The 67,983-nt window shown below is 42.6% G+C and overlaps 9 protein-coding genes and 2 non-coding genes across 11 annotated transcripts; 6 read left to right on the forward strand and 5 right to left on the reverse strand.

Moving 5' to 3' along the window:
• Positions 1 to 692: 692 nt before the first annotated feature.
• Positions 693 to 11,262, reverse strand: LOC102118459 (histone H2B type 1-N). The gene is made up of 3 exons (XM_015449767.4): positions 9,874 to 11,262; positions 8,159 to 8,257; positions 693 to 6,724 (listed from the first exon to the last, which is right to left on the reverse strand). The coding sequence occupies exon 1, from the start codon at positions 11,165 to 11,167 to the stop codon at positions 10,787 to 10,789; it is 381 nt and encodes a 126-aa protein (XP_015305253.1). The 5' UTR covers positions 11,168 to 11,262; the 3' UTR covers positions 693 to 6,724; positions 8,159 to 8,257; positions 9,874 to 10,786.
• Positions 11,263 to 11,459: 197 nt separating this feature from the next.
• Positions 11,460 to 14,055, forward strand: LOC107129593 (histone H2A type 1). The gene has a single exon (XM_015449766.4). It carries the CDS (start codon positions 11,495 to 11,497, stop codon positions 11,885 to 11,887), a length of 393 nt encoding a protein of 130 aa, XP_015305252.1. The 5' UTR covers positions 11,460 to 11,494; the 3' UTR covers positions 11,888 to 14,055.
• A 4,204-nt stretch (positions 14,056 to 18,259) lies between these two features.
• LOC102117020 (histone H4) lies at positions 18,260 to 18,651 on the forward strand. Its single transcript, XM_065543117.2, has one exon. The coding sequence runs from the start codon at positions 18,293 to 18,295 to the stop codon at positions 18,602 to 18,604; it is 312 nt and encodes a 103-aa protein (XP_065399189.2). The 5' UTR covers positions 18,260 to 18,292; the 3' UTR covers positions 18,605 to 18,651.
• A 4,011-nt stretch (positions 18,652 to 22,662) lies between these two features.
• On the reverse strand, positions 22,663 to 23,049 carry LOC107129595 (histone H4). Its single transcript, XM_015449771.3, has one exon. The coding sequence runs from the start codon at positions 23,014 to 23,016 to the stop codon at positions 22,705 to 22,707; it is 312 nt and encodes a 103-aa protein (XP_015305257.1). The 5' UTR covers positions 23,017 to 23,049; the 3' UTR covers positions 22,663 to 22,704.
• A 7,424-nt stretch (positions 23,050 to 30,473) lies between these two features.
• On the reverse strand, positions 30,474 to 30,931 carry LOC107129594 (histone H2B type 1-M). The gene has a single exon (XM_015449770.3). The coding sequence runs from the start codon at positions 30,909 to 30,911 to the stop codon at positions 30,531 to 30,533; it is 381 nt and encodes a 126-aa protein (XP_015305256.1). The 5' UTR covers positions 30,912 to 30,931; the 3' UTR covers positions 30,474 to 30,530.
• A 243-nt stretch (positions 30,932 to 31,174) lies between these two features.
• On the forward strand, positions 31,175 to 31,727 carry LOC102118091 (histone H2A type 1-J). Its single transcript, XM_005553740.4, has one exon. The coding sequence runs from the start codon at positions 31,210 to 31,212 to the stop codon at positions 31,594 to 31,596; it is 387 nt and encodes a 128-aa protein (XP_005553797.1). The 5' UTR covers positions 31,175 to 31,209; the 3' UTR covers positions 31,597 to 31,727.
• A 3,317-nt stretch (positions 31,728 to 35,044) lies between these two features.
• On the reverse strand, positions 35,045 to 37,762 carry LOC102118097 (histone H2A type 1). Its single transcript, XM_015449763.4, has one exon. The coding sequence runs from the start codon at positions 37,725 to 37,727 to the stop codon at positions 37,335 to 37,337; it is 393 nt and encodes a 130-aa protein (XP_015305249.1). The 5' UTR covers positions 37,728 to 37,762; the 3' UTR covers positions 35,045 to 37,334.
• LOC102117721 (histone H3.1) lies at positions 35,045 to 37,762 on the reverse strand. The gene has a single exon (XM_074038675.1). The coding sequence runs from the start codon at positions 35,829 to 35,831 to the stop codon at positions 35,421 to 35,423; it is 411 nt and encodes a 136-aa protein (XP_073894776.1). The 5' UTR covers positions 35,832 to 37,762; the 3' UTR covers positions 35,045 to 35,420.
• Positions 37,763 to 38,006: 244 nt separating this feature from the next.
• Positions 38,007 to 40,407, forward strand: LOC102117144 (histone H2B type 1-C/E/F/G/I). The gene has a single exon (XM_015449769.4). It carries the CDS (start codon positions 38,029 to 38,031, stop codon positions 38,407 to 38,409), a length of 381 nt encoding a protein of 126 aa, XP_015305255.2. The 5' UTR covers positions 38,007 to 38,028; the 3' UTR covers positions 38,410 to 40,407.
• A 20,048-nt stretch (positions 40,408 to 60,455) lies between these two features.
• Positions 60,456 to 60,527, forward strand: TRNAQ-UUG (transfer RNA glutamine (anticodon UUG)). The gene has a single exon. It is a non-coding gene; the product is annotated as a tRNA-Gln (tRNA).
• A 4,459-nt stretch (positions 60,528 to 64,986) lies between these two features.
• On the forward strand, positions 64,987 to 65,058 carry TRNAQ-CUG (transfer RNA glutamine (anticodon CUG)). The gene has a single exon. It is a non-coding gene; the product is annotated as a tRNA-Gln (tRNA).
• The last annotated feature ends 2,925 nt before the right edge of the window (positions 65,059 to 67,983 follow it).

Genomic DNA, 67,983 nt, shown 5'->3' on the forward strand with positions numbered 1-67,983 from the left:
GAGGCGGAGCTTGCAGTGAGCTGAGATCCGGCCACTGCACTCCAGCCTGGGCGACAGAGCGGGACTCTGTCTCAAAATAAATAAATAAATAAATAAATAAATAAATAAATAAATAAGTAAATAAATAAATAATAATAAAACACTGACATTTTTTGCTTTTATTTCCTCCTCTCTCACATATCAAAGAACAGTGTTTTTAAAGGATGAGTGCATGTTACGCCTTTCACTGAATGTCCTTTATCCTTCCTAAAAAGTTTTCCTTTTTAAAACTAACTCACTTTTCTTCCCGATCTAAAAGCTTCATTCTTCTCTGTCATAAAAAAAATTCCTTTACCAAGGTTAATTTACTATATTATGGGTTGTTAATTTAAATAATGTGTTTAAAGAACAATATTGTTTAAAATTTTAGAAAGCACAACCATGGACTTTTATCCACATATTATTAAAGTCACAATAGTGACTTTAACATTCTACATTGAGCATTTAGGACAATTAATATACTCCACAGCTAATAAATGTATGTAGTTACTGTGTGTGTGTGTGTGTGTTTTTTTTTTTTTTGTACTTTAGAGTTCTAAATGATGCCTCCCAGTTTTTATTATGTGTATAGCAGTGTTTGAAAAGAAAATGAAATGGAATTTTAATTTTCTAACACTCTTACTCCAAGAGAACAACAAAATTACAAAGGTATCATTGATGTCGTTTATTATTATTCCATTAACTCCATTAAATATAATATGAATAATATATTGAGTGTATGTATGTATAAAGTGTCATTTGGCTCATGGAATATGTAGCTAAAGCATCAAAAGATTGGACCTATCTATATTCTCCATCTCACTGCTGAGATGAGCTTTATAAGCACACAATAATGTGGCCAAATATAAATATCTTAATAAACACAGAATTTCTTGATATTCTATAGTTTATTTTCAAGACGTCAATTTAAAATGTTGGAAAAAATAATTAAATTATGATCAAGCTACAATGCATTAAAATTAATATCTAGAATTACTTTTAAAGTCCAGTGTCAATGTTGTCTCCAAAATTTTAGTGCAATTATTTATATAGTTCAATATTCTTGAAACACCATTTCACAAGAACCAACTAGTAAATGATAGTAGTATACTTGGGTTATAATGTATTTTAGGCGCAACTCCATATATATTCACATCACATGTACAAACTTCTAATATTAATTAAGGTAACTGAGATGTAAATTTACAGGGTTTTTTTTTTCTTTGAAAAGTGCAGACACTTTAGAAGTTATCATTACAGGACCTCCTAGTTCTATGTAAAACTTGAATTTTTGCATTAATAGGTGATGCCTATACTCTCAGTTTTATATTCTGTATTAATTCTACTATTAAAGCAAGCATGATATAAAACATAGCCTTAAGAAATTAAAACACACACAAAAAAATCCCTTAATTTATTAATGGATACTTTTCTTCATTCTAAGCAGCTGAAGAAATCCTCTGGCAAATAGTTTGTATCGATGTTTTAGTATAATATATTAAACTAAAATTATTATTTTTAAAGTAGTGTCTAACATAATATGGCTTCCAGAAAGATATAGGCCATACCTATTTAGCTTTGAATGCTAGGCTTTAAGTAAAAATTCAAAATTTCTCTCTTTTCCATATCTCAAGATCACAGCCTAAGAGACTTTTAATGGGCAACCACTAGCTTATATCTTGGGAATACTGCAAATTAAACAAATTAGGTCACCTATATGTATCTTCATATGCAATTTGAACAAAAGGGAAATACAGCAGTAAGTGGTTAATTGGCCAAATGGTGTATGTTTTTGTTCTTCAGTAACAAGATGTTTTCCAGAAGTTTAGTAGCTAAATAGATAAGAAATACATAAACAACCTTATATTGTTTTTTTTGTTTTTTTGGTTTTTTTTTAAGACGGAGTTTCGCTCGTGTTGCCCAGGCTGGAGTGCAATGGCGTGATCTCAGCTCACTGCAACCTCCGCCTCCCGGGTTCAAGTGATTCTCCTGCCTCAGCCTCCTGAGTAGCTGGGATTACAGGTATGTGCCACCAAGTCCAGCTAATTCTGTATTTTTAGTAGAGATGGAGTTTCTCCATGTCAGTCAGGCTGGTCTCAAACTCCCGACCTCAGGTGATCCGCCCGCCTTGGCCCTCCAAAGTGCTGTGATTACAGGTGTGAGCCACCATGCCCAGCCTATATTGCCTTTTAATTCTTGTTTTTACAATGATGGCAATCCATAATGTTATTTAATTGTTGTTTAATCCTTTCATAAGAATGTTATTCTAGTTTTTTTGGTAATTAAAAAGACAGCTCTGGAAACTTCCATAGACTTACCTATTGTTATTGTTTTGATTTCATATCACTTTTAAAGATTGTGTACTTTGTTTTGTTTTGTGTTTTGTTTTAAGTAAGCTCACAGGGACACAATGCTCAGCAGTTTGAGGAACATCAAGGGGGCCAGGGTGGCTAGAGCAGAGGAAACAAGTGAGACAGCCCTAGGAGACGAGGCCAAATACATCACTGGGGCCAGAGTATGCAAAACCTCATAAGGCAAGGTAAGGGCTTTGGAAGTTTCTGAGTCAAGGAGCAGGTGATCTGACCGAAAATTTTAGAAGGGTATTAGGATGCTGAGGGGAGCACAGACTGGAGAGGCACAGAGATAGGAGCAGGTACTACAGGTAGAAGCTATGCAATAACCAGGAGACAGGAGGTGGGTGCAGAGTAGGTCAGCACTGGCAATGGAAAGTAAAGGGCTCCCAGTATGGATTATTTATCCCTAGATTACTGCCAAAGAGGTCTTCTTTCCTAGTCTTATTACTCTGTTCAATTCTGACCAATTAAAATCTCCAAATGTCACTTCTTTTTCTTCTTAAAAGCACTTTTCTTTTCTTTTCTTTTCTTTTTTTGTGATGAGTCTTGCTCTGTTGCCCAGGCTGGAGTGCAGTGGCGCAATCTCAGCTCACTGCAAGTTCCGCCACCCAGGTTCACGCCGTTCTCCTGCCTTAGCATCCTGAATAGCTGGGACTACAGGCCCGCCTCCACGCCCGGCTAATTTTTTTTGTATTTTCAGTAGAGACGGGGTTTCACTGTGTTAGCCAGGATGGTCTTGATCTGCTGACCTCGTGATCCGCCCGCCTCGACCTCCCAAAGTGCTGGGATTACAGGCGTGAGCCACCGTGCCCAGCAAAAACACTGTTCAAAACAGTGCTTTCCTTTCCACACAAACAAATCTAAACTAATCAGCCTGGGCATTGTGTTTCTTGAGCCCTGGATGATGGTGCCTGTTTTGTTGAAGAATTTGCCCATTCTGTCTCATCTCTCTGACTTAGGACACACCACACTAAATCCTGATATATCAATTATATATATCATTAAGGCTTCTTTAGTTGTCGTCTATTATGATGTATGTCCTTTAGGACGATGACCACGTTCTTTTGTACTGACTGTTTCTCCAAGGGCACATTCAATGATAATCAATGGGGAGGATTTCCGAGTTAATGACCCTTTGCCATCACAGGTTGTCCACCTCTTCTCAGCATTAAGACCCTCTGCTTATGCACATGCCCACAGCTCTAGAGGGGAAGAAAAGAAGTTTAGAAATACCCAACCAGGCACATGGACAAATTGACCTACATAGGCCTCCCTCCATGCCTCCTCTTCCCCTAAACCCACATTTATTTTCATTCCTTTCCTTCTAGTCTGGCACAACATGTCAGTAAAAAGGACACAAGACCAGAAAGCAAATTCTGAGATTTGGAGAATCTGTCTCAGAATAAGCAGTTGCAATATGCCTTATCTTTCCCAGAACATGTTCTTGCTCCACGTCTAGCAATAAAGTTCCAAGAAGGGGAATTCATCAACATCTCTCTGACTGATTTAACACAGTGAAGACATATCTGTTTAAGAAGTATTGCTGGTGGCCAGATGAGAGAAGCTATTGAGACATCTGCAGTGAGGCACCTGTTGCAAAGCCCTACCTAGAAGGGGGCTGTAGGGAACTCATTCCTTCTTTGGGATCAGCATGGTTCTGTATTATATTTTTAGAACAGTTGAGTTTCCATGTGTTCTTAAGGTCTAGGATGTATACAGGAGCTCTGGTATCACAGTGGACCCCACAGAAGTGGCCAACTACTTACATTTTAATTAGCTTTCTCTGCTTTTTTGTTTATCAGGCTAAAGCTGAATGTGAATCTGATGGCTGCTGCCTTAGTTCAAAGCCAGTGGAGTGCTATACCTACAGAAGCAGAATTTTAATAAACTGGCCTGAGCAATAGCAAATGGGGAGGACTTCCGAGTTGATGACCCTTTGCCATCACAGGCTGTCTACCTCTTCTCAGTAATAAGACCCTCTGCTTATTCACATGTCCACAGGTAACCTCTAGAGGGAAGAAAAGAAGTTTAGAGATACCCAACCAGGCACATGGACAAATTGGCCTACCTAGGGCAGATGCCTCAAGTATTTTTCTTCTGCAACTGACTATCAGCACTGCAGACTATTTCTGGGGGACATTCTGGCATTATTAGAAGCCCTCCAGCCACTCTCAGCTTTGACATGTCCTCTATGTAGTTTCTGCAATGAAAGTAATTAATGTAATTGTTCTCATAGAACAGTGATGGTTCTTAGGGAGCATTCTGGAAATTAAATAAGTTGGGTTTTTGTTGTTGTTGTTGTTGTTGTTTTGATGTCCTGGTGATTGGGAGAGGGCACAGTACTGACATTTAGGGAAGGACCAGGGATGCTAGATGTCCTGTGAAGAAGTCTCAACTCATGCATGACTTCCAGGTATCTCAAAATCAATCTGAAGGTGAAAAACCTGATTATTTGAGGCTAAAACAGAATTCCTTTTACACATAAGCATGCAATGCTTGTGTGTGTGCATAATTTAATGTGCACTGAATTTTCCAAGAATGCAATCACTTTACAAATTAAGAGAAGACTGTATTTTGTTGTATTCAAATGTCACTCAGCATTATTGGTCTTTTCAAAAAGAAAAAATCACATTGCTGAGAGTAATGTCCCTTGTGGTATTTGAGTTACCTAAGTCAGTTGGTTTGGTCCTTGTTGCATTCGGGATAGTTCCATACAGAGCTAAAACATCCAACTACTTCATTTTGTTTTCTAGTATAGGGCCCAAGCATTTATAGGTTGAAAGTATCTTTATTATTAAAGATACTTTATTATCTTTATTATTAAAATACCATCCTTTATTTAGCTTTTATATCATATTAAGGTGCTTTAGCAATTTTTGAAAAATTAAGTTAAATAGTATTACCTAAGAATTTAATTTTAGGCTGTAAAAAGGATCATAAAAGTATTAGATATAAAAAGGGAGCCTAGGCCTGACAGGTGTGAGAACCACTGCTTTTAATAAATTCTCATTTGTAAGCCCTGTTTAATGAGCTACACAAGCACCAACCTCACAGAAGGTCAATAAATACAGGTCACAACCCTCACTGCTACTCCAAATGGTTGCACCAGGACCTGACTATATGATTTCAAAGCCTGAGTTGCTGCCCTTGTGCCTTGGGATTTTAAGGCTCTTCCCAAATTAATACACTTAGAATCCCAGTGTTTTCTTACAGCGTTTCTTAATTTCTCCATCAAAAATAATTCCTTTTCTCTAGTATAACTAAAGAACTATGGCTGAGGCACTTTTATTTTTCCTTATATAGGTGGGAATTCTTACTGTCAGGGGATGAAGTTATTTGTTCTCACAGTCTATCCCCATTGTTCTTTGCATTCTCTGACCCTCAATAAAACCTTGTTAAGTTTCATCACTCACATTTACCAACCCCCTAGAGATACTTGTGTGTGTGTTCAACTCTGGAAATTAATAGAAAAAATTTTTTTTTCTTCTGAGATGGAATCGTGCTCTGTCACCCAGGCTGGAGTGCAGTGGCACAATCTTGGCTCACTGTAACATCTGCCTTCTGGGTTCAAGCGATTCTCCTGCCTCAGCCTCCCGAGTACCTGAGATTACAGGTGCACACCACCATGCCTGGCTAATTTTTGTATTTTTCGTAGAGATGGGGTTTCACCATGTTGGCCAGGCTGGTCTTGAACTCCTGACCTCAGGCGATCCACCCACCTCAGCCTCCCACAGTGCTGGAATTACAGGCATGAGCCACCGCACCTGGACAGACATTTTTATCATTATTCAAGTGTGGAAAAATTTTCTCCTGTTTTTTAGTACCACGCATCTGCTTTACCTCATGCAGTCTCCTAACCTTTATGATTTGGTGACAGTATCAGAAAAGGAGAGGCTCTGAAATACAAGTTAAAAGGAATTGGGAAATGAATAAATTGACCATCTGCAGAAGTAACAGATATTTGAGATGGTTTGGAAATGGATGGATGATGAAATTCACACAATGTTTTTTCACATCAAGTAACAGGAAATGGACCTCAGATAAGTTGTGATCACATTAATTTAATATGCCCTTTATCAGGCAATGTTTGCTGTAATGAAATAAACAAAAAAACAAAAACAAAATAAAACAAAACAAAATAAAAAAGGAGCATGTCCAATACTATGTCATAACTGAAGAATGGCAGACTGCATGAAATTTAGAAATGAGTGAAAAAGAATTAGGCTTTGTTAGTATGTTTCTTGCAATCTCCATGGAAGGGAGTGCTCTGTTTCCAATGAGGAAAATATAAATTTTTCTAATCTGGCCAAAGACCATTTATTCAGGTAAATAGTTGTTTTTTCAAGATATAGCTGTAAAAAAAGAAAAAAAGAGTCCTTTAGGACCAGATTCTCTCATATAATTCTATGTTCCAATCTGTTCCTTTTTGCCCTATAAATTGTTTTCAGGAAAAAAAAAAAAATTTATATATGTGTGTGTGTGTATATATATATACATATATATATATATACACACACACACACAAAAAAAAAGTTATTTGGGGCAAAACATGAATCATGTGCTTTCTTGCAGCTACCATATAAAAGTTCCAGTGTAAAGCACTAACGTGACATGCTGGTTTGGATTAGCTCTAATCAATTCCCCAAGGCTGATTAGTAATGTCATAAATTAATCAAGATTGTTACAGCAACAGAGGGTACCATGCTTGGCTACGAGGTGCAAATAACTTAAAAGATCTATCTTTGAGTCCTTATTTCTCTTTCTCTCTCTGTTTTAGAAATTTCAACCTTCTTAATAACTGAGAGTAATGGGCCTGATATGTAAACTTTGTAAAGAAGTGTTCAATTTTTTTCTTAATGCTTCTCTCCATTCTCCATGTAGATTTTAGCCACCCCACACACAATATTCTTCTAGACATCTTCTTCCCTGCTGACAATTCCAAGTTATTCAAGTAGTCCCTGATGGCCCAAACTTACATATAGACATACAGATGCAGAAATATAGACATCTATCTATATTCTCTGTATGTTTAATAAGGAGTTACTTCACTATTCTTTATTCTGGCCTGGAGAATGTGTTTAGGTAACTTAATCCTTCTACATCCCCTTCTCACTTTCTCTTCTGGATTTTAACTACAGATTTCTCCATTCCATAAAACAAACCAACAGCAGAATTTCCTACTGATTATCTGTATTAATGGAGAGGCTCAACGGCACCTGTGCTATGAAAAGTTGTGATGAAAAAACTCAAATGTATGATGAATTTACTGTCCTCAAGTATTTTGGTGTGAAATGGTGGGAGGAGAGAAGATACATAAATGAAAAGAGTATAATCTCTGTTCTAACAGAGAGAGGAGTATACACACATACACATACATAACATATATACAAAATACACATATACATACACACACACAGCCTCCAGAGAGATGTTATAAAGATTTTGCGGGAAGTTAAGTAGAGATTTATAAGAGTTTAGAGGAGCTGAAGGAAGACAGAGCTCAGCTAGGTTCTAATAGAGAGGGCTTCAGAGAGTGAGACTTGTGTGAACTTTGGAGGATAAGTTAGGATTTAGATAGATGGAGAAGCAGAGAGAAAGAACATTTAATTAAATGGATTTCATGAAGTCTGAATTGTATCAATTCTGTGCCAAATGCAGATTCAACACATCAAATAATGTGAAGAAATCAACTATAATGAAGCACCATCAAGGTCCTCCAAGCACTTCCTAGGAATCAGGATTTTTGGTCTAGGGTCTTTAGTCTACAGATTGAGAAGCAAGGGTACCTGGAGATTGGTTGCTGACTCTTAATTTTAGCCAAAATCTTGAGCTTTCGGAATCCATCCACCTTCTTAATGTCCTCCGTGAGTCTTCTTTTTCTCCTCCTTAAGAGAGGAGGAGCAATGAACAATATTTAGAAAATGAATAATATTTATGGAAACACTATTAGGTTTGAGTTTCTCATCTACAAATTTTTCTTTATGACAAACTATGTGATGCTTGTAACTTGTTTTTACACTGGGAGTTTTTTCCTATTATATTTTCCAGTATAGTATTTGATACATAAATTTAATATATGTAACATATATTTAAAATGTAAATCAGGCTGGGCATAGTAGCTCATGCCTGTAATCCCAGCACTTTGGGAGGCCGAGGCGGGTGGGTCATGAGGTCAGGAGTTCGAGACCAGCCTGGCCATCATGGTGAAACCCCAACTCTACTAAAGATACAAAAAATCAGCTGGGTGTGGTGGCCGGCTCCTGTAAACCCAGCTACTAGGGAGGCTGAGGCAGGAGAATCGCTTAAACCCGGGAGGTGAGGGTTGTAGAGAGCCGAGATTGTGCCATTGCACTCCAGCCAGGGTGACATGGTAAGACACTATCTAAAAAATATATATACACACACACACACACACACACACATATATATAAAGTTTAAATCAAATTATATCAAAACCCATGATAAAACATCTAACCCAAAACTGGAATATTGGCAATAACTTGTATTTACCTCTGTGTGTTTCCCCATCCCATGTCTTGCCTTTATCACTAAGATAGCCACTGCCAGGTATTTTTAAAACTCTCTCTTAAAAGTTTTCATTATCACACACTTATGTATACTTATTCTGTATAAGTGCTTCTATATATACTTCAACAATGTATAATTTGGTTTTATTTTCATTTTACTGTTTTTTTTTTTTTTTTTTTTTTTTAAGAGATAGGGTCTCACCATGTTGTCCAGGCTGGTCTCAAACTCCTGAGCTTAAGCAATCCTCCCACCTCAGCATTCCCAAAGTGCTAGGATTACAGGCATGAGGACCTGCCCAGCCATGGTTTTACTTTTGAGTTTTAAAAAATGTTATTATATATGAACCTTCTGAGACTTATGTTTCTAAAATTCAACCAGGTACTACTGTGTGTACCTCAATAAATGCATTATTTTGACCATGAACATGTAATTGTCTCTAGTATTTTTATCTATTAAAAATAGCATATTTTCCATTCTCATATGTCTCCTCTTGCATGTGTGCAAAATATTCTCTCATGTAAACATCTAGGAGTCAAACAGTTGGGTCACTGGAGTGCACTTACTGGATAAAAAATACTATCAAAAATCTTCAGCAAATACAATTCGATGTGGAAGAGTTCCCACACTGATTCTTGGCAAAGACCAAAATACTTTTAAATATGCCACTCCTAAGTGTTTAAAATGAAGACACTTACTCTGATTTCCTCAGTTGGGGGTGGGGGAAAACAATGGAGAACAGCCCTTCTCCTCCTCTATTTTTTTTTCTTTTAAAATTTATTCCAATTAATAGAGATACAGTAAATGCAAGTGACACAGATAAGAAAACATGGAGCAGATCCTAACAGAAAAGGTAGGGAATAGAAACTATGTTCATAAACAGGATCCACACAAGAGAAATATGGGAATGAGTAAAACGGCAAGAGTCCTCCAAAAAACCCGCACTGCCAAGAATTTTCCCAATTAGAACACTCACCAGAGAAAACGGTGGTCAAGTTTCAAACTGCCCGCGCAGCGTCGTGATTGGCCATCGACATCAACTCGGCCCGATTGACGTGTACTATGCTGTAAACTGGGTTCAAACTTTTTTCTGCTGCCTTTCTATCTCAATATTTAGCAAACTCAAACTGGGAACAAGGGAGGAGAAACAGCACCACTCTCAAAACAAACAAGTTTAAGTCGATTTGTACGTTTCTGTGTGCCAACTGCTTCATTACTAAAGTACACATGAAGTTTAGGGACAGAGCGCCGGAAACACTATGGATATTTTACCAGTTGACACTTAAATATTGTATTTTATTTGTGGTCAACAGGAATTGAATTTTCCCTTTACTAGGTTTGTCTGATGATAAACCTGATCCTTCTTCAGATAAAAAATTGTCTCAAGCGTTGCTGCAACATGCAGTACACTGCAGTGCTAATTAATTTTTTCTTTCTTTTTTGAGACAGTTTCCCTCTTATTGCCCAGGCTGGAGTGCAATGGCCCGATCTCGGCTCACTGCAACCTCAGTCTCCCGGGTTCAAGCGATTCTCCTGCCTCAGCTTCCCGAGTAGCTGAGATTACAGGCGTCCGCCACCACGCCCAGCTAATTTTTTTGTATTTTTAGTAGAGACGGGGTTTCACCATGTTGGCCAGGCTCGTCTTGAACTCCTAACCTCACGTGATCCACCCTCCTCGGCTCCCCAGAGTGCTGGGATTAGAGGCTTGAGCCAAAATTAGTTTCTAACAAGGATAAAGTAAGGAATCTTGTAAATCTTCTTTGTAACGAGTAACAAATATCTGCTGTAAGAAAAGTGAGTGCCAGCTCTCTTTGGGAAGACTGAGTGGCTCTGAAAAGAGCCTTTGGGGTGTGGGCCGAGACTGACCGAACGTTCCGTGGTGGGCGGGCTCACTTGGAGCTGGTGTACTTGGTGACGGCCTTGGTGCCCTCCGATACCGCGTGCTTGGCCAGCTCCCCAGGGAGCAGCAGGCGCACAGCCGTCTGGATCTCCCTGGAGGTGATGGTCGAGCGCTTGTTGTAATGCGCCAGGCGGGAAGCCTCACCCGCGATGCGCTCGAAGATGTCATTGACGAAGGAATTCATGATTCCCATGGCCTTGGACGAGATGCCGGTGTCGGGGTGGACCTGCTTCAGAACCTTGTACACGTACACGGAGTAGCTCTCCTTGCGGCTGCGCTTGCGCTTCTTGCCGTCCTTCTTCTGGGCTTTTGTCACCGCCTTCTTGGAGCCTTTCTTTGGGGCGGGAGCAGACTTTGAGGGTTCAGGCATGGCTGGTAGTAACTGCCGGAAAATTAGAGAAAAAAAGGGAAGGAAGTCGGTAGCACTGTCTAACTACCGCTAATTCCCTGCTTCTTAACGCAAATGGAGCAGACAATGAAGGTGTGCGTTTAACTAGTGGTGAGTCCTGGAAACGTATATTAACTTTGTCCAATCAAAATAAGTGTTTTTCAAAACCGCAATCCCATTGGTTAAAGCGAAACTGTAATGTTAGCCAATAGCATAGCTTAGTTTTCGTGCCTGTATTGACTATAAGTAGCCGAGCCTTACTTAGTGTTGCATCAGTCTCAGGCACGCTGCTGATTGAGTATATTTGTCATGTCGGGACGTGGCAAGCAGGGCGGCAAAGCTCGCGCCAAAGCTAAGACCCGCTCTTCTAGGGCGGGTCTTCAGTTCCCCGTGGGCCGAGTGCACCGACTGCTCCGCAAGGGCAACTATGCCGAGCGGGTAGGTGCCGGCGCGCCTGTGTACCTGGCGGCGGTGCTGGAGTACCTGACCGCCGAGATCCTGGAGCTGGCTGGGAACGCGGCCCGAGACAACAAGAAGACCCGCATCATCCCGCGCCACCTGCAGCTGGCCATCCGCAACGACGAGGAGCTCAACAAGCTGCTTGGTAAAGTGACCATCGCCCAGGGTGGTGTTCTGCCCAACATCCAGGCCGTGCTGCTGCCTAAGAAAACTGAGAGCCACCACAAGGCCAAGGGCAAGTAGTGGGTCTGGAGTAGTGCATCACTCATACCTCGGTCCAAACCAAAAAGGTTCTTTTCAGAGCCACCTACTTTTTCACCAAGTAGAGCTGTGTTCCACAGTTTTATCCGATGTCGAGTCATCTTGAAATGGCACTGAAATGCTGTATAGAGATGAAGCAAAACCAAAGGGCTTTTACACCACATTGTTTTGAGATAGAAAGTAGACATTGAAATATTCGCTGCACATCAAGAAATTTAGGCGCGGCAGGTCGCGCCCGCAATACAGCTGAAAACAATAGGAAAAGTGGGGCAAGAGAATAACAAAGGGAGCTGGAAGTTGGTTAGAGGGCTGAATAAGTAAAAGCAAAGGGCAGAACTAAGGTGGACGGGCGGGTGAACAGGAAGCGAGATAACAAGCAGTGAACCTTTTGCAGCCGAAACAAAGGTGAGATAATGTGAGCAAGGACCTCGTGGCCGGCAAGATCTGGAACAAACCAGTAAAAGGCAGCTCTTCAGAGATGGGCATGCGTATTAGGGAGGAAAAAGTATCCTTAACAAAAGCCCATATGATAATCAGCTACTTAAGGTTCATGCATATGGGCTGCATATCTTGCATGTATTTAAGATTATGAGATAGAGGTGATGCACAAGCCACAGAGGCCAAAGTAACTAAGCAACAAACCTATCAATAAAAGGGCAGATACTGGCTATAGATTAGGCGGCACTGGGAAGAGAAAAACACGCACACACATAAAAAGACTTAAACTGCAACAAGCTGATGCTGATCTCATCTCGCAGAGGTCAATGCGCTCTCCCCCGCCGAGAGTGTAATACTCTGCTTAATAAACTTTTGCTGCTTTGCTTTGCTATCTGTGTGTGTGTCCACTAGTTTGCTCCTGGCACCAAGAGCCTGGAACTGCTTGGCACCATCCGGTAACACAACCACTTTGGGAAGCCGAGGCGGAAGGACGGCTAGAGCCTTGGTGTCCGAAGTCAGCCTGATCTTTACAAAAGTAGAATAACTGACTGTGCCTGGTGTCTCATAGCCTGTAGTCCTAGCTACTCGGGAGGCTGAGACCAGAAGGATCACTTGAGCCCAGGAGTTCGAGGCTGCAATGAGCTATGATTGCACCACTGCAGTCCAGCTTGTGTGACAGAGCAAGAGTGTTTCAAATGAACCTAGTGTCAGATACTTACTTTCTGTATTACAGAGGACTGAAAGCTAGCTAAATAATAGTTTTCAGTGTACCTGGGTTCCAGAGAGAAAATTGGTAAACTAACCTTTGCTCCTTGCTTGGGCTTTTAGTTTATACTTCATAAGACTATGGAAGCAGAATTTGGGTATCTGACCCTTCTGCAGAATTTAGGACCCCACGTGCGTTTGGCCTACCTATTCCAGTTCAATTGAATCTTTCCCAGCACCTATGGTGTGCCAGGCACCCTCCTAAATGGGAATACAATATTAATCCAGATACATAACGTCTATATCCAAAAGGAGCTTCAAGTTGACTTGGGCAAAGAATACATGTCATAATGGACTGTTTATGTAAATGATGGGAAAGGGTTGGGGTTAGGGTGTGAGATTACGTTAGAACGTGTTACTTAAAAACAGTATGAATGATGGACATTGTAAGTCAGGTTTTTTATTATATCATAGTCATATAGCCCTGTTCCTGTCAGTTTTTCCTGCTTCCTTTCTCTCATCAAGATCACTCCCTTCCTCCTCAGATCACCAAGTCCTCCTAGCTAGAGAGGGCCTTCTATTCCTCTCCACCTAAACTTATATAAGCTACTGTGTTCCTCATAAAGACATGTTAATGAAAACGAATTTCTACAGGATCTCTAGTCCATTGAAATACATTAATTTTTGAGTCTCTGCACACATTTTTATTTCCTAGATTTGTCTTAATTGCAATCGCATACAACTAATATTTCTTGGAATAAAACAGCAAACACAACTGTCATAAATATTACTTTTTTTTAAAAAAGTTACGATTATTTGATGTTGAGGACTCCATCCTGATTTCAATGAATTAATTCATTCGTTCCGTTTTAAAATGTCATCTGCGTTATTTGTGTGTATAAATTTTCAATAATTGTTTCTGTTACAACCATCAATATAAAGTAAATGATATGGCTCCATAGAAGGCCTATAAGATTTTTGAAATTAAAATAAGTTTTTAAATAAAATATGCTGTCATGATCATTGAAGTTGATGATAAAATTATTCCATTGTTTCTATTTCTCCCAAGAACCACTATCTAATCATGAAAGCTAGCTAAGTAATAATTTTCAGAGTTCCTGAGTTCCAGAAGTAAAATTCTTTAAGCTAAACAGTTTGTAAAGTAACTTTTGCTTTATAATTATTATAATTTTTGGTGTTATTTATGCAAACTCAATGTACTCATAATCAAAACACTGACAAATGCAAACTTATGTATTAAGTAAAATAAAATATACAAGTGTGATATATCATTGTTTATAATTCTACATACACATGTAAAGAAAAATGGAGGAGCTGTTAAATGTGTAGCTTCAAAGTAAGTAAACTAGAGGAGGCAACCTTAAGATCAGAGGGATCCAAGGGGCAAAGAGCAATTAGGAAGATTTATAGTGCCTTATCACTTTATGGTATCATATCATCTGTGAAATATTGAATTAAATTAATGTCCTTACTGATTTGGTGCCCTCTGAAGGTTCGTTGAAAAATCGGACATGAGGCAGATTAATAGAAAAAAAAGCAGACAAATTTACAATGTGCATGGGGAGAATCAGAGTGATTGCCCACCCCAGAATGTGGTTCAGAAGTTTATACACCATCCTAGAAAAACAGTTTGAGGGAGGGAGAAGAGGAATTCATTTGAGAGGATTACTAGGAAGAATGAATGGATCAGGGAAAAGAAATGAAATTTCTACCTTATCTTGTGAAATGAGCTCTTCAGGTGTGATTACATTCATCTTACAGGGATTCATTTTTGGTGAGTCTGGATAATAGGCAGATAAAGGTTGGGGATGGGGAGAAGGTCTAAGAGACTTTGAGGCTTCTGCAGTTCAGCTAGTCACCATGCCATAGTTTGGGGTATTGGTTTCTGAGCCCCGACATTGACAATAAGCGCTAAAAATAAATATTTGTTATTTAAATTAACTACTTAATGTGTTATACATAATTAGATTAATTTATGATGTATTAACGTATTTAAAGTATGATATAAACAAAATATTTGTAAATTAGTTAAAAAGAAAAAATTATATTAAATAGAGGTTGGCTTTCTGCTTGATATTTTATGTACATTATCTCCATTTTTTTTTTTTATTAATTTTTTTTTTTTAGATGAAGGTCTTGTGATGTTGCCCAGGCTAATCTGTGACTCCTGAGCTTGCACAATCATCCCACTCCTGGACTCATGCAATCCTCCCACATCAGCCTCCAGAGTAGCTGGGACTACAGGCAGGTCACTGAGCCTGGCCTCTATTAATTCTTATAGTAGCTCAAAGAGGTAAATACTGTAGGGGCTAAGGGAAGTTTCACAGATAACCAACTGACAAAAGGCAGGATAATGGGAGAAATTTAATAATGTGCACGAGGGAGAATTACAAAGTGATTACCCCAGTCCCCAAAGGGGGAGTACAGGTTATGTAACTTTTTTCATAGGGGAAGGAGGAGATGGGAAAAGTAGACAATTCCTTTGAGGGGCAATAAAAGATTGTTATAGAGAATAAATGGACCACAGAAATAAATTAGCTTGTAAATAATTGTCTTCGTAATTTATGTATTTATTTTGAGATGGAGTCTTACTCCATCACCCAGGCTGGAGTGCAGTGGCACAGTCTCCACTCACTGCAACCTCTACCTCTGGGATTCAAGTGATCCTCCTACCTCAGCCTCCTTAGTAGCTGCGAACACAGGTGTGCACCAGTACACCTGGCTAATTTTTTTTTTTTTTTAGACGGAGTTTCACTCTTGTTACTCAGGCTGGAGTGCAATGGTGCAATCTTGGCTCACTGCAACCTCCGCCTTCCAGGTTCGAGTGATTCTCCTGCCTCAGCCTCCCAAGTAGCTGGGATTACAGGCATGCGCCACCACCTGGCTAATTTTTTGTAAACTTTGTAGAGACGGGGATTCACCATGTTGGCCAGGCTGGTTTCGAACTCCTGAGCTCAAGGGATCCACCTGCCTTGACCTCCTACAGTGCTGGGATTATGGGGAGGAGCCATGGCATCTAGTATGTCTTGGTAATTTAAATGAGACGGAGAGGAAGGCATTATCTTGAAAAATCCATATCCAGTCTTCTTTTCTGCAATAATGAAATAACTAGGGAGGGGATAGAAGGCAATTCTGTTTCTTTTGTTAAGAAATTTTCTTGGTCCGATTAGGAAATGTCAGAGTTCCTTCGCATGTATAGGAAAGAGAAACAAGACGAGGTTAGAGGGGCTTTGATTCTGAAGCTTATTTCTGAGGCCTTTCAGTGTTCAAAAGCACTCAGCATGCCCAAGAACCACATTTTGGGGAATCATTCTGCACCCCAACAGTACCATCACTATCCTGATCTAACTTTGTAGATGAGCAAAGATTTAAAGAGAATAAACAAGTCACTTCGTTTCTGATCGGTAACAAGTCAGCTTGAGTCTGATAGGTAAACATTTAATCTAAAACCAAAGTTTTCTAATTCCAGAGTTTCAGCTCTTAACTACTTTGTAAACAAAGAATTGAATACTAAGAGATTATATTAGAATAGTTATAGGAGTTTTATAATTTTCAAAGGTGTTAAAATAATTTCAGAGTGGCCGGGCGCAGTGACCTCACACCTGTAATCCCAGCACTTTGGGAGGCCAAGGTATGTGGATCATGAGATCAGGAGTTCGAGACTAGCCTGACCAACATAGTGAAACCCTGTCTCCACAAAGATACAAAAAAATTAGCTGGGCGTGGTGGTGAGTGCCTGTAATCCCAGCTACTCGGGAGACTAAGGTGGGAGAATCACTTGAACCCTGGAGGTGGAGGTTGCAGTGAGCTGAGATTGGGCCATTGCACTCCAGCCTGAGTGAAAGGACAAGACTCTGTTACAAAAAAAATAAAAATTTCAGAGTATAACCCTGTATTTACTAAGAAAGAAAATTAAATATACGGAAACAAAGTTGTTCCACAATGGTTGATAACAAATCTTTAGTTGGGTCATGTAAAAGTGTCTTTTTTAAAACCTACAAGCGTCCAAGCGCGGTGGCTCACGCCTGTAATCCCAACACTTTCTGAGGCTGAGGCGGTCGGATCACGATGTCAAGAGATCAAGACCATCCTGTCCAACATGGTGAAACCTGGTCTCTACTAAAAATACAAAAAAATTAGCTGGGCGTGGTGGCGCATGCCTGTGCCGCGCTACTCGGGAGGTCGAGGCATGAGAATTGCTTGAATCTGGGAGACGGAGGTTGCAGTGAACCTAGATCGCGCCACTCCTCTCCAGCCTGACGACAGAGCCAGACTCCATCCCCCTCCCAAAAAAAGCGCCCGCCCCACACACAAAACCTACAAACACCAATTTTCTACTTATAAGAACTTGTTTTAAGGATATTAATTCTATTCCAAATAAGTCTTAACGCTAACGCAATTATTATCAAAATCTCAAAGAGATTTTTATTCAAACTTCACAAAAGGTCTCCAAAGTTGCCAAGAAACCTTGGTGAAACAGATTAGGAAATTTGGAAAGGAAATAATGAGGAGACCAGCAGTACCAAATCATGAGACCTCTAATTCAGTTTTAAATATTAATGTAATAAAAATTTAAAGTTTGGTGTAATAAATCATACAAATTTCAATATTGGTCCCAAGCATAGAGAAAAAATAAATTTGTTTTGAATGTTGAAAACATTATTCTTAAAATACAGCGGATTAAAAAATTGCTGGGGAACTGATTAAAACTGTATTGATAATTCCTAAGAAAGACACTATTTTATCTCTTTAATAGAAATTGATTAAACTGTAATCAATATAAGGAATTTACAAAACGCCATATACAACACTGTATACATTTTCTTGGAAAAATATGTGCAACTGCTTTGCAAAATACGTTATAAACTAGCACTAGTGATCTCTGTGTGATGGGATAACAGGTTGTACTTTCTTAATTTCTTGTCGTTTCTTGTATTCCCCACAGTATTGATGTATATCTTCTGCGTTCAAAAGCAATTTTTTAAAGCCTTATAACGTGGTAACAAAATAGTTTGCACATTACAAAATTCAGAACACGGAAACAAGAAGCTCGCCTTTTTTCCCTATTTCGGTTTGGCCCTTTCGATTTCCCCTCCCTCACCGGGGCGGGACTTCCCGCCGACTTCTTTCAGGTTCTCAGTTCGGTCCGCCAACTGTCTTATAAAGGCGCTGCCTCAGACCAGAGTCCTCACAAGGCGTTGTGTACGACTCGTCTTGCTCGTCATGTCTGGCCGCGGCAAAGGCGGGAAGGGTCTTGGCAAAGGCGGCGCTAAGCGCCACCGCAAGGTGCTGCGTGACAATATCCAGGGCATCACCAAGCCGGCCATCCGGCGCCTTGCTCGCCGCGGCGGCGTGAAGCGCATCTCTGGCCTCATCTACGAGGAGACCCGTGGGGTGCTGAAAGTCTTCCTGGAGAACGTGATCCGGGACGCTGTGACCTACACGGAGCACGCCAAGCGCAAGACGGTCACCGCCATGGATGTGGTTTACGCGCTGAAGCGCCAGGGTCGCACCCTCTACGGTTTCGGTGGCTGAGCGTCGTCATTTCCTATCAATAAAAGGCCCTTTTCAGGGCCCCCCTACTTTCTCAGCTGAGGAGTGGTAACACTGGATTTGGTAGGGCTGGAATTTTGCTTGCTTCTAAGTCAGTTTTGGGGCGAGCAGTTTTCTTAAGACGGCGGCACACGTGGTCATTCACCCGCGGTCACCGTTGGTAGAACTAATTACGAGTTGTAATGCAGTCTAAATTTGCTCAAAATTCATGAGCTTGTTTACGTAATGGGGAATGTGCAGTACCAGTAACTGTTGTAGTCCCTGTAGTGAGCTTGACAATGGTCATCGGAAATGGTTTTTGAAAAACCCCTAAATCCACAAGTATTTTTTTTTTTTTTTAATGTTTGTCAGCGAGTTGGAGTGCAGTGGCGCGATCTCGGCTCACTGCAACTTCCGCCTCCTGAGTGCAAGCAATTACTGCCTCAGCCTGCCGAGTAGCTGGGATTACAGGTACGCGCCACCACACCCAGCTAATTTTTGTGTTTTTAGTAGAGATGGTGTTTCACCATGTTGGCCAGGATGGTCTCTATCTCCTGACCTCGTGATCCGCCCGCCTCGGCCTCCTAACGTGCGGCCTCTTAAGGGATTTTAAGAGAATTTTTTACTTTTCTCCACTTTCATTAACGTATGACAAATTACAACATGTACAATCTGATCTGACATACATTCATTGTGGAATGATTACATCGAGCTTAACATCCATCTCACTTTCTGGTGAGAACATTTAAAGCTTACTATCAGCAATTTTCAAGTATAAAGTACATTAACTATTGTCACCATGCTTTAAAATAGATCTCCAGAATTTATATCTCTTGAGTCCCATTATACCTCCATCCTCATTCTCTGGCAGGGACCATTTTACTGAGTTCAACATTTTTAGACTCCTCATGTAAGTGATATCATGCTGTTTTTGTTTTTCTGTGCCTGGTTTGTTTTACTTAGCATAATGTTGTAAGAAATGACAAGATTCATTTTTTTAAGGCTGAGTAGTATTCCATTGTATATATGCCCCATTTTCTGTATCCATTCATCTGGCATTGGATACTTGATTTATTGAAAGAGCTTTATAAGTTTAAATTCATAAATGAAATCCAGTGAGTAAAGTTTTTTTTTTTTTTTTTTTTGGTGAGGCTCAGTCACTCGTTATGATCATGAAAATGATGGATGTGTAATTGGTGATATCAAAAGATCTGGAAGGACAATAATAGTGGCATTGATTCAGTTAAAGCAAAAGTACAAAACTTTGTAGTCCAAGTAATTACCATAGGGGAATTTAAATTATAGTTTTTTTTTTTAACTTGAAGTTTTGTTAAGGGAAAAATATTGTATTTTACATGAAAAACAGTTTTAAATCCCAAAAATTTGTCAGATCTGGAATTGCTACATGGGCCTAAATAAATTTTTTGGATATAAATGATAACGTTTCTCTTTAAGATGTAAAAAATAATATATATATTTTAACTATGTATATCTGTGTGTGTGTGTATGTATATATATATATATATTTTTTTTTGAGACAGAGCGTTACTCTGTCACCCAGGCTGGAGAGCAATGGCAGGATCTCCGCTCATTGCAACCTCTGCCTCCTGGGTTCAAGTGGTTCTGGTGCCTCAGTCTCCGGAGTAGCTGAGATTATACATGCAAGCCACCATGCCCAGCTAATTTTTGTGTATTTTTAGTAGAGAAGGGGTCTCAGGATGTTGTTCAGGCTGGTCTCGAACTCCTGGTCTTAAGCAATCTGACTGTCTCATCCTCCCAAAGTGTTAGGATTATAGACATGAGCCATCGCGCTGGGCCAAAAATACATTTTTAAAGTTAAGACGTAAATGTTTTATAACTTTACACCACCAAAGCGATGTGACATGGTGAAAAATTTAAGCACAGTCATAAGAAGCAGATTATTTGCAATCAAATCTGTAACAATCATATTCTAGTCGTGGGATCTTGGGGTGAGGTGCATATGCTTAGTCTCTAAGCCTCTGTATTTTTGTAAACAATTATGTGATGATGATAAAAATAGTTCCTAGCTCTAAGGGTTGTTGTAAGGATTAAATGAGTTGGGCCAGGTGGCTCATGCCTGTAATCTCCACTTTTAAGGAGGTAGATGTGGGAGGACAGCTTGAGCCCAGGAGTTGGAGACCTGCCTAAGCCATGTAGTGAAACCCTGTTTACCACAAAAAGTTTAAAAAAAAAAAAAAAAAAAGACAAAGAATAAGTGTAAATGAATTGGTAAATAAAAAGCACTTAGGACACTGACAATAGTTTGTTTAGTGTGAAACACTTAGCATTACTCATTTATGCCAGGCCCATAACCCGTAATTGCATCTGACCATCATCCCTGGGTAAGAGCAATCTTTTTTTGTGTGTGTGTGACACTCTTGTCACCCAGTCTGGAGGGCAGAGGCGTGATCTCGGTTTACTGGAACCTCTGAGTCCCAGGTTTAAGCGATTCTCAGCCTCAGCCTCTCGCGTAGCTGGGATTACAAGCGTGCGCCACCACGCCTGGCTAATTTTTTGTATTTTTAGTAGAGATGGGGTTTCACCATGTAGGCCAGAATGGTCTCCAACTCCTGGCCTAAATCTATCTGCCAGCCTTGGCCTCCAAAATTGCTGGGATTACAGGCATGACACCAGGCCCAGACAGCAACATTTTCTAACAGCCACATTTTAGTATTCTAGATTCAGCCAGCAATTGTGTAATCAAATCTTTGTCTATTATGAAGCCATAGGAAAGACCTGTGTCAAGGGCATTTTTTCACACAGTTTTTGCCAGTGGAGACATCTTCATTATTCCTATAGTATCCTATCTTTTTAACTCTGTGTGGTAAATGAACTCTGTGTGGTAAATGAAAGGCAAGATCCTTCCCTATCCTTATGAGGATGACTACAGCATGACTGGATAGGCTTGCTATGATTTTTATCTTTCCCTGTGTTCTCACTACCGTTTTATTAATCTCAGTTCTTTTTTACAGGGTATCACAGAATTTAGCAGAAAGAGATCCAGCCATGTAGACCAGAGATTTGTCTAAGTGACAGCATGTAAGAATCAGGAAGGAAAATTTTCTGTTTAAATACTAACAGTTTCTTTCCTTAATGCAATTATTATTTTTTAAATCTAACCTACAAGGTGATGGTGTCCTTAAACCAATTAAATCAGAATCTCGGGTTGGATAACCTCAAATATGACTTATTAGCACTTCCCATTAATCACTGCTCCTTCAGGCCTTTAAATTTACTTAGGAATCTCACTTTTAATACCATCTTATCAACTTCAATTGTAAATAAGAGAACACTCAAAGGCTGAGGAATTCTCAGCGGTAAAGCTCTGACCCACGTTCAGTAACAAAGGGTAAGTTAGTCTTTGTTGTGATCATTCTTTGTTGTACTGAGTAGCTACATATTTCTACTCAAGGATTCAAATTCTCACTTTTCTCAAGAATTGGGCCAAAACCGATAAACTAAACTTATTTACGGTTCACGGATTAAAGGTTGTTGCATAAGAAGGTCTTGTGTTCAGCAGTTGGATTTACAGTGCCAGAAACATGTAACAACTGCTTGACTTTCTTCCCCAGCTATACTTCGAAAATTGGCACTTAAATATAACTAACTTTAAAACCTCAACAAGAGTATCGTGGCCATGTGTGGTGGCTCACTCCTGTAATGCCAACACTAGGTATAGGCGAGACAATTATTTGAGGCCAGGATATTGAAATTAGCCTGGGAAACATACGCAGACCTGGTCTTTGGAAAAACAGCGTTGCGTGGTGGCGCGCGCGAGGTTCCAGCTAATCGGGAGGCTACAGTGAGCCATGACACTGCACTACGGTCTGCGCGACACCCCATGTCAGTAAGCCCTGGAACACCTGAAAGAAGCTGTGTTGAGTATTGTATTTACTGGTACTGGAAAGCTATTAGTGACTGATACCTACTTACAGCGACTAGGGAGGGACGCATGCTCCGATAGGGCAAACTCAGCAGGTGCGGACAAACAGTAAACAGAATCTGGGCAAACAAGCATCACGGCTCCTCAACTGAGAAAGTGGGGGCCCTGAAAAGGGCCTTTTCTTGGTAGAGTAGGACGCTTAACCGCCGAAACCGTAGAGGGTGCGACCCTGGCGCTTCAGCGCGTAAACCACATCCATGGCGGTGACCGTCTTGCGCTTGGCGTGCTCCGTGTAGGTCACAGCGTCCCGGATCACGTTCTCCAGGAAGACTTTCAGCACCCCACGGGTCTCCTCGTAGATGAGGCCAGAGATGCGCTTCACGCCGCCGCGGCGAGCAAGGCGCCGGATGGCCGGCTTGGTGATGCCCTGGATATTGTCACGCAGCACCTTGCGGTGGCGCTTAGCGCCGCCTTTGCCAAGACCCTTCCCGCCTTTGCCGCGGCCAGACATGACGAGCAAGACGAGTCGTACACAACGCCTTGTGAGGACTCTGGTCTGAGGCAGCGCCTTTATAAGACAGTTGGCGGACCGAACTGAGAACCTGAAAGAAGTCGGCGGGAAGTCCCGCCCCGGTGAGGGAGGGGAAATCGAAAGGGCCAAACCGAAATAGGGAAAAAAGGCGAGCTTCTTGTTTCCGTGTTCTGAATTTTGTAATGTGCAAACTATTTTGTTACCACGTTATAAGGCTTTAAAAAATTGCTTTTGAACGCAGAAGATATACATCAACACTGTGGGCAATACAAAAAAGTGACCGGGCTCGGTGGCTCACGTCTGTGATCCCACCATTTTAGGAGGCAAAGGTGGGAGTGTACCTGGACGTCAGGAGTTTGAGATCAGCGTGAGCAAAATAGTGAGACCCCCATCTCTACCAAGAAAACAATTAAATTAAATTAAAACATTAGCCCAGCGTGGTAGCACTTACACTTTAGGAGACCCTCTTTTTTTATATATTCATATTTAAAAAAAAAAAAAAAACCAGTACACTAACAACAGCCTGTTATCCCCATTTTCCCATCACACAAAGAGCTCTACTCCTAGCTAATAAGATATTTTGGTGAGCAGATAAATGCACATTTTTTTCCTACAATATGTATGCAGTATATGGCATTTTACAACTTCGCGCTGTTATTTTAATCAATTTCCCTTATCTAAAGAGTTTACAAAAAGTGATTTTAATGTCTGCTTATTATTTCTCCTGCTGAATTCTCCCTACTAAAGTGTTAACCAATTCCCTAGGAATTTATTAATCAACAAGATTTTTTAAATAATTCATCTTCTCCCTGCTGATTAAGTACCACCTTTAATATTATACATACTCGGAACTATTACCAAAATTCTATTCTGTCTATAATTTAATCAAGATGGTTTGCAAAAGGGAATCTTTGTTCACAGTTAAAAGTTTAGAAAATTCACATTAGGAAAATTTTTAAAAGCAGTAATTTATATCTCCTTAATATTCCATCATAGGAATTTTCTAGGTCCACTTTAACAATATTTCTAGTATTTAGCAAAATGTGCTTTCTAATTTTCTTTTTCCTATTTTAAAGGAGAACTGTACAAAATTTACTTCCTGAGGAAAATGTAGAATTGAAGTGTTTTGTCACAAAGGATGCAGATTTTAAGGTATTTTGATGACTGTTACTACATTTTCCTCAAAAGTTTTATTCCATTCACTTTTGCCAGCAGTAACTGTTCTTGTGTATGTTTACCATCATTGAGTATTATGGTTTTTAAATTCTGTGTTACATTCAGAATTTACTTTTGGTTTTGTTGATTGAGTCTTGAGTTAATGAACTAGTTACTCAGCAAGATTTATTGATTTGTTTATAAGTAATAAATTGTCATCTTTAATATAAGCTTGTTTAGGCTGGGTGTGGAGGCTCATGCCTGTAATCCCAGCACTTAGAGAGGCCAAGGCAGGCAGATCACTTAAGGTCAGGACTTCGAGAGCAACCTGGCCAACATGGTGAAACCCTGTCTTTACTAAAAATATAAAAATTAACAGGGCATGGTGTCACACGTCTGTAATATCAGCTACTCAGGAGGCTGAGGCAGGAGAATCTCTTGAACCTGGGAGGCAGCGGTTACAGTAAGCTGAAATTACACCACAGCACTCCAGGCTGGACAACCAAGCAAGATTCCATCTCAAAAAAAAAAAAAGGAAAAGAAAACAAAAGAAAAAAGAAACCTATAAACTTTATTTTTTCCTGTAAAAACTGGCCACAAAGAAATTATTTAACTTACTTTGTTTGACTGTAAGTTGTAAGACCACCATTCCATGTACAAAAGAAATACTGCACAGACAGCCCAAGAATCTAGACAGGCCTGGCTGGATTTCCCCACTCAGTCTCTTAGCATTAGATCATACTCCTTATGTCCAATCATATTTCTACATAGGTATCCATACTTTGTTGAACCTAAGCATAAAAATGGACAATTTCCCCTGTATTTTTAGGTCTTCATTCTGAAGGCTCCTGTGTACATGTTAAATAAATGTGTATGCCTTTTCTTCTATTAATCTGCCTCTTGACAGGATTTTCAGTGAAGCTTCAGAGTACAAAGGGAAAGCTTTCCCTCGGCCCCAACAAGTTCAATCATACGGTCAAGGATTCAATCAATCCTGCCTACATAATGAAACCCTCATAAAAGCTCTGAATACCAAGGTCAGTAAGTTTATTGGTTTGTGAACACATAGATATCCTAGGGAGGTGATTGCTGCTTCCACATAGAGATGGCACAGAAGCTTTGCTTTCAGGACCCTTCCAAGACTTGCCCTATGTGTCTCTTCATCTGACTGGTCCTGATTTGTATTCTTTACGATAAAACTATAATCATAAGGATAGCACTTTTTATATTCTATGAGTCATTCTAGCAAATTATTCAACATGAAGGGGTAGTGGGAATCCCTGGATTTGAAGCCAGTTGCTCAGAAGAGCAAGTGGCCTGGGAACCCCACTTGCAGCTGGTGTCTGAAGTTGGGATAGTCTTGTTGGGAAATGTGCCCTTTAACTGGTGAGGTCCAGCTAACTCCAAATAATTAGTGCCTGAATTGAACTGTAGTAAATCAGTTGGTGTCCAAATAATTAGAAAGCAATTCATGTACGTAGTTAAAAATTTAGGAAATTCAGATTAGGGAAACTGAAAAATATAAATCACAGTCCAAAGATTATCCTATTAACTTTATGATATCTATCTATTGAAATAGTCATCTTTTCACATATTTAATATTTTTTACATGCATGGATACACTGTGAAATTCTTTTAACTCTAAAGAAACTGTAATCCTGACACAATTTAAAATGTAATTTCTTTGTTTTTCAGTGTTCTCATGTAGATATTTACTTTGGAGAATAGTGAGGAACTCAGCCTCTGCAATGGAACAAACCTAGACTTAAATTGTGACTTCATTGCAGACACTTTTGCTGTTTAAGTCTTAATTTCCTCATCTTTATAATGAGAGTAAAGACAATAAGAGTTACTCCACAGGAAGCTGTAGGAAATAATGGAGATAATTGAGCAAAATGGCTAGACTAGCTTAGTAAGATCTCACTAGTCATACATATATAATTTATATGTATTATTTATTGATTAATATTTTACTGATATTCAATTACTTAACTTTTTGTATAGATTTAAATTCACATTTATGCTATTTGCACTAGTCCAAATAAAGTACTTAACAATTCTTATGTCATTTACATTTCTAATATATTTGAATAAAGGGTTAGAGTTTTATGTTTTGATATAACTTCTAAAACAGCTATTAGAAGATATTAATAGCTAAAATAAAAATAAAATATAATCAAATGAAGACTTTTTTTTTTTTTGAGACGGAGTCTCACTCTGTTGCCCAGGCTGGAGTGCAATGGCTGGATCTCAGCTCACTGCAACCTCTGCCTCCCTGGTGCAAGCGATTCTCCTGCCTCAACCTCCTAAGTAGCTGGGATTACAGGTGCGTACCACCAGGCCCCGCTAATTTTTTTGTATTTTTAGTAGAGATAGGGTTTCACCATGTTGGTCAGGCTGGTCTCAAACTCCTGACCTCATGATCCACCCACCTCAGCTTCCCAAAGTGCGGGGATTACAGGCATGAGCCACCGTGCCTGGCTGAAGACTCTTTTTGAGGCGGGTTCTTCATTTCCCACTTCGAACATCATCACAATAACAATAAAGAGAATATGTTTATACATACAGTTAAAATCAAGACATACATTCATATCATAAATCAGATTTAAGATATGAAAGAAAAACATTGGAAAATCAAGAAGATAAGAGAGTAGAAAGTTTGTCAAAGTATGTCATTAATTTTGTCAGGAAGACCTGGTTTTCCTGGAAGCCTCATGTGGGAGGAAAAAATTATTTTCTCTCTACACTTCTGAGTTCTCAGCTAGAGCTCTTGTGACAAAAGACACATTAAGAAGAAAAAAACAAACAAGTTTATTAACATGTGTACAGCACATGTCACAAGTGGGAGTACCTAGAAATGAGTAATTAAAAATGTGACTTAAAACTCCAGTTTATATACAGCATCTTTAATAAGATCAATAAGTTTTTAGAGAAATTAAAAGACAAAGGAAAAGGATTTTGAGTCTGTAGGAGTAACAAATTGTGGGAAGGCAAATGTATAGTAAACTAATGGTAGATAAAGGCTGGTTAGTAAAGTTGTTATGCAGATTGCTCTGGTGCCCTCTCTAGGCTGACGAGTCCTCTCTGGTGATTATTTTTTGTCCTCTCTGGTAGAGAGAGGAGAAGCGACACTTCTGCACATTTATGTCCTGCTTTTAGGCAAATAGGGAGAGGGCAGAGTTTTCTTGTATCTGCTTCTTCTCAGTGGCCCTCAACTCAAATAATCTTTATGTCAGTGTGGTATATTTTGGGGTGGTGTGTCATGCCACCCTTCACTCAGAAAAAGCTAATCTCTACCGGAAAAGAGAATCCAGGCCGGGCGCAGTGGCTCACACCTGTAATCCCAGTACTTTGCGAGGCCGAGGCGGGCAGATCACGAGGTTGGGAGATTGAGACCATCCTAGCTAACACGATGAAACCTCGTCTCTGCTAGAAATGCAAAAAAATTAGCGGGGCGTGGTGGCGGGAGCCTGTAGTCCCAGCTACTCGTGAGGCTGAGGCAGAATGGCGTGAACCCGGGAGGCAGAGCTTGCAGCAGTGAGCCGAGATCACGCCACTGCACTCCAGTGTGGGTGACAGAGCGAGACTCCGTCTCAAAAAAAAAAAAAAAAAAAAATGGGGCAAGGCATAGTGGCTCACACCTGTAATCCCAACATTTTGGAAGGCCGAGGAAAGAGGATCACTTGAGCACAGAAGTTTGAAAACAGCCGCAGCAACATGGTGAAACACTGTCTCCACCAAAAAAGATACAAACATTAGCTGGGCGTGGTGGCCTGTGCCTGTAGTCCCAGCAACCCAGGAGGCTGAGTTGGGAGGATTGATTGGGCTTGGGGAAGCCAAGGTGCAGTGAGCGGTGATTGTGCCACTGCACTCCAGCCTGGGCAACAGAGTGAGACCTTGTCTCAAAAATAATAATAATAAACAATTTTGCCAAGATTTCTGGAAAGTATTTTCCTACTTTTTTTCTTTTCTTTTCTTTTAGGTGTAGTCTTGCTCTGTCGCCAGGCTGGAGTGCAGTGGTGTGATACCAGCTCACTGCAGCCTCTGCCTCCTGGATTCAAGCAATTCTTCTGCCTCAGCCTCCCAAGAAACTGGGATTACAGGAGCATGCCACCACACTCTACTAATCGTTGTATTTCTGTAGAGATGAGGTTTCACCATATTAGCCCGGCTGAACTCAAACTTCTGACCTCAAGTAATCCACCTGCCTCAACCTTCCAAATTTCTGGGATTTACAGGCATGAGCCACCACACTCAGCCTAATTTTTTAAAAAAATCTTTTGAGCTTTTTTTCTAACATGATACTCATGTATCAAGAATAGATGCTTCATCTAATGAGATTGTATTGTTGGGGCTCAGAAACCGATTCCCCAAAATATGGAGTTTTGACATACTGAACTGAAGAAAAATCCTGAAGGTCTTTCTGAACTTCCTCCTATTCCTGTCTCTCATTTCTCTATCTGAAATAACAAAATGAAGTTGTTCTCTGAAATTCCCTTAGCTCTCTAAAGTATAGACCTGCTAAAGAAGAAAGCAATTACCTCTGGTCCCTTCTCTGAGTCTTCCTTAACTGAAAACTCATATTGCAAGAAGACTGAAGTCTGTCAACACACTGAGACAAACCTTTGTCACAAACCGTTGTCTGGTCTGTGGGCCAAACAGACTTTGTCCTAGGCTGTTATATGTTATTCAAGTCTATTGAATTCCCCTAAAAATCACTTAATACCCTCTAAAATAATCCACAGTTACCCATCTCCCTTTTCCCTAAGAAAAAGGGTATGTAATTATCTCTATTCTATTGCTTGGGGCATGGGGGGGAGGGGGAGGCAGTAATCACTGATTCTCCCCTATGCACATTAATAAATGTGTATGCTTTTTCTCCTATTAATCTGCCTTTTGTATGTTGATTTTTCACCAAACCTTCAGAGGACAAAGGGGAAGTTTTCCTTTGGATTCTACAGTTTCAATAGACAACCAAAAGTAAAAGTTAGGAATTATGTAAATATGCTTCACTCTTTGAACATATTATTCTTACTTATTCCATTAACATTTATATGTCTTTGCTAACATTATGATAATTTATTGAATAGAATCCTAAATTGGAAATTCCTAGCATAAATCACACATGTGTTAGAAAATATTTTTCAGGTTGGGTTTCTTTAAAGAAGTGTGAGGATTCAAAGGCTCTGGAAAAGCAATCTCAGTGCAGATGCCTTTTTAATCTTTACAGGTATGAGTTTTCTCACAATTTTAAAAATTGATTTAAGCATAACTAGAATATTTCTGGCAATTTAATTATAACACATGTACAGAACACTCACTAAGTATTCACAGTAATATTAAGAGCAATTATTTTTTCCAGTTCATTTTCTTTGATTTACCTGATTTATTTATTTATTTATTTATTTATTTATTTAGAGATAGAGGCTTGCTCTGTTTACCAGGCTACAGTGCAGTGGCACAATCACTGCTAGGCTCACTGCAACACATCTGCGGGTTCAAGCGATTCTCCTGCCTCAGCCTCCTGAGAAGCTGGTATTACAGGCACGTGCCACCATGCCCGGCTAATTTTTGTATTTTTGGTACAGACGGGGTTTCTCCATGTTGGCCAGGCTGGTCTCAAACTCCTGATCTCAAGTGGTCCGCCCGCCTCGGACTCCCAAAGTGCTGGGATTACAGGCGTAAGCCACCGCGCCTGGTCTAACCCTCCACATATTGATTTATGACTTTACCTATAACTTCTGCTTCCCTAAAATGTATAAAACAGTTGCATTCTGACTGCCTCAGAACCACTTTCTCATGGTCTTGGGGGGTTGTCTTCCCTAAGCCACGGTCACTCATACTTGCTAATAATCCTCTAAAATATTTTGGGCTGGGCGTGGAGGCTGACACCTGTGATCCCAACACCTTGGGAGGAGGCAAGTGTATATCACCTAAGGTCAGGAGTTCGAGACCTGTCTGACCAACATGGCGAAACTCCCTATCTACTAAAAATACAAAAATTAGCAAGGCATGGTGCCACACGCCTGTGGTCCCAGCAACTCGGGAGCCTGAGGCAGAAGAATCGCTTGAACCCGGAAGGTGGAGATTTCAGTGAACCGAAATCGTGCCATTGCACTCCAGGCTGGGCAACAGAGTGGGACTCCACCTCAAAAAAAAAAAAAAAAAAAAAAAAACACATGTATGTGTACATTTATATGCACGAAGCGAGTCCTAAAAAGGGTACCCAAGGGGAGACAAGCTAACAGCGAACTGGCTCTTTCTTGAGAAACGTGGACGGCTCTGAAAAGAGCCTTTGGAGTGTGGGTCAGAGCGGACCTGTAACTGCAGCGAGGGGCTCACTTGGAGCTGGTATACTTGGTGACGGCCTTGGTGCCCTCCGACACGGCATGCTTGGCCAACTCCCCGGGCAGCAGTAGGCGCACGGCCGTCTGAATCTCCCTCGAAGTGATGGTCGAGCGCTTGTTATAATGCGCCAGGCGTGACGCTTCTCCGGCGATACGCTCGAAGATGTCGTTGACAAAGGAGTTCATAATCCCCATAGCCTTGGAGGAAATGCCGGTGTCGGGGTGCACTTGCTTCAGCACCTTGTACACGTACACGGAGTAGCTCTCCTTGCGGCTGCGTTTCCGCTTCTTGCCATCCTTCTTCTGAGCCTTGTTAATGGCCTTCTTGGAGCCCTTTTTAGAGGCTGGAGCAGATTTTAGTGGTTCAGGCATGGTGAAAAACGGAAGACAACAATCCTAGGGCTGTTTCGTCCTCTTTATTTAAACGCTATTATGCAAATTAGGAGTAGAATAGGTCACTGCTTATTGGTGGTTATCCTTGGATGACGTCGGATGCCAGTTTTGCCCAATCAAAATAGGTATCCTGCATAATTGAGTCCTATTGGTCTAAATAAAAATAAAACGTTAGCCAATCGAACAGCTTCCTTTTCGCGCCCAGTAGAGGCTATAAAAACCGCGTTTTTCTACTTTCGTTTGTCCTTTTTAACTGTATAGATACAGGCCTTTTGCCATGTCTGGGCGTGGTAAGCAGGGAGGCAAAGCTCGCGCCAAGGCCAAGACCCGCTCTTCTCGGGCCGGGCTTCAGTTTCCCGTGGGCCGAGTGCACCGCCTGCTCCGCAAAGGCAACTATGCCGAGCGGGTCGGGGCTGGGGCACCGGTGTACCTGGCTGCGGTGCTGGAGTACCTGACCGCCGAGATCCTGGAGCTGGCTGGCAACGCGGCCCGCGACAACAAGAAGACTCGCATCATCCCGCGTCACCTCCAGCTGGCCATCCGCAACGACGAGGAGCTCAACAAACTGCTGGGCAAAGTCACCATCGCACAGGGTGGTGTTCTGCCCAACATCCAGGCCGTGCTGCTGCCAAAGAAGACCGAGAGCCACCACAAAACTAAGTAAAGACCGAGTTGAAAAGCGTATAGAAACAAAGGCTCTTTTCAGAGCCACTTTAATAATCATAAAAAGATGACACGAGTCCGTTTTCAGCTGCTTCACCACTCGACAACACACTCATGACGTTTCCGTTTTAATTTTAACCTCTCTGTGTACGTTGCCAGAATTTTAAGATTTTTTTTTTAAGTCCTTAATGTAGGTATTAACAAGGTACCTTTGCTAACATCTATTTTCAGGGATTTTGCCTTGGTGGCCAGGTTGGTCTCAGACACATGACCTCAGGTAATCCACCCGCCTAGGCCTCCCAAAGTGCTGGGATTAACAGGCGTGAGCCACTGTCCCAGGCCAGTTTGTAGTATCTTAAAGGCATTTTACTGGGACACAACTTTGACAAAAATCAGCATCTTACTGGGAGTTACATAGTAGATACTGGTGGGATTTTATTTATGATTCTGGGAAACTGGGCTGTAAGGAATGTAGTATAGTACTCAGTTTTTAATATGCTTACTAGGAAAAGTATATGGATTGCTACTAGACATATTTCTCTAGAGTTTCATAGTCTCTAGATTGGAAACGGTAGAGTTCTCAGCCCTATTTCCTGGCCTCTAGGAAAGGAGCTACTTGATGGGTATGTTTAAACAAAAACATGAAGTTTTATGTTTACCAATGTATACACTTGTCATGTTTTATTTTGTTTTCTATTTTTAATTTTGGCACTTACAAGAGTTTGGAATACAAAAAGAAAATTGGCCTTAGAAGCCTTCCAATTAAGGGTCTTTCAAACATACACATATTCTGTAGTGACCCAATAATTACATGTACATATGTTAGGGTACTGCTGAAATAACATGTTAAAAAATAATAGTTAACTTCATTGTATGTGCTCTGATATTTTTGTTTAATTCTGTATGTAATTAACCTTTTCGTACCTGAGTGTTATGTTACAAACGTATCCTGTAAACACTGCTACAATTAGTAAGTGAGTTAAATACTTAGTAACTGCCGGATAAGTAGATGGTCAAGCATAGTAGTCCAAGGTGGTGATGACTGACAGTAAGGATGGTTCTGAATACTTAAGTTGATTCCAAGAGCACTAATGGGTGAATACCTACACTCAGAAAAAATATCTCTTCTGAGAAAAGCCAAAGGCTATTTTGAGAATAGTGAGGTCAGTTCCTCATGTTATCTTTTTTTTTTTTTTTAAGACAGGGTCTCGCTTTGTCACCCAGGCCGGAGGACAGTGATACGATCTCGGTTCATTGCAACCTTCCACTTCTGGGCACAAGCGATTCTCCCACCGCAGCCTCCTGAGTATCTGGGACTACAGGCGCACACCACCACGCCCGACTAATTTTTTTATTTTTTGGAGATATGGGGTTTCGCCACATTGCCCAGGCTGGTTTTCAACTCCTGGACTCAAGCGATCCACCCACCTCGGCCTCCTAAAGTGCTTGGATTACAGGCATGAGCCACCGCACCCGGCCTGTTGTCCATATTACTGTATGGGCATGTCAAGGTCCTTTTATTTTGGGCCTTGAAAAGGATTGTTATGCCACTTATGAGTTTTGCCATCTCAGGAAATTCAGACACAAGAATTATGTCCTTTTTTAAATTTATTTTTTATTTGTTTGTTTTGCGTTTTTGAGATGGAGTCTCCCTATGTCGCCCAGGCTGGACTGCAGTGGCGCGATCTCGGCTCATAGCAACCTCCACCTCCCGCGTTCAAGCGAGTCTCTTGCCTCAGCCTCCCAGTAGCTGGGACTACAGGCACATGCCACCACACCTCGCTAAATTTTTTGTATTTTTAGTAAAGACGGGGTTTTACCATGTTGGTCAGGCTGGTCACGACCTCCTGACAAACGAGCTTAGTTGGATGGTTACCAGACTATTGTAATTTAGTGCATGGAGTGTTTTGAAAAGACACAGAGTATTCATTTCCACATAACTAGAACTACTCACGTCCCCTGAATAAATAATTCCTCATGTAATCATAACTGGAAATTTAACTGGGAGTATATTGGCTGCATATCTCCAGGAAAGGATGCCCTACCCAGCCAGCAAGAGTATTGATTAGTGAGCCCTTCCTGATTTATTACTAGCTGTTAGTTTCCCAGCACAGAAAGAAGGAATTCACTACTTACACACTCAACAATACCCATCAGTTTAGCAGTTGGCCCCACTTAAGTGTCCCAGAGGCATTGCTTCTCTCCAAAATAGTGTATCTTCCTTTCCAGAAGAAAGCTAATTTCTGAGAGGGGAACACTCTATTTTGTTTTGCTTAGGGTGTTGATTCCAATTAAAAGTATTAAAGCATTATTTTAATTTGTAAAATATTAATCATAAATTACTTATCGTTCTAAATTCCATATATGTGGAAATAATGAAATCATGAACCCACATACAAGAAGATGTGGATGAGCAGATTGTGAATGTTGCAGTAGTGATCTTGATATTGAATTTCCAAAAAAGTGTATTAAGAATGTAACCAATTCTAATAACTGAAGATACATAAATAGCCAACTGAAACAAGAGAGTTAAAACTGCTTTTTAAAACTCAGTGTAAAAATACTATGATCTTTCCACTTACATCCTTCACAAGCTAAGCTAAGGAGAGACAGAGATGATAACACACATACACAAGCCAACTTGCCAGGGAAAGTCTTGAATACTTGTAAGAATGCTAGAGAGCTCACAGAAGAAAAGTTATAGAAATCTAGCATTCTAAATACAAGAATGGATGAGGTAAGGGCTTTCATGGCCCACAAGAAGCTGATTTCAGCACATCTAGCAAGCTGATGTATTTCTTTCATTTGAGATTTTCCATGTGGTTATCTTTCCTTACTATTATATAGCCATGCATTCATTCATTTATCCAACAAATACTGATCAAAAGCTCCTATATTATTGGAGATATGCCAGTAAACAAAAGTTCCTCCTCTCATGAGCCCGTATTTTAGAACACACAGGCAATACATCAACAAACTATTGTACAGCATATAGTGACAAATCCTAGGGTGAAAAAATTAGGTGGGGATTATACAGATTTTATTTAGTCATACAAAGCCTCAATGAGAAGGTAACATTTAAGTAAGACTCAAGTATTTTATCCTGTGCTCAAAAAAATTACCACAGAATTCCCTACAAGGCAGTGTTAATTTTGGATACTCCTGACAGTTCAAAGTTTTAGCCACTGTCAGAAGTCAGATAAAACACTTTCTCTCATACACATATTTTTATATGGGGCTTCAAAGGGAATTTTCTCTGGCGGGCTTTCTCCAGACGACTTTTAATCCCCAAACCATCTGTCATTAACTACACTTAAGAGATTTAAGCAGGCCCAAAATTCGACTTGAAAATTTCAAAAACAACACTGCTTAGGAAACGGGAGGCGGGAGAGGGGAATGTTTTCCCTTTAGCCAGCATGAGCTACATTACCCTGAATTTTTCCAACTTCAATTCAACCTTAGTTTTATTCTTGGCGTGTTGGCAAGGAATATACACACACTACAGTATAGGTTGGCAGAAAATTAGAACCACCTTACGGTCAAAACCGGGCTGCGGAGATGGGCGGGTAACACACAAAGGAACTTTTGGCTACACCCAATGCTTGCGGAAAGCTCCCAGATTATTAAATGTTAAGATTTACAAAACTAACATTTTAACAGGGATAGGCTGAGCCTTACAAAACAGATTATATAACGTCTGGAAATGGACCCTATCTGCTATAGGCTAAACAAGTACCAGGAAGAATTCCTCAGAGAAACAGATCTTTTCAGCGCGCAAGTGGGTGGCTCTGAAAAGAGCCTTTGGGTAATCTGAGTCCTTGAGACTCAAGCCCTCTCGCCGCGGATACGACGTGCGAGCTGGATATCCTTGGGCATGATAGTCACCCTCTTGGCGTGGATGGCGCACAGGTTGGTGTCCTCAAAGAGCCCCACCAGGTAGGCCTCGCATGCCTCTTGCAGCGCCATCACCGCCGAGCTCTGAAAGCGCAGGTCGGTCTTAAAGTCCTGCGCGATCTCTCGCACCAGACGCTGAAAAGGCAACTTTCTGATCAGCAGCTCGGTGGACTTCTGGTAGCGGCGGATCTCGCGGAGAGCCACTGTACCAGGCCGGTAGCGATGGGGCTTCTTGACGCCGCCAGTGGCCGGAGCGCTCTTCCGAGCCGCCTTCGTAGCCAGCTGCTTGCGCGGAGCCTTGCCGCCGGTGGACTTACGAGCAGTCTGCTTTGTACGCGCCATTCTTTCAGAACTAGATTCAGTTAAGGACAAAGAGAAAGCTAGCCGCTTATTTATAGTGAGAGTCTAAAGCTGATTGGACAAAAAGTATGCTGAAGGCCTACCCAACAGTAAGCGGATTGGCCAAGGACTCAAATTTTTGTTGTCCACCAATTCCTCTGACAGTCTTAGCAGTTCATGGCCTCCATATTTTATTTTCTATTTTCGCTTTAGAGTTGTTCACTATACCAGTGATTTCCAGTGGAAATAAATGAGAGCAATATAAGTAATTTACATTTAGGAGCAACATTATAACAAAGCAAGAAAAAATTAACTTTTAATATTTTGCTTAATCAAAAATAGCCAACATATTTCAGTATGTTATCAAAATTAAAATTGTTAGGTATTTTACACTTTTTGGCACTAACTTTTCCAAATGCAATGTGTATTTTATATAAAATTCATGCTATGGAATTTCCAATGATCACTCTACAATTGACTAGTGGCTACAATACTGGACAAGACAGCCATATACACCTCTCCCCTCAATTGTCTATTTTTTGATCACTTAAATTTTAAAAACTTTTGTATTTTTTTAACCAAGAAAAGCTGATTCACATGTGAGAAATTCAAGGCCTAAAAATGTCAAAGAAACAACCTTATGTGAGCTTTTCGCGTTCAAAGTAATTCCATTACAGCTTAACGTATTTTTCCAATACTCTAGAAACGTAATTCATTTTCTCTTAAGTATCTATTCCATTTGTACATCCAGATCTGATTTATTAAATCAGATTAAAAACATCAAGTCAGATATTTTAAAAGTGGAATTTACCATGCTGAAACAAATTAATAGTCATCTCTCTACTAAGAAATCAATTTGTGTGGCTGGGGGTGAGAAAGCTCGAGAAATTTTAATTTCAATGAATTTTCAGAAAATGCTTCAAAGACAACTACCTGGCACCATAATTAACTGTTCTAATTAATCTAATTAGAAATTATTCTCTCAACTCAATCATTAATGTTCAAGTGCAATCTAATTATTCTGATTCGAGATCTTTCTCAGAAATAAAGAATCCAAGCCGTTGATCTAGATTTAGACTAAACGTCGAATGCTCGGTTTGTCATTCACCAAGACCAAGAATGCATTTGGCCCCAAAGCAGTCATGTTTGCTTCCAACAATCTAAAAATGGTTGAGTGTCAGTAAAACCCGACAGTGAACCATATAGAATAATATACTTGGATAATGCCAAATTAAGAAAAACCAAATCTTCTTGTGTTAAACTTAAGATGAAGGCGGTTTAATACTTTTAACGTTATCCAGGCTTTTTAAAAAGCTAATGAGATTGCCACTACCTAACCAAGTCACCGAAGACTGATGTACGTTAACCTTTGGAGTGGTTTACTAGTAGGCGAAGACGAGAAATCATATTAAAAGTAGTGCTCAGTTCTTCCACAAAATTGTAGGTGGCTCTGAAAAGAGCCTTTGGTTCCATTGGGATTGAGTTGCTGCAAACTAATCCAGCGTTCTACTTGCCCTTCGCCTTGTGGTGGCTCTCGGTCTTCTTTGGCAGCAGCACGGCCTGGATGTTGGGCAGAACACCACCCTGTGCGATGGTGACTTTACCCAGCAGTTTGTTGAGCTCCTCGTCGTTGCGGATGGCCAGCTGGAGGTGACGCGGGATGATGCGAGTCTTCTTGTTGTCGCGGGCCGCGTTGCCAGCCAGCTCCAGGATCTCGGCGGTCAGGTACTCCAGCACCGCAGCCAGGTACACCGGTGCCCCAGCCCCGACCCGCTCGGCATAGTTGCCTTTGCGGAGCAGGCGGTGCACTCGGCCCACGGGAAACTGAAGCCCGGCCCGAGAAGAGCGGGTCTTGGCCTTGGCGCGAGCTTTGCCTCCCTGCTTACCACGCCCAGACATGGCAAAAGGCCTGTATCTATACAGTTAAAAAGGACAAACGAAAGTAGAAAAACGCGGTTTTTATAGCCTCTACTGGGCGCGAAAAGGAAGCTGTTCGATTGGCTAACGTTTTATTTTTATTTAGACCAATAGGACTCAATTATGCAGGATACCTATTTTGATTGGGCAAAACTGGCATCCGACGTCATCCAAGGATAATCACCAATCAGCAGAGACCTTCCCCCCTACCTCGTCCACATAAACTATTATATAAAAAGAGGAGACCAAGTTCTTGTTTTCTTCTTACCAGTATTATTTCATCATGCCCGAGCCGGCCAAGTCTGCTCCCGCCCCGAAGAAGGGCTCCAAGAAAGCGGTGACCAAGGCCCAGAAGAAGGATGGCAAGAAGCGCAAGCGCAGCCGCAAGGAGAGCTACTCCGTGTACGTGTACAAGGTGCTGAAACAGGTCCACCCCGACACCGGCATCTCTTCTAAGGCCATGGGGATCATGAACTCCTTCGTCAACGACATCTTTGAGCGCATTGCGGGTGAGGCTTCCCGCCTGGCGCATTACAACAAGCGCTCTACTATCACCTCTAGGGAGATTCAGACGGCCGTGCGCCTGCTGCTTCCGGGGGAGCTAGCCAAGCACGCGGTGTCGGAGGGCACCAAGGCCGTCACCAAGTACACCAGCTCCAAGTAAATTCTCAAGCTCTTTGTCAAACCCAAAGGCTCTTTTCAGAGCCACTCACTATTATCTAAAGAAGAGCTGATTCGCTCTTCCGAACGCTGGGGGCGAGGGATCATAAATCATTTTGTTGGTCTATCTGCTAAATTAATTAAGCTCTTTGAAAGCCTTTTCAAGTGAAATATATATGAGGTACGTGCATATAGCTGCCAACACCATAGAGGGTCCGACTTTGGCCCTTGAGGGCATAAACTAGGTCCTTAGCAGTGTCTTGCGTTTTGCTTGTTCCGTGTAAGTCAAGCGCACCCGGGATCACGTTATCCGGAAATGCCTTGAGTATCCACGGGTTTCTAAAAAGATGAGACCAGTGAAGCGTTTGACACCGCCCGGCCAGGCGGTGGGTTTGGGATACCTGGATGTTGGCGCAGCAACTGCGGTGGCGCCCCCTTTACCCAATGCCTTCCCACAGTTGCGCAACCAGACATGATTTTAAGGCCCGACAAAAGACCCAAGGTAAAAGCCAAAAACAGCACTAGGGAAACAAGGCTGGCCTTTTTAATCATTCAGACTAAATTGGAAACTACAGGGCTGGGTGCGGTAGGCTTATGCCTGCAGACCAAGCACTTTGGGAGGTGGAGGCGTGCTGATCGCTTGAGCCCAGGAGTTCGCAACCAGCCTCGGCAACATAGCAAAACCCCGGCTCTGTAAAAAGTACAAAAATTAGCCAGGAGCGGTGGCGCGCCCCTGTTGTCCCAGCTACTTAGGGGGCTAATGTGGGAGGAGGGCTTGAGCCTGGTAGTTGGAGGTTGCAGTGAGCTGAGATCCGCACCACTGCACTCTAGCCTGGGCAATAAAGCCAGGTCTTGTCTCAAAAAAAAAAATAAATAAATAAAAAGTGATCAGTGAAAGTTAGCACCTTGCCTTCTCCTAATTGTCAATACCTGCTAGCAAAAGATGCCAAAGCAGATTTTTTAAAGTTTTTCTTGCTGTCACCCAAACCCAACTGTTTTTCGTATACTATTTACCATCAAATTTACTAACATTTTTTAAGCATCTGCTATTCACCATGGGCCAGTCATAGTATTCTGCTATAGGTATGGGAAATCCTGAATAAGTCTCCCAGACCTTAATTCTCAATCATTGCTGGTGGCCCCACAAATTGGTAGTGCTTTCATAAAGGAAAATTTGGTAATACCTGTCAAAATTTTTAAAATGAATCTATCTTTGCATCAGAAATTTCACCCCTAGGAATTTACTATTTTTGAAAATATGCAAAATAACATATACAGGGGCTTTCAGCAGTACTGTTTGTAGTGTAAGACTAGAAGCAATTTGACTGATTAGCAATAAATTACAGTACCTCATTCTATCTAGTAAAAAATAAGAAGGCTCTTTTTGTAATTATTTACTGCTTATTATGTGCCAGATAATGTCCTAAAAAGCTCTCTACATACATTAAATCATTTAGCTTTCATAACAACTTTATGATAAATTACTATTTTTATACCTGTTTTACAGATCATAAAATGGGGGTTCAGAGAGCTTGACTAAATTGCCTAAAGTGTGAAATTGTACAATAGGAAAGTTGTCAATCAAAATGAAATCACTAACGTTAAGAAAATCCTGACACACAGAACCAAGAGAGGCCGTAAAAAGAAGGTTCTCATGCTTGTATGCCTAATAACAAAAACTATCACAAAAGACGGTAAGAGCCACAACCATAAACACAGGCCATGAAAACCTTACACAAAAAAATACTTCTACAAGACCATTTGCCGAACAACTGCCTTCCCAACTTTAAACTGGCATCGCCCTTGTTATTGTAACCCTCCTCGTTTTTTTCTTTAAAAACCTTTGTCTTCCTTTACCTCCCTGAATACACATATACTTTATAGCATATGGATTCCCATTACAATGCTTTATTCCCAAATAAATATATTTTTCTTTAGAGAGCCTCTACGTTTGTTACTTAGGTTGGTAACAGGTGATAAGTAGTGAAAACATGATTCAAAACCAGAGTCTGGTTTCAGAATCCCTATTTATAACTGTAGCAGGACCAGCCACAGACAAAACCTCTCAGACACTGAGTTGTAGAAGGAAGGGCTTTATTCAGCTGGGAGCATCAGGAAGCTACTGCCTTAAAATCTGAGCTCCCTGAGTGCACAATTTCTGTCCCTTTTAAGGGCTCACAACACTAAAGATTTCATATGAAAGGGTCGTGATTGATTGAGCAATCTAGGGGATACGTGACAAGAGTTTCATGCACTGATAGTTAGAGAGAAACAGAACAGGGCAAGGAGTTTCACAATGTTCTTCTATACAATGTCTAGAATCTATGAATAACATCGGTTTGTAAGTTATGAGTTGATTTTTAACTATTAGGTTTAGGCCAGACAGACCCAGGCCCTGTTTTAGGCCTGGCGCCGGGCTGCCTGTCTTTGGTTTCACTTCCTTGTTTTTTTCTTAAATCAGGTACTGAGTGTGAAACAATATAAAACAATATAAGAAGGTCTTTCTCTTTTCTCATAACCAGTGTATACTATACGGCTTCTCCAGGTACTAATAATGGGATGATCTCCAAAATTTGCTGTAAAATGCAAAAAAAAAAGCAAGATACAGGATAATGTGCAGTAGAATTTTGTGTGTGTTTGTGTGTGTGTATAAATGTAAAATATTTTTGGAAGGATACTAGATAAATTGCTAACAGTGGTGGCCTCTGAGGAAAGAGAAAGTTGGACGTCCTAGAGACAGGGATGGATGGGATGGATGGATGATCTTTTCATTGTAACCTTTTTATGGTCTTTGAATTTTGAATCCTATGTATGTATTGTCCACCCATAAAAAAAAATAGTGTAAAGAATCACTTCATTTGATTATCAGTAAAACACACATTATAAGATGATAAATGCTACAGTAAAGATATGAATAAAAAGCCTAAGGAGCACAGAATAAATAATATTACGGGTGGGAGTGGGAAGAGTGCCAAATAGCATTCTAGGCAATAAGAAAATGGGTGTCACCTTCAAAATAGCAGAAATATTGTGGTGTGGCTAAAGTCAGGGGTAGGCAGAAGGGAGTACCCATGGGCCTGGGCAAGTAGTCTGTGACTATGCTACACCAGTGGCCTCCTGTATCATGGCAGGCTTCTCAAAATGAGGACTTCAAGATAAAACAACTAGATATAACCTGATAAGGACTTACTAAGTGAGATTCTGAAATACTATACACACAATTCCAGATGCCAATTTAACACTATTTATATAAATGTTGTTTAAATGAGCAGACTCTAAAGTTATTTGCTAATCCAGCAGTCATAGTTTTCTTTGTTGGTCAGACCATGTGGGACAAAAAGCAAAAGAAATTATATTAGTACCTTTTAGACTCTTACAAGTATTTATCACCAGTTAAAAAGAGAAATGTCAAATAGAGCATCGTTTTTTGTGGTTGTTGTGTTTTTGTTCTGTTTTTTTGAGACGGAGTCTCACTCTTGTTGTCCAGGCTGGAGTGCAATGGAGTGATCTGGGCTCACTGCAAGCTCCGCCTCCTGGGTTCAAGCAATTCTCCTGCCTCAGCCTCCTGAGTAGCTGGGATTACAGGCAGGCGCCACCATGCCCAGTTAATTTTTGTACTTTTAGTAGAGACAGGGTTTTGTCATGTTGGCCAGGCTGGTCTTGAACTCCTGACCTCAGGTGATCTGCCTGCCTCAGCTTCCCAAAGTGCTGGGATTACAGGTGTAAGCCACCGTGCCCAGCCCAAATAGAGCATTGTTACCATCACAACATATAACTAAATAAGCTAATGAATCAAAATTGCACACTGAATGGATATGTTTCTATGGGATATTCAACAGTGTCTGATATTGGACAAACCCTTTTCAAGTGATTCTCTGCAATTATATTAACTTAGAACAAACTATTTGGTGGCAGTTTTGGATACTGGTACCACTATGATCTGAATGGTTACCTCTAAATATTTATGTTGAAAACAAAAACAAAAAAAACAAAGAGTTATGTTGAAGCATAATCCCCAATGTGGTGGTATGAAGATGTGGGGCCTTTGGGAGATGAATAGGTCATAAAGATGTTGTCCTCATGAATGGGATTAGTACCCCTATAAAGAGGGAGCTTGTTCACCCCCTATACCATATGAAGTTGCAAGAAGACGCTATCTATGAAGCAGAGAGTGAGCCTCATTAGACCTAGAATATGGTGTCTCCTTGATCTTAGACTTCCTAGCCTTTAGAACTGTAAGAAGTAAATTCCTGTTACTTGTTAGTCACCTAGTTTAGTATATTTCGTTACAGTGGCCCAAACAAACTAAGATGCAAAACCCCATATTGAACAGGAAAGAGAAAATCTAACACATCAGATCACATCCTTTGACTATCTTTGTGAAGAGACCATGCCCTTACTTTTTTTTTTTTTTTTTTTTTTTTTTTTTGGTGAATGATTTTGTTCATTAGGATTTTACAGGGCCAAGCGCGGTGGCTCACGCCTGTAATCCCAGGACTTTGGGAGGCCGAGGCAGGCAGATCACCTGAGGTTGTGAGTCTGAGACCAGCCTGACCACATGGGGAAACCTCGTCTCTACTTAAAACACAAAATTATCTGGGCATGGTGGTGCATGCCTGCAATTCCAGCTAGTCGGGAGGCTGAGTCAGGAGAATCGCTTGAACCAGGGAGGGGGAGGTTGCTGTGAGCCGACATGGCGTCATTACACTCCAGCCTGGGCAACAAGAGCGAAATTCCGTCTCAAACAAAAAAATAAAAATTTATAGCCAGGCGTGGTTGCTCATGCCCTTATTCCCAGCACTTTGGGAGGCCGAGGCGGGCGAATCACTTGAGGCTAGGGGTTCGAGACCACCCTGCCCAATACAACACGGTAAAACCCCGTCTCTACTAAAAGTTTTTTCTTAATTAGGCAGGCATGGTGGCCCGCCTGTAATCCTAGCTACTCGGGAGGCTGAGGCAGGAGGATCGCTTGAACCCGGGAGGTGGAGGTTGCAGTAAGCCTAGATTGAGCTACTGTACTCTAGCCTGGGCGACAGTGCTAGATCCTGTCTCAAAAAAAAAAAAAAAAAAAAAATTTTTTTTTTTTTGCAAGGCTATGTTCTGAAATTTTATTAGTAGGTATTAAATTATAAGAAATAGTAGGCCTGAATGGATATTTGACATCAAGAAATAGAAAAAGACTGGAAGAGGATTTTATTTCATAACAGGAGAATAAGAGAGCATACATATCCTTCAACAGGGTTTTATTGTCTACCCTCTAGGTGATCCTTCTCTCAAATGAACATTTTGGTTTATTGTCAGGAATAAGGGTATTTTTTTGTTTTTGTTATTTTCATGTTTAACGTAGGTACAGTCCTCAACTTCTTTCACAAAAGCTTTCTTCTAAATTGATTTTTTTTTTCATTACAACCTCACGTTCCCCTGTAAGAACTTACTCTTCAGCCTGTCTCAGAACAAATTTACAAGATACGAGCTATAATTGAATAATCATAGCGTTTAAGGCTAGAAAACCTTAAGCAACGTCAGTACATTTGTGCTGCTATAACAGAATATCTGAGACGGAGTAATTTATAAAGAAATTTATTTTTCTCGGCCAGGCGCGGTGACTCACGCCTGTAATCCCAGCACTTTGGGAGGCCGAGGCGGGTGGATCACGAAGTCAGGGGATCGAGACCATCCTGGCTAACACAGTGACACTCCGTCTCTATTAAAAAAAAAAAAAAATTAGCCAGGCGTGGCGGCGGGCGCCTGTAGTCCCAGCTACTCCGAAGGCTGAGGCAGGAGAATGGCGAGAACCCGGGAGGCGGAGCTTACGGTGACCTGAGATCGCACCACTGCACTCCAGCCTGGGCAACACAGCGAGACTCCGTCTCTGTGGGAAAAAGAAAGAGACATCAGACTGTTACTGTGTCTATGTAGAAAGAAGTAGACAGAAGAGACTCCATTTTGTTCTGTACTAAGAAAAATTCTTCTGCCTTGAGATGCTGTTAATCTGTAACCCCACCCCCAACCCTGTGCTTGCAGAGACATGTGCTGTGTTTACTCAAGGTTTAATGGATTTGGGGCTGTGCGGGATGTGCTTTGTTAAACAAGTGCCTGAAGGCAGTATGCTTGCTAAAAGTCATCACCATTCTCTAATCTCAAGCACCCAGGGACACAAACACTGCGGAAGGCCGCAGGGACCTCTGCCTAGGAAAGCTAGGTAATTGTCCAAGGTTTCTCCCCATGTGATAGTCTGAAATATGGCCTCATGGGAAGGCAAAGACCTGATCATTCCCCCACCCCGACACCTGACACCGGTAAAGGGTCTGTGCTGAGGAGGATTAGTAAAAGAGGAAGGCCTCTTTGCAGTTGAGATAGAGGAAGGCATCTGTCTCCTGCTCCTCCCTGGGCAATGGAATGTCTCCGTGTAAAACCCGATTGTATGTTCTATTTACTGAGATAGGAGAAAACCAGCCTTAGGGCTGGAAGTGGGACGTGCTAGCAGCAGTGCTGCTCTTTATGCACTGAAAATGTTTATGGAGATGGTTGCATATATGAACATCAAAGCACAGCACTTTTCCTTAAACTTATTCATCACACAGAGCTCTTTATTCATATGTCTTCTTGCTGACCTTCTCCCTACTATGATCCTACTGTCCTGCCACTTCCCCCTTTCCGAGATGGTAAAGATAATGATCAATATGTACTGAGGGAAGTCAGAAACTGGTGCCAGCCTGGGTCCTCCATATGCTGAGCGCCGGTCCCCTGGACCCACTTTTTCTTTCTCTATACTTTATCTCTGTGTCTCTTTTCTCAAGTCTCTCATTTCACCTGATGAGAAATGCCCACAGGTGTGGAGGGGCAGACCACCCCTTCACATCTAAAAAAAAAAAAAAAGATTTTTCTCACAGTTCTGGAGGCTGGGAGTACAAGATTCAGGTCCCAGAAGGTTCCATGGCTGGTGAAGTTCAGGTCTCTGCTTCCAAATTGGCACCTTGTGTCCTGTGTCTTTAGGGGAGGGTTGTGGGGGGTTAACGCTATGTCTTCCCATGGCAGAGGGCAAAAAGTATGAACTCCCTTCCTCTGTCAAGCCCTTTTATAACAGCATTAATTCATTCCTGAAAGCAGAGCCCTCATGACTTAAACATTTTCCAAAAGACTCCACCTGCCAACCTTGTTGCACTGGGGCTTAAGTTTCCAACACTTTAATTTTGGGGGACACATTCGTACCATATCAAAGAAGGTCCTGCAAACCTGACAGTCTCCCTAGCCTGTCTTCCTCTGCAATGTTTCCATGAGCCTCGGTTGTTATAACCTGGATATACTGATGGGATACTTCAAGCGGGGATTTTATTTATTTATTTATTTATTTATTTATTTATTTATTTGAGATGGAGTCTCGCTCTGTCACCCAGGCTGGAGTGCAGTGGTGCAATCCCGGCTCACTGCTACCTCCGCCTCCCAGGTTCAAGCGATTCTCATGCCTCAGTCTCCCAAGTAGCTGGGAGTACAGGTGCACACCACCATGCCCAGCTAATTTTTGTATTTTTAGTAGAGATGGGGTTTCACCATGTTGGCCAGGCTGATCTCAAACTCCTGAGCTCAGGTGATCTGTCTGCCTCGGCCTCCCAAAGTGATGGGATTACAGGCGTGAGCCACTGCACCTGGCCTTTTCAAGCAGAGATTTTATTGGGATGTTTGCATCTGAGGGATATATTCACAATAACAAAACTTATAAGAAAATAGTAAAGCTAGAACTCATTGTGTCAATTATAGTGGAAGATGTGCCTAGACTTAGAACTGACCATAAATTGTTAATCAGAAATTGCTTTAGTAAGTAACGAATCAAAGTAAATGAAACAGCCTGGTTACTAAGGAACAGTTTCATAATTTTGAATGGGATTAAAACTTGTCTCTCTTACTTTTGTCTTAAACAGCCACGCTGGCAATCTAGCATGAACTAATAGTCCTTCCTTGGTTGGTTTTGGGCTACAACTCATTAACAATCATCATGCTCAGTTTGCCTTTGTTCCAATTCCAAGCAGGCCAACCATTTTCCCATGTACATATTGTAACTGCCCAAGGGGTTAACCTTGCCTGCTGCCTAGACAGAGCTGATTCATTAATTGCAAGAGAGAAAGAGTAATTCACACAGAGCTGTCTGTGCAGGAGACTGGAGTGTTATTACTCAAATCAGTCTCCCCGGGCATTTGGGAAGGAGAATTTTTAAGGATAACTTGGTGGAGGGCAGTGGGAGCGGAGGAGAAGCCAGTGAGCCAGGAGTGCTGAATGGTCAGAGATGAAATCATAGGGAGTTGAAGCTCTCTTCTTGTGCTGAGTCAGTTCCTGGGTTAGGGCCACAAGATCAGATAAGCCAGTTAATAGATCTGGGTGGTGCTATCTGACCCATCCAGTGCAGGGTCTGCAAAAAATGTCAAGCACTGATTTTAGGAGCAGTTAGGGAGGGTCAGAATCTGGTGGCCTCCAGTTGCATGACTCCTAAACCGTAATTTCTAATCTCGTGGCTAATGTTAGTCCTACAAAGGCAATCCAGTCCCAAGGCAAGAAGGAGGTCTGCTTTGGGAAAGGGCTGTTACCATCTTTACTTAAACTATAAACTACAAACTAAGTTTCTCCCAAAGTTAGTTCAGCCTACACCTAGTAATGAACAAGGATGGCTTGGAGGTTAGAAGCAAGATGGAGTTGGTTAAACTCCATCTCTTTCACTGTCTCAGTCATAATTTTGCAAAGGCGGCTTCAATATCTGTCATTAAATTGCTGGAATTTTACTTTGTATTATTTTGCATTTGACTATTTCTTTTTTTTTTTTTTTTTTTTTGAGATCTGTTGCCCAGGCTGGAGTGCAGTGGCACGATCCCTGCAACCTCTGCCTCCCAGGTTCAAGAGATTCTCCTGCTTCAGCCTCCCGAGTAGCTGGGATTACAGGTGCGTGCCACTGCACCCGGCTACTTTTTTGTATTTTTAGTAGAGATGGAGTTTCACCATGTTGGCGGGGCTGGTCTTAAACTCCTGACCTCAGACAATCCGCCCGCCTCGGCCTCCCAAAATGCTAGGATTACAGGCGTGAGCCACCGCGCCTGGGCCAATTATTCAATTATTTAATATCTGAGAAACATAAGAGGCTAAGAAAAGCTTTGAGAGAATGTCATCTATTTTATTTATGCTTATATTATAGCCAGGTTATATTTCTTCTTGTTCTTTTTTTTTTTTTTTTTTTTTTTTTTTTTGAGATGAGTCTTACTCTGTTGCCCTGGAGTGCAATGGTGTGATCTCAGCTCATTGCAACCTCTACTTCTCGGGTTCAAGAGATTCTCCTGCTTCAGCCTCCCGAGTATCCCAAGTAGCTGGAATTACAGGCCTAGTTTTTTAAAAATTTAAAAACTTTTAAATTTTAAAACTTATGCCTACTTTTTGAAAAATTTTTAGTAGAGATGGGGTTTCGCCATGTTGGCCAGGCTCGTCTCGAACTCCTGACATCAGGTGATCCACCCGCCTCAACCTCCCAAATTGGTGGGGTTACAGGCATGAGTCACCGCACCTGGCCAACCAGGTTGTATTTCTATAGTCTTTCCAAATTTTGGGAACGAATCCCACTTGACGCCTACAACACTAAATTCCCACAGCCCCAAAAGATGTACTCAAATATTGGAGCAGTTAGCACAGTTCAGACTATCAAATGTGTTGACCTGGAATCTCATTTTCTGTATGGACAAGAAGACTACAGACTGAGAATTTTAAAATAAGATTCTGCCATTTAAGAGAATTGTGCTGCAGGAAGGAAAGGAGATGAGAAAACCTACAGGCTTAACCAAATAAATGGATCTAACCTCCCATTCAGTGGCCTCCAGATCTTCCTGTTCCTCTCCATGCAATGAACAAACACAGGAGCTAGAACCTGGTTCCTTGGTTTAAAATAAAGCAAAGCAAAACAAAAACAGCCAAAACTGAGGATTTAAGGTCATCTTGACCTTTGTGAGATCACCACAAAGAAACAAATGCCATTTTGGCCACTGTGTGATCACAAACAAGTCAGTGACACTCATTATACCAGTTTCCTTATCAGCAAAATAGTGGTGAAAATCAGCCTCGTTTTATCAGGAAGTTGTATGATTAAGACAATAAGATATATGTAGGCCAGGTGTTGTTATGCCCAGACCGTTTGTTCCCCAAAGAAGACCACCAGAGTCCAGAGTCAAAGCCAAGCGGCAAGGATCTTTTACTACAAGTTCGAACTTGGTCCCTCCGTTCCACCGCATACAGGAGGGCCCCGAACAATGCGAGTGCTTGCCTTTTATAGCCCGAGGTAGATAGGATAGCAAAGTTACAGAGGAACAAAGGAATTCTTTTGGTTACAGCATTACAATTGGTTCCCGTGCTTTCATTAAAACTACAAACGGCTGTGTCCTTATCGGAGATTTTCCAGGTGGTGTTTGTACTGGGCTTCAGGAAATTGAGAGATATGTGTTTGTACTGGGCCTGTTTGTGTTGAGAGATACATGGTGGGATGTGTTTGTACTGGGCCTGTTTGTGTTGAGAGATATATGGTGGGATGTGTTTGTACTGGGCCTGTTTGTGTTGAGCCCGGGGCTGAGGAATGTGCCTGATTTCTTTTCAGTGTGATGGCTGACGCCTGTAATCCCAGTACTTTGGGAGGCCAAGGTGGGCAGATCACTTCAGGTCAGGAGTTCAATACCAGCCTGGTCAACATGGTAAAACCCCGTCTCTACTAAAATTACAAAAGTTAGCTGGGCATGGTGGCATATGCCTGTAATCCTACTCGGGAGGCTAAGGCAGGAGAATCACTTGAACCCAGGAGGCAGAGGTTGCAGTGAGCCCAGATTGCACCACTGAGAATCACTTGAACCCAGGAGGCAGAGGTTGCAGTGAGCCCAGATTGCGCCACTGAACTCCAGCCTGGAAAACAGAGCGAGGCTCTGTCTCAAACAAACAAACAAACAAACAAACAAAAAAGACATACGTAACAGGGAAATAATTATCACCATGCATTAAGAGGAAAAGAATAATATAGCAATTACTGCAAATTATATTTATAAGTGAGGAAAATCACTGTAGAGCCAGTAATTTTACCTATATATGACCCCATCAGCCAACTTAACAGAAATTAATTTACTTAACCAAAAACATTTATTGAGCACTTAATATATGAGAGAAAATATATTTGCATTGAGAATACATGGTGAAAATAGCCTGCTAAAATTCCTGTTCTTGTGGTGCTTTGAGGTGGGATTAAATTCCATAACATGTCATCACCTTGATAAGTGGTTTAGATAAAAACACAGCAGGAAAGGGGACAGGGAACTGGAGATTGCATTTTTAAGGAGGGTGTACAAATGAGGTCTCACTGAACTGTCATTGGCATAAAGTAATGAGAGAGTATTGCTATCTGGGGGAAGCTGTTTGGGGCAGAAGGAACTATGAGTGCAAAGTACCAGAGGCAGGCCTCTGCTTAGCATGTTCTGGGAACAGCAGGTTAGGCCATAGTGGTTGGAGCAAAGAGAGCCATGGGGTGGGTAAGAAGTTTTGAGCTTCATCGTCCACCTTTTTTGCTCTTAGCCTCAAAAACCTGCACGTTTTCTAAATAGCTGCTGAAAAAATGCACCACAAAATAGAAAGAGAAAGTGTTTCTGCCCCTGCTAAGATCTAGATCTAGGAAAGCAAATGATATTCTTGTACAATGATGCATAAAGGGATAAATTCTAATAAAGGAGTCTTGTTCTCAGCCGTACCCCATCACCAAGACCAGTGCCTGAAATGCATACTGAGTGAATGATACCCAACAAATGTCTCATTGTTGCTTCCTATGATAACAGTACATAGCACATAGAGGGTATCTTTGGGGGGATTTTCTTATCTCTAATCATCTACTTAAAGTTTTTTACTTTTCCACATTTTATCCCACTCTTTCAGACTCCCAGGCCAACAATTTTGTAAACACCATTTCTGAAGATACGTAACAAAGGAAACATGAACACCGATATTCACTAAGGCATTATTTATGGTGGCAAAAAATACGAGACAGGCTTATTGGGCAACACAGAGAGTAGTGTGAACCCAAAGTATCTGAAACCAGTCTCAATCAATTTAGAAAGTTTATTTTGCCAAGGTTAAGGACACGTCCGTGACACAGCCTCAGGGGCTCCTGACGACATGTGCCCAAGGTGGTAGGGGCACAGTTTGGTTTTATACAGGGAGACATGAGACTTCAGTCAATATGTGTAAGATGTACATTGGTTCAGTCTGGAAAGGGACAACTCAAAATGTGGGGTAGGGGGAAGGTTCCAGGTCATAGGTAGATAAGAGACAAAAGGTTGCATTCTTTCGAGTCTCTGATTAGCCTTTCCCTTAATACACAATTTACATGTGAGGACGGATAGAGAAATAATCACTTATTCCTTAGTCCTCTTAGTGAATCTGCATTTTTACATAAACAATAGGGCAGAAGAAGCAATCGGATGTGCATTTGTCTCAGGTGAACAGAGGGATGACTTTCTGTCCTGCCTCTGTGAAGATAAGCTATGAACTTCCATTGCCAGGGTGAAATTCAACAGAACTGTTTTAGGGTAAAGATCTTGAGGTCCACAAAGAATTTCTTTGTGGGCAAATTGAGAGGGAGGTATGTAGCTTAAAAACAAAAAAACAAAAACAAAAGCAGAAAAACAAAACAAGACAAAAAAAACTTTGTAGCTATCTTATTTAGGAATAAAATGGGAGGCAGGTTTGCCTGTCACAGTTCCCATCTTGACTTTTCCCTTTATTTTAGTGATTTGGGGTCCTGAGATTTATTTTCTTTTCACAGTAGATAGATACAATTCCTGTTTCTGGAGTTATTCTGGTTATTATTACTGCATAACAAGCTAGCCCCAAACTTGATGGCATAAAACAAGCATATTATATTCATGGATTCTGTGGTCAGGAAATTGGACAAAGCACAGCAGGGATTGCTACCTCTGCTCCAAGATGTCTGAAGCATCAGGTATAAACTCACCAGTTTAGGGCGATTCTTGGGATAACCACTGAGGACTGGGATCACTTGGAAGCCTCTTCACTCATATAACTGGTAAATGATGCTGACTGTGGCACTGGGACTACCAGCCAGAGCATCTACATGTGTGGCCTGAGTTACCTAACAGTATGGTGGCTTCAGAGTGGTCAGACTTGTCATAGAGTAGCTGAAGATTCTGAAGGTGAGTCTCTCAGGACATCGAACCAGAAGCTGTGACTTCTCATTTCAGAATAAAAGTCAAAACCCTAGCAAGGTCCTACACAGCATTGCAATTGTATGTGAGAGGATGATTCAGTGGGAGAGTACAAACAAGCATGGGAGCACGGATTTTACTGTTAGAAAAGGCCCCAGAAAACCTAGATGAAAGATCCAAGGTCGTTTTGCAAAAATTGTGCACTCCTATGGTTAATTCTTTATGCAGTATTGTCCTGAGCATTGCAAGATTTCCAGCATCTCTGGTTCTGACCTGTGAAAGGCAGTTGTACCTGAAAGGAGCTGGGCACATTCCTCAGCCCCGGGCTCAAAACTCCCTGAGCCTAGCACAAACACATCCCATCCTCCCATCCCACCACCATATATCTCTCAAACTCCCTGAGCCCAGTACAAACACCACCTGGAAAGTCTCCGATAAGGAGACAGCCGTTCAAGGTTACTGAAAGCGCAGGAGCCAAAAGAATTTCTTTGTTCTCCTACAACTTTCGGGCTATAAAAAGCAAACGCTCGCATTGTTCAGGGCCCTCTTGTATACTGTGTAAAGGAGGGACCAAGTTCGAACTTGTAGTAAAGATCCTTGCCGCTTGGCTTTGACTCTGGACTCTGGTGGTCTTCTTTGGGGAACAAACAGTCTGGGCATAACATCTGGGGGCTCGTCCGGGATTCCCCAAGCCCACCAGACCCCTGGTCAACGGATCTGCTAGGATCGATCTACTGATAGGTGAGCTGGCTCGTCTCCGTCTGTCTGTCTGTGTCTGTGTGTCTGTTCTGAATCTGAATCTCTGACTCGCGAGGTCTGAAACTGAGGCTGGCACAGTCCTGGCGGACGCGCTATAGGACGGCCAGTGGAGACCGGTGGGAGACGTCCCCTGGCTCTCTTCTGATTTAAATTGCGATCTGAGTTGCCGGAGCGGGTTCGCGATCCGGGCAACAGCTGAATCTGAATTGCCCCGGTCTCCGGGTGCGAGCTTGCGGTCTGAATCTGACCCCGGTCTCCGGGTGCGCGCTCGCTGTCTGAATTGCCCCGGTCCCCGGGTGCGCGCTCGCTGTCTGAATTGCCCCGGTCCCCGGGTGCGCGCTCGCTGTCTGAATTGCCCCGGTCCCCGGGTGCGCGCTCGCTGTCTAAATTGCCCCGGTCCCCGGGTGCGCGCTCGCTGTCTGAATTGCCCCGGCTCGCTGTCTGAATTGCCCCGGTCCCCGGGCTCCCGGCTTCCGGCGTGCACTCCCGGCCCCGGTCCCCTGGGTTCCCGGCTTCCGGCGCGCTCCCTGCCTGGTCCCCGGGCTCCCGGCTTCCGGCGCCGCGCTCCCGGCTAGCTATCAGTAATAAGTCAGATCAGATTTCCTCTATTGGGATTCTAACCCACATTCCTTTACAGGAAAGGACTACAAATCGTTACAGGATGGGCAATACCCAGAGTACTCCTCTATCTCTCCTTACAAATAATTTCAAAGAAGTTAGAGCAAGGGGCCATGATCTTGGTATGGAAATCAGGAAAGGAAAGCTAATTACTCTGTGTCGCTCCGAGTGGCCTGCCTTTGATGTGGGGTGGCCACCCGAAGGGACCTTCCGACTTGCTGTCATCACTAGGGTAAAATCCAAGATTTTCCTAACTGGACATGCAGGCCACTTAGACCAAATCCCATACATCCTCATATGGCAGGACCTTGTTGAAAACCCGCCTCCTTGGCTGTCCCCTTTCCAATTAGCCTCTGAACCCTCTAAGGCACTGGTTGCTCGACCACTAAAAACCAAGCAACCAACTGCCCCCTCCCATCCTGTTCTACCTGATAGCGGGGACCCACTGTTCACAGAACCCCCTCCGTACCCCTCCGGGCCCCAGGTCCCGGTCCCTCGGGCCGAGTCGCGGGAGAGAGCAGGCGGAGAGGAGGCGGCCGCCACTCACGGGCCTGCTGAAAGAGAAAGTAACTTTGAGGGGCCGGCGGGGCGGACGCGAGGGCGTACTTTGCGGGCTAGCCCCCCCCAGCCGCCTGACTCCACGGTGGCTTTACCCCTCCGGGAAATAGGACCCCCAGATGACACAGGAATCCCCAGGCTCCAGTATTGGCCATTCTCCACCAGTGATCTGTATAACTGGAAGACTCAGAGTGCTCGGTTTTCAGACAACCCCAAAGATTTACTGTCTTTACTGGATAGTGTCATGTTCACCCACCAGCCCACTTGGGACGATTGTCAGCAGCTTCTCCGAATCTTGTTTACCACGGAAGAGCGAGAGAGAATACAGGTAGAAGCTAGAAAGCTGGTCCCGGGGGACGACGGTCAACCGACTGCCAACCCCGACCTCATAAACGCGACCTTTCCTCTGACCAGGCCGGCATGGGACTACAACACGGCAGAAGGTAGGGGACGGCTACGCCTTTATCGCCAGACTCTAATGGCAGGTCTCCGGGCAGCTGCTCGCAAGCCCACTAATTTGGCTAAAGTATATTCTATTCTGCAAGAAAAGACAGAGAGCCCAGCCACCTACTTAGAAAGATTAATGGAAGCTTTTAGACAGTACACCCCCATAGATCCAGAGGCTCCAGGAAGTCAGGCAGCTATTGTAATGTCATTCGTAAATCAGGCAGCCCCAGATATTAAAAGAAAACTCCAGAAATTAGAAGACTTGGAAGGAAAGCGGATTCAGGACCTCCTTCAGATAGCCCAGCGGGTTTACAATAACAGAGATACTCCAGAAGAAAGGCAATTTAAGGCCACTGAAAAAATGACCAAGGTCCTGGCAGCAGTAGTACAGAAAGAGCATCTACAGCCAGAGTACACCCAACCCAGGCGGCCCCCCAGGCATGATAATCTGAAAAAAGACCAATGTGCCTACTGCAAGGAGGCTGGCCACTGGGTAAGAGACTGCCCCAAAAAGAAACAACGAGGACAGGGACCCCCTAGGTCTACACCCGTACTAGTCACTCAAGATGAAGACTAGGGAAGACGGGGTTCGGATCCCCTCCCCGAACCTAGGGTAACTTTGCAAGTGGAGGGGTCCCCGGTCCAGTTCTTGGTCGATACGGGAGCACAGCACTCAGTCTTAGTTAAAACTAATGGAAAATTATCCTCCAAGTCCTCGTGGGTACAAGGGGCCACAGGAGTTAAGAAATACCCATGGACAACACAAAGAACAGTAAACCTCGGAGCCAAGAATGTAACCCATTCTTTCCTGGTTATCCCTGAGAGCCCCTGTCCCCTATTAGGCAGAGACCTGCTAACTAAAATGGGAGCACAGATCCATTTCCTCCCTGAAGGGCCCATCGTGACCAACTCCCACAATCAACCTGTGTCCGTCCTAACTATAACCCTAGAAGATGAGTACCGGCTCCACCAGGAGCAACCGGCCCCTGACCAGGACATAGCAACCTGGCTCCAGCAATATCCAGAAGCTTGGGCGGAAACGGGGGGCTTAGGACTAGCAAAACACCGTCCTGCTTTATTTGTTGAACTTAAACCTGGGGCAGACCCCGTGCGGGTACGCCAATACCCGATCCCCCTAGAGGCCAAGAAAGGAATTGCCCTGCATATCCGCCGGCTCCTTGACCAAGGAATCCTCTGCTCATGTCACTCACCCTGGAATACTCCATTGTTGCCGGTACGAAAACCTAATAGTGGAGAATACAGACCTGTACAAGACTTAAGAGAAATCAATAAGAGGGTTGTGGACATACATCCAACTGTGCCTAACCCATATACCCTCCTAAGCACCCTAAACCCTAAACATCAATGGTACACTGTTTTAGATTTAAAAGATGCTTTCTTCAGTTTGCCTTTAGCCCCTCAGAGCCAAAAGCTCTTCGCCTTCGAGTGGAATGACCCTGATAGAGGCATAAGTGGCCAACTGACATGGACCAGACTGCCGCAAGGATTCAAAAACTCTCCTACCCTGTTCGATGAGGCCCTCCATGAAGACCTGGGTGAGTACCGACGCAAACACCCTGAAATAACCTTACTACAGTATGTTGATGACCTCCTGATTGCTGCTGAGACCCAAGAAGCTTGCATCCAAGGGACCAAAGGTCTCTTACAAGCTCTGGGAAATCTAGGATACCGAGCCTCAGCAAAGAAAGCTCAAATCTGTAAATCAGAGGTAACATACCTAGGATACCTGCTTAAAGAAGGGCAGCGCTGGTTAACAGACGCCCGAAAACAAACTGTTCTGCAGATCCCCAGGCCGCAATCCACCCGACAAGTGAGGGAATTCCTGGGGTCAGCGGGGTTTTGCAGACTATGGATACTTGGGTTCGCAGAACTGGCTAAACCCTTATATCAGGCAACACGGGGGCAGCAGCCATTTAAGTGGACAGACGAAGCCGAGTCGGCTTTCCAACAGATTAAAACTGCCCTACTCTCCGCGCCTGCACTGGGACTACCTGATGTTACCAAGCCCTTCCACTTATACATAGATGAAAATAAAGGTATCGCTAAGGCAGTAATAACTCAAAACTTAGGCCCCTGGCGGAGGCCAGTTGCCTACCTGTCAAAGAAGTTAGACCCAGTGGCTGCCGGGTGGCCCCCTTGTCTCCGAATGATTGCAGCCACGGCTCTGATGGTGCAGGATGCTGATAAGCTTGTCATGGGGCAAGAATTGCGGGTCGTTACCCCACATGCCATCGAAGGTGTACTCAAACAGCCACCTAATCGATGGATGAGTAACGCCCGACTCACCCACTACCAAGGATTACTACTAAATCCTCTCAGGATAACTTTCCTGCCCCCAACGACCTTAAACCCTGCCTCGCTGCTGCCCAACCCGGACCTGGACGCCCCACTCCATGACTGCACCGAGATACTAGCTCAGGTGCACGGAGTTCGAGAAGACCTGCAGGATCGCCCACTTCCTGACGCCGACCACGTCTGGTTCACTGATGGGAGCAGCTTCATGCATCAGGGCCAGAGGTACGCTGGAGCGGCAGTGACTTCAGAGACTAAGGTAATCTGGGCGGAACCCCTGCCCCCGGGGACATCGGCCCAGAAGGCCGAATTAATAGCGCTCACCCAAGCTCTTACCTTAGGGGCAGGGAAAAAGCTGACGGTATATACAGACAGCCGATATGCTTTTGCAACAGCACATATACATGGGGCCATTTACAGGGAGCGGGGGTTACTGACGGCTGAAGGAAAAGAAATAAAAAACAAGCAAGAAATCCTAGCCCTGCTAACAGCCCTATGGAGGCCAGAAAAGTTAGCCATTGTGCATTGCCCAGGGCATCAGAAACTACTCCAACTGCTCAAGGCAACTTTCTGGCGGACCAAACTGCAAGAAAGGTGGCGAAGGCTCCCAGCCAACTCCTTGCACTCCAGCTCCCTGACCCGGGCCCCTGGGACTTGCCATATTTCCCTGATTATTCAGAACAAGATCTCCAGTGGATTGACAAGCTTCCCCTGAAACAGATCCAGAATGGGTGGTGGACTGATACTAATGACCAAACCATCCTACCAGAAAAATTAGGACAACAAATGTTAGAACACATCCACCGAACCACCCACCTGGGTGCTCGGCGGATGATAGACCTGATCAGACGCTCTAAGCTCAAATTCAGACATACAGCCGAGATGGCCAGCAACATCGTGACAAGTTGCAAAGTCTGCCAGCTTAACAACGCCTACCCCCAATCCCAGGCTGCAACGGGAACAAGGCTCAGGGGAACCAGGCCCGGTATCTACTGGGAAGTAGATTTTACTGAGATAAAGCCAGGAAAATACGGGTATCGGTACTTACTTGTCTTTGTAGATACTTTTTCAGGGTGGACTGAAGCATTCCCCACCAAGAAAGAGACTGCTCAGGTTGTAGCAAAGAAAATCCTGGAAGATATCCTCCCCAGGTATGGCTTCCCCGTCCAGATAGGGTCAGATAATGGGCCGGCCTTTGTCGCTAAGGTAAGTCAGGATTTGGCTTCCATCCTTGGGGCAAATTGGAAACTACATTGCGCTTACAGGCCCCAGAGTTCAGGACAGGTAGAGAGAATGAATCGGACCTTAAAAGAGACCTTAACTAAATTGACTATGGAGACTGGCGCTAATTGGGTGGTCCTTCTCCCCTACGCTCTGTTCCGGGCCCGTAACACCCCTTACAGACTGGGCCTTACTCCTTATGAAATTATGTATGGCAGACCCCCACCCTTAGTTCCCGGCCTAAAAGATGATCTGCTCAAGTCCGAAACAGAAAATGTCTCTGAACTCTTGTTTTCCCTACAAGCCTTGCAGAAAATTCATCAAGAAATCTGGCCCAAGCTGAAGGAACTATATGAGACCGGTCCCCCGCCGACACCCCATCCGTACCAGCCGGGAGACTGGGTCCTGGTCAAGCGACACCGACAAGAGACCCTAGAACCCAGGTGGAAAGGACCACTCCAGGTACTCCTAACCACACCCACCGCCCTGAAGGTAGAAGGCATCGCATCGTGGATCCACTACACCCACGTCAAGCCAGTGGACCCAACCTCTGATCTTCTGGGACCAATCACGGCGGCGGCTGAAGCACCGGACACGTGGACTGTGGACAGAGCTAAGAACAACCCCTTAAAACTCACCCTGCGCCGGCAGCATAGCTCACTGCAAACATGCAGTTAGGTAGTCTAACCCTAACGTTAGTCGCCCTAGTGGCCGCTGGAGAAATCACAAAACCAGCTCATAATCCCTTTGTCTGGAGATTCTGGCTTTATGAAAACCGAACCCACCCTGGGCAACCTCATAAGCCCGGAAAATTATTGGCCAGTGCTGATTGCCCTTCCTCAGGGTGCAACAGCCCAATTCTACTAAATTTTACTGGTTTTCAAATAGCCAAACCTATGACACCAATAATATGCTTTGAGTTTGATCAGACTAAATACAATTGTAAACACTATTGGTGGCACCAAAATGCTGGCTGTCCTTATAACTATTGTAACATCCACAGACCCCGTTATTGGGGAGAGAGAAAACAGTTAGACCCTAAATGGCCCTTCTATCGTAGACGGGATAAAGACTTTCCATATACATGGATAGTTAGAGACCCCTGGAACTCCCGCTGGACCACACCTCAACATGGAGCTGTATACTACTCCCCCTCCTCCACATGGCCTAGCAGTCACCTCTATCTGTGGCGAGGCCTAGTGCAAGTACTGCCCCTGGTCCACGGGAATATCCAACGACAGGAAAACAGACTAACACAAGACTTACGTCCTTTCTCCTGGTTAAAGTTATTACAAGAAGGACTAGAACTTGCTAACCTTACAGGACTTCATAGCCTGTCTGGCTGCTTCCTGTGCGCCACTCTAGGGCGTCCACCGCTAACAGCTGTCCCTCTGCCATGGGGACCCTCTACCTTTGCCCAAGCTAACAACCTCCGAAACCACTCGTATGCTCCTATCCTGAACGTGCCCCTATACCTAAACCCCAGTCAGGAGAAGTTTCCCTACTGTTTCTCAGAAATCAATTCCAGCCTCTGCAGCATCACTGCAACGCCCCCTAATATCACCTTAAGGGCTCCATCAGGCATATTCTTCTGGTGTAATGGAACCTTATCTAAGAACCTACCTAGTCCTTCTGTTAATAACCTACTATGTCTCCCTGTCACATTAGTTCCCCGGTTGACTCTACTAACTGCTGGTGAGTTCCTAGGGTATACCGGTAACTGGACTAGTGCTGTTATTCACCCAGACCCTAGACCAAGACCTGCACGAGCCATATTTCTCCCCCTCATTGCAGGAATCTCCCTCACCGCATCCTTCATTGCGGCCGGACTGGCGGGGGGAGCCCTAGGTCACACCCTCATAGAAAGTAACAAGTTATACCAACAATTTGCCGTTGCTATGGAGGAGTCGGCTGAGTCCCTTGCCTCCCTTCAGCGGCAGCTTACGTCCCTAGCTCAGGTAACCTTGCAAAACCGGAGGGCCCTAGACCTACTCACTGCAGAAAAAGGTGGTACATGTATATTTCTAAAAGAAGACTGTTGTTTCTACATAAATGAATCAGGACTTGTAGAAGACTGGGTCCAACAGTTACGCAAGTTAAGCACTGAAGTAAAAACACGGCAGTTTGCTTCAGCTGCAGACCAATGGTGGAATTCCTCTATGTTTTCTCTGTTAGCCCCCTTCCTTGGACCCCTGCTAAGTCTACTATTTCTGCTTACCGTAGGACCTTGTGTTGTTAACAGAATTTTACAATTTGTTAGGGAGAGATTTGACACCGTACAACTCATGGTCCTCAGAGCCCAATACCAACCTGTAAACGCTGAAACAGAATCAGACTTATAAGACCCAAGATTGGCTCTAAAGATACCTGAAAAGAAGGGGGGAATGAAAGGAGCTGGGCACATTCCTCAGCCCCGGGCTCAAAACTCCCTGAGCCTAGCACAAACACATCCCATCCTCCCATCCCACCACCATATATCTCTCAAACTCCCTGAGCCCAGTACAAACACCACCTGGAAAGTCTCCGATAAGGAGACAGCCGTTCAAGGTTACTGAAAGCGCAGGAGCCAAAAGAATTTCTTTGTTCTCCTACAACTTTCGGGCTATAAAAAGCAAACGCTCGCATTGTTCGGGGCCCTCTTGTATACTGTGTAAAGGAGGGACCAAGTTCGAACTTGTAGTAAAGATCCTTGCCGCTTGGCTTTGACTCTGGACTCTGGTGGTCTTCTTTGGGGAACAAACAGTCTGGGCATAACATACCCTAATCATTGACACCCAAGCATTTCCAAAATACTCCTGTAGAGGGCAGTACAGTTTTGTTTAAAAGCCCATTGTTTTATATTTAGCAGTTAAGAGCTAGTGACTCAGGGATAAATACTTGTCAGAAGAAAAGCTTATCAGACAGGTTCATGTGGGGCCCCATGGTGTAATGGTTAGCACTCTGGACTTTGAATCCAGCGATCCGAGTTCAAATCTCGGTGGGACCTTCTTAACTGTTTTTTTCACTTCTCCCAGTAATCTTTCTCTCAAAACTAGAGTGCTTCCTCGTAATCCAGTCCACCATACGTTCATAGTATCTGCTTAGCAGTAGTATCTATGTTAGTCCTCAGAAGTGTGAGACCACCTGTGGAAGCAAGCCCATGTGCACTATCAACACTACCAGGAACAACTCCCCAATTCTGTAACCTGTGCCCAGACGCGTATGGGAGAGAGGCACCTGTCTGAAATGTCTCCCCATGTCTTGATTCCTAGAAAGGAATGTATGTGTGCATAATAAATAAACGCCTGTTTTTAAAAGAATGACCACATTACTCTATCACTGGAAAAAAAGGTGTCTGACGTGAGAAGCGATAAATACCTGATTTGAGGTCAACAAACTTGTAGTGGTACTGTTCTCCCTCCAGGCTTCACTCTTTCCATGGAACGCTTTCAGTGAGGATGGGATTCAAGCCCACACATGAAAAGTGTAATGGATTAGCAAATGGTCAGGCCACCTCATCCTATCCTGGTTGCAAATTTCTTAAGTTCTTTCTTTTGGTAAAGCCTCTGCACTTTAAGTTGATAGGCATGGTACTGTTCAAACTGCTGGTAGCAGCTCATCAGCGCACAGGCCTTGCTGTCATCTTAGAGACTGTCACACAAGTCCTTTCCCTTTTGCTTGAGACAGCTTTTTACATTTGCGTGATTGCTGCCCTAACTTGCACACATCTCCAGCCTCATCCATCACCATTCCTGCCACACACAGAGCCCAAAATTAGCTTCTAGTCACCAGCCATGGTAAAATTATTTCTATTCTTTAATTTTTCCCTCTCTTCTCATTTTGTACCTGCAAAACATTTTTGTCCTCCCCTCTACCCTCACGTTATGAGAGCTAGTTCTTTTACTCATTCTTCAAATATTAACTTAGACCTTCCAAACCTTCTTACTGATGCCTTCACTGAACTCCCTTTACAGGAGCTTACATGCCCATCTATGTCTCTTCAACACCCTAAATCTCCTTCTCACACCACCTCATAATTTAATTCTCATTTAATAAGCTCTCCCTCTTACTCTAGACAGCAAGTTCTCCTAGGGGAGAGATCAATACTGTGGTCTTTTTCACCTTTCATTTCTCAGTTTCATTGTGCCTGGCTCATGTTAGGAGTTCAAAAATACTTGCTGAGTGCATAAACTTTTATCTAATGTGATTTGATTATCCTGGAACCCAGGGTAGCCTGTCTCCACTTGGTTACACATCTTTCTGCTCTGCTTCTTCACAAGTTTCTTTTCACTCTTTTTCCTTCACTGATCCCAAGTCTACATCCACTCTAAGAACAAGTCTTCGCCCAAGACTGGAGCAGAAGTCTCCCTGGGATGAATTTCAATTATGACAGTGTCTTAATGAGGGCTTTCAGTTAATAGCTAAAGTAGGGATGGGAGGTATATGATTAGATCACTATATTTTTCACGTTTTTGGAAGATAATTCACCTTGGACGGAAGGTTCCTTTCACTACATTCTTGGCCAGTGGTCCAGAAGTCCATACATGCCTAGTTTGGGTACTTACCGGTTGTAGGGAGCCCAGGGCCTGACACCAGCCTAGCCTCGGGAAGGTAGTAACTAAACATTCTGGATTAAATTGAAGATTTTTTATTGCTACCAAAAAGCAAAGATTTAAGCTGATAAATTCTGCGTCCTTTCTGAGAATACAGGGAGAAGACAGTAACCTCTGAACCCAGCACTTACTCTCACCATGCTCAATAGAGTTTCAATTTGCTGCTCTCATCACAGTTGGTCTGAGAATGAGAATCTGAGAAGGCTATGGGAGATAGCACAGGAAAAGCACAGATGTATTCTTTATGCTAACCCAGAAGTCACTGCTCAAGACACAGGCACCGTACTACACGTGGTGCACTTTTTTTTTTTTTTTAAACCTATCAGGAACCCCACAAGGTCAAGAACATTGGGACAGGGTTCAGTGGCTCATATCTGTAATCCCAACATTTTGGGAGGCCAAGGCCAGTGGATCACTTGAGGTCAGGAGTTCGAGACCAACCTGGCCAACATAATGAAACCCTGTCTCTACTAAAAATACAAAAATTAGCTGGGTGTAGTGGCACACGTCTGTAATTCCAGCTACTTGGGAGGCTGAGGCACAAGAATCGCTTGAACCCGGGAGACGGAGGTTGCAACGCAGTGAGCCAAGATCACGTCACTGCACTCCAGCCTGGGTGACAGAGGAAGGTTGTCTCAAAAAAACAAAAACAAAAACAAAACAAAACAAAACAAAACAAAAAAACAATTGGAACTATTTTCCTCTTTCGCATTGGAAATTGTGATTGAACTAGTATATTCCTGTCTGGCTGGTTATGTAGAGGGGCAAGAAATCTATGGAACTTTCTCCACTCAGGTTTGAAATCATCCTCTTTGTAAGGACTTTTTTATGTTTTGTTTTGTTTTAAGGAACTTTTCTTGTCTCCACCACGGTTTGAAAGTTTGGAATCTGCCTTGGAGGATTTTTACCCTCTCTCCTGAGAGTTTCCTGCCACCTCTGTGCAAACGGGACTGTCCTTGACCATCCTGGACCTGAAGGAAATAATGTATACAGCGGTCCATTTCTAAGACAAAGTGCCTTAAATCTTCTTAGGTAAGCAAAATACAGAAGAAACAGGATATACGAGGCCCCTGCTTGAATAGCGATGCCTGCTTGTCGGGCCCTCTCTCTTTCCCGCCGCCGCTTAGTTGCCCTCACTCGAACCAAAGTTCAGTCTAAGATGAAAGTTTACTAGTCTGCAAAATAGCTCGTTTTGTCTGTTCTTATCAGCCTGCCCAGCTACTTAGGTCATGAGTCAAATACTTGAAGAGCCCCTGAGCTAACTAGGATTGGAATTCTTTGTGGGCTGCAACAAAAATGCAGCAAGACAACCCAAAAGGAACGCCTAAAGCCTCTACTCAACAATCTATAGGCGACATCTGGGAAGGTTGTGACCCCATAGTACTCACCCTATGAGGAACCCGGCGAGGGACCTGCGCACTAGGGCATAAATTGGTTGTTCAAAGTGTGCTGGGTGTGCCTGCTCATCAGACAACCGATCTTTCAAGACCGTCGTTAAACTCTCACTTTTGCTGTTCTCCGGGTCTCTGAGTTCATTCTTTGTGTTTGGACGGTGAATTTGTTTCTCACAGACCTAGTCTAAGACTGAGGAACACTCCCAACCCAGCTTTCCAGAAAACACTGAATTTAAAGATTTTGCCTAATGACAGCCAGTTGCAAAAATTCCGTTGCAAATAAATCCAGCAGGAATCCTGATAAAAGAAGTCTGTATTATTTGCAGGGAGAGTTACTGGGTTATGGTTTTCTTGTTTGTTTGGCGTCGGGGGCTGGGGGGGTGGGGGCGGTGCTCCTTATCATCCACAAGAGGGCGCCTGCGGTCCTCGAACACCACTTCTAGCGTGTCCGTGTGTCCATTTAAAAATCTGAAATCCCGGAAACCAGCCCCAACCTGCAAACTATTAGATTCAATTTGCACTAAGCACGCGCTCCTTGAACAGGCGTCGAATCCAGGTTAAACTACTTGGAGCAGAGCTGAATTCCTCTCTACTATTAAGGAAATTGCTGAAACACTCGCTTCTAAATGTGTACTGAATATCGTGGCGCTCCTAGTCAGCTAAAAGCCACCAGGAGGCGTTTATAAAGATGCTAGGGTAGGGCCGACTGAGAACATCTCCAGAGACCCATCACAGCAATCAGCTGTGGTGTAGGGGGTGGATTTTCACAGTACGGGCTCCCGTGTATGTGCGAAAAAGGGGCTAGGCGAAGCAGGGGTGGAGAATCTTTTTTGTGTCCGTTTGGCAGTCTCCCCTGCGTGTATTTCTGGTTGGTGAGCCGGCAGTAGGAGGCCCGTGGGGCCGCGCGCTGTCCTGGGAAACTCCCGAGGGGCTTTCCCCCTTCCCTTCGCCCCCTCAGTTGAGCTCCCAGGAATGCTGGGATTTTCCTCCAGTCTCGTCTTGCAAGTTCACTTATTTCGGTTTTCCGTAAACACCAACGTCTCCTCTGCGACTTTGGGAAATCTTTCCATGCACGTCCTCAAAAGCTCCATACACCACCCTAATAAACGACGATTTTTGTAAAGCAATAGGATCTGATAACAAAGCAGAATGAAAGATCTCAGGTCTCTCACAGGCTCCTCACCTGTAAAATAACGACAATAGTTCGCATCTCACCAGGGTTCTGTGAGCGTTTCATGAGGTAACAATACAAAACACTAGTCACAAAACCTGGCACACGGTAAGGGCTCGGTTTTGTTCGACAACTTCACTTTTTTTCCAGTGCAGAAACAGAGGCCCGAGGGGGCACCAAGTTTCTGAACCCCTTGGAAGAAAAGGTCTGGGGTGCGAAGGGTGGGGTGTGCCGACATTGGAAAACCAAATCAGACTTTAGAAAGGAAGAGCTACTCCATAGCAGATCGGCCCCATGGTGTAATGGTCAGCACTCTGGACTCTGAATCCAGCGATCCGAGTTCAAATCTCGGTGGGACCTAGCATTGGATTTTAAGTTTCTATTATGGGAAGAAGCAATCATGCAATTTCTACACAGCTTTCTCATTCCTTCCCAGAGCGCTTACTCACAAACACATGAGTTTAACGGGTGTGGGAAGTTTTATCTCTTTTGTTTAATGATATATTTTCAACACAATTTTATTTTTATGTATTTATAAGTACTTAAACATTATACACTCATTTTTTATTGATTGCATACTACCACCATTAAATTTAAAAACAACTAAAACCAGGGGAAAAACACTTAAAATACAGATAATTACTGGTAATGACTAAAAATTATATATCAATTTTAAATCTGTTTCAGAATGTTATGATGGTGTGATCAGTTGGCCTTTAAGCATAAACGTGTAACATAGTGGGTTTAAAATTCTATGGCAGATGTGGAATAGAAATATCTTTTAAAGATAGAAAAAGAATTTATGCACATTTTCAACTGTTAAATAAAATTATGCTAAGTATATTTTTAAAGAATTCTAGTACCTGCCAAGTTGTTAGCTTTTAGGTTCCAAAGGACAAAATTCACTGAGTCATTAGACACTTCTAATTTGTATTTCATCAGATGCTGGCAATTACATGCTTTAGAATGATTTAAATTTGTAAAGAAACATTTTAGAACACCACTGGAAAGCAATGTGTGAAAGCATAAAAATATTTTTACAATTCTTAAAGATTCCAAGGGATTAAAATAGCTTAAAGATACTGTTTTGATGAAAATAATACCATAACAGGACAAAGCAATTCCCTTGTCATCTCATACTCAGACTCTTTTGTTTCTATTTTTCAAACGCATTTTTTTCTGTAAATTTCCTATTTGTGTACATTTGATTTAAGATGATTTGTATTTTTATTGTGATTTTTGTAGACATTCATAGAAGCATATTTTTATTAAGCCATTCTTGCTCAAATATGTCTTATGTAACAGTTTCCAAGTCAATATTTTTTTCTTCTGAGTTCTCTTATTAATTTCCACTGCATGTTTTGTTGTTTTACGTTTTGTATTTAAATCAGTAATCTATCTGAAACTGAATTTCTTACACACTTGAGAGATCTACCTTTGTTTTCCTTCATAGGTAAAGTTAGCTGTGCCATCACAATTTATTTTAAAATCACCTTTGGGCCGGGCTTGGTGGCTCACGCCTGTAATCTCAACACTTTGGGAGTCCGAAGCAGGTGGATCACCAGGTCAGTAGATCGAGACCATCCTGGCTAACATGGTGAAATCCTGTCTCTACTAAAAATATAAAATAATTAGCCAGGCATGTTGGCATGCGCCTGTAATCCCAGCTACTAGGGAGGCTGAGGCAGGAGAATCGCTTGAACCCGGGAGGCTGAGCCTGCAGTGAGCCAAGATCTTGCCACTGCACTGCAACCTGGAATCTTTTGATTAGTTTTTTTAATACACTTTATATCCCCAAAGCATTCGTCCTCTATAGTATTCAACATTTTCAGGCACGGGGAATAAAGAGATAAAGAGGAAGAGGTTGAAGACTCAAATATTCCATTTTGTAGTGTCCAGTTTCCCGTAAAGAACTAAGAACCCATTAGGCTGTTGATGAGCTTACATATGAACCAGTAGCCTGGAGTGCAGAAACCCCAGGAGTCGGATTCCAATGCTTTGGCCCAGGGGTCAGTTACCCTACTCATAATGAAGATGTTGGCGCCATTAAGCACAGCAGAGTTTCCTTGGTGAACCCTGCAGGCTTTGAAGAGATCCAGAAAACAACAATAGGTCACAAACAGGCCTTGGTGACTTTTGGCATTCATTTGAGCTATTTGGAATATGTCCCAAAGTTGGGCCAAGCTAAAAGATAAAAATTTTCTTAAAAGAAAAAAAGATATTTGGAAATACGATAAAGCTCAAGTTTGTATAACAAAGCTTAATCTTGAAAACAATGGTTAATTTGAAAACAAGGGTTAATTTCTTAATGACATCTTTTGATTTTCATGATCCATACCTCAAGGGCAGTCTGGCCTTCCCATTTTTCTTTTTCCTTGTCCCACTATTCCCTTTTCCTTCTCTATTTCTTCCATTAGCCCTGTTTTGTTTTCTTTATTTCCTTTCCAGCCTATGCACAAAGTAAACCAATGATAAAATATTGTCTTTGTGCTCTTTTTAAGTATATTGAAGGACTACATTTAAGGTTTGAAACTGTCAGAAGCACTAGAATCACAGCAAGCTTGTTTATGACTTGTAGCTAAAGACCTACAGATTAAATGGCAGTTTCAAATCCTAAAGTTCCATGGATGTGTTTATAGTATGCATGAATCTAAGAATTTGTGTGGGTAAATTTGATTCTAAACTGTGATACATCTGAAAGGATGACAATAAGTACAATTAATGACACCCATTGCCTTCACTATCATTTTTTTTTTTTTTAATTTTCAGACAGGGCCAAAGGTGAACGCTACCAATTTTATAATTATGCACAGTTATTAGACAAGTTTGTTTGTTTGCTTGTTTGTTTGGAGACAGAGTCTCGGTCTGTCACCAGGCTGGCGTGCAGTGGCCCGATGACGGCTCACTGCAACCTCTGCCTCCCGGGTTCAAGCGATCTCCTGCCTCAGACTCCCGAGTAGCTAGGACTACAGACACGTGCCACCAAGCCCAGCTAATTTTTGCTTTTTTAGTAGAGATGGGGTTTCACCATATTGGCCAGGATAGTCTCGATCTCTTGACTTCATGATCTGCCCACCTCGACCTCCCAAAGTGCTGGGACTACAGGCGTGAGCCACCGTGCCCAGCCCAAGTTTTATAAATCTTGATGACATTTGAAAACCTATATGATTGTGAGACCAGGAGTGTGGCTCATGCCTGTAATCCTAACACTTTGGGAGGTCGAGGCAGGTGGATCACCTCAGCTCAGGAATTCGAGACCAGCCTGGGCTACATGGCAAAACCCTG

The sequence above is a fragment of the Macaca fascicularis genome, chromosome 4 (assembly GCF_037993035.2).
Source record: "Macaca fascicularis isolate 582-1 chromosome 4, T2T-MFA8v1.1".
In the NCBI taxonomy this organism is placed as follows: domain Eukaryota; kingdom Metazoa; phylum Chordata; class Mammalia; order Primates; family Cercopithecidae; genus Macaca; species Macaca fascicularis.

Coding starts and splice junctions, on each gene's coding strand:
- LOC102117721 (XM_074038675.1), bottom strand. CDS start 35,831: ATGGCGCGTACAAAGCAGACTGCTCGTAAGTCCACCGGCGGCAAGGCT.
- LOC107129593 (XM_015449766.4), top strand. CDS start 11,495: ATGTCGGGACGTGGCAAGCAGGGCGGCAAAGCTCGCGCCAAAGCTAAG.
- LOC102118091 (XM_005553740.4), top strand. CDS start 31,210: ATGTCTGGGCGTGGTAAGCAGGGAGGCAAAGCTCGCGCCAAGGCCAAG.
- LOC102117020 (XM_065543117.2), top strand. CDS start 18,293: ATGTCTGGCCGCGGCAAAGGCGGGAAGGGTCTTGGCAAAGGCGGCGCT.
- LOC102118097 (XM_015449763.4), bottom strand. CDS start 37,727: ATGTCTGGGCGTGGTAAGCAGGGAGGCAAAGCTCGCGCCAAGGCCAAG.
- LOC102118459 (XM_015449767.4), bottom strand. CDS start 11,167: ATGCCTGAACCCTCAAAGTCTGCTCCCGCCCCAAAGAAAGGCTCCAAG.
- LOC107129595 (XM_015449771.3), bottom strand. CDS start 23,016: ATGTCTGGCCGCGGCAAAGGCGGGAAGGGTCTTGGCAAAGGCGGCGCT.
- LOC102117144 (XM_015449769.4), top strand. CDS start 38,029: ATGCCCGAGCCGGCCAAGTCTGCTCCCGCCCCGAAGAAGGGCTCCAAG.
- LOC107129594 (XM_015449770.3), bottom strand. CDS start 30,911: ATGCCTGAACCACTAAAATCTGCTCCAGCCTCTAAAAAGGGCTCCAAG.